Genomic DNA, 72,089 nt, shown 5'->3' with positions numbered 1-72,089 from the left:
CAATCCTGACATGTTTCAACAGGAGAAACTTCTTAGAACGGGAAGTTCTTCCTGTGAGGTGACTTGGGTGGTATGATGGTTAACTTTATGTGTCAACTTGACTGGGCTAAGGGATGTCCAGATAGCTGATAAACGTTATTTCTGGGTGTGTCTGTGAAGGGTGTCTCCCTAAGAGATTAGCATTTGAATCCGCTGACTGAATAAAGAAGAGGGGTCTCATCAACGCAGGTGGGCGTCACCCAATCTGTTGAGGGCATAAATAGAACAAGAAGGTGGAAGAAGGAAGAATGTGTTCTCTCTGCTTGTGTGAGACATCTGTCCTCTCCTGTCCTTGGACATCAGAGCTCCTGGTTCTTAGGTCTTCAGACTTGGCCTGGAACTACACCAGCAGCTTTCACGGGCCTCCAGCTTGCAAGTGGCAGATCGTGGGACTTTTTGACTTCCATAGTCAAGAGAGCCAATCCCTCATAATAAATCTCTTTCTGTTGTTAAAAAGTCATTAAAGAAGGCAATTCGGGTGATACAAACAAACTATTTAAAACTTCATGAAGTGGACAGTCTTTATTTGGAGAGCTGCAAAACAGGGCAAAAGGTAAGAAGATTTTATAGGATAAAGAATAAAGAACAAGGAAGAGAGAAATAGAAAATACCTGATTGGCAGGGGCCACACAGTCACCTTGTTTGGAGCGAGGAACCCCAGAGCTGGCTTGGCATTTGGGGATTGGCTGACTGGACATCCCGCATTTCTGGTCAAGGGGAGCATTTACAGGGACACAAAAATTATCTAAGTTTCAGTTTGCTGATGCAGCACCCGGGGCAGGAGTGGCTCCATCTTGGGTCTAGAAAGTTATTTCGACACTATCTATCTCTATATCTCCTATTGGTTCTGTTTCTCTGGAGAACGGTAATATGCAGGTGAGGTCTCAATAAAATGCCAGGACTTGAATCCAAGCTGCAGTCAACGTGTTAAAGAGAGAAGAGGCAGTAAGGAAGACTCCTTCCCAGGCCTCTTCTCTGGAGCCTCAGAGTGGGCCGCCCCATCCCGTGGGCGGCTCAGCTGGACGAGCGGCTGGGGAAGCTGTGGGACCTTTTCTTCCACCTCCCTCCCGCCTGGCCCTCCCCAGACCCTCCTTCTGGAGAAGCAGTTTCCCAAGACGTCCTGACCCACTTTCTTCCCACTTTCGTTTGGGCCTCGAGCTATTCTGGGACAGCAAGTTTTGTGTGTGTGTTTTTTAGGGGGGAGGATGGGCTGGTATTGTGATAAACTTTGCTACTTTAAAATACCGAAGCATTGTTATTTTTTGGTGTAAAAATAACTTTTCAATATTTACTCCGAAACGTTGTCTTGTGGAGAGTTATAAACTTCATTGCAATTTGACATCTAACACAGGTCCACCCATTTAGAAGTCGTACTGCCCACACCCTTCTCTGTTTAAACCACTGCCAAGTTCTCTTGCTGTGGTTTTAACTCCTAGTTCTCAGCTGACAGCTGACAAGGGATGTCAGCAGCTTTCTCTTTTTCATTTTCCAGGGAGCCCGAGGGGACTGCGGTCTCCTGGGAGAGAGTCCCGAGGGCCGCCTCTGCTGGCTGGGTTGGAGTGAGGGCGGGCGGGGAACGGAGCAGAGCAGAAGGAGCCACAGTGTGTGAGAGCCAGGCCAGCTCCCTGCGTCTCTGGAGCCCGGCTCCTGCCTCCCCGGGGCCTGATACCTGCCCCCCTCCTCCAGTCCTCTGCCTGAGGTTGACTCTTCTTCCCCAAGGTGAGTTATTCTCAGCAGTCACCTCTTCCCCAGTTACCCCCTTGGAAACTGCCTCACCCTGACTCCTGTGCTCTCTCAGCGTCTTAGGACAAAGGGGAGAAAATACGAACTACCCATCTCCCTTTCTAAAACAAGGGACCTTGAGGGTATTATGTTTAGCGAAATAAGCCAGACAGAGAAAGTCAAACACCGTATGATTTCACTCATATGTGGAAGATAAACACATGGATAAGGAGAACAGATTAGTGGTTACCAGAGGAGAAGGGGGTGAGGGAAAGGAGTAAAGGGGTACGTATGCATGGTGACGGATGGAAACTAGACTTTTAGGAGTGGGCATGATGCAGTCTATACAGAAACTGATATATAATAATGTTCACCTGATATTACACAGTGTTATAAACCAATATGAACTCAATAAAATAATTAAAAGAAAAAGAACAGCAGCAAAGTAACACCATTAACAGGGCAAACATACTGCATGGCTGGTATTTTCATTTTTCTCTGGTGTTGCATTCACGGGGAGGAGAGGGTTAGAGGCAGGAGAACAGAGGAAAACGATTGCATCTAAAAGCTGTCTGAGTGGAGTACAGCCGGGTGTTTCACAAAATGGCTTGGGCTGGGAGACCCCCCAACCTGGAATAAGCTCTCTAGAGAGGCAGTGGACAGACACCTCCACCAGCCCCACCGCATCAGACTGGCAGCCTTCTGGAAAGGGAGTTAGGAAATTGTGCTCAAGTGTCTGAAAAACAAGCTCTCCTTTATGCAACCGAGGTTTCGTGTGTGTTTGGGGGAGCATGTAGGGCGCTCCTTGGGTGAAGATTTAGGGGCTCTGCCCCTGGCCTCAGGCCAGCTCTGTTGCACACCTGGTGAAAAGGAGAAACATTCTTGGGGAGAGAAGAGAGGTCTTCTGGGTGGTTTCTTGATTCTAGGCCCTATACAGATTCTAAGGGAGAGCTCTCTGAATAATTCTTTTTTGAAAAAATTATTTTTTAAAAATTGTGGTAAAATATCCATAACACAAAATTCACCATTTTTACGTGTGCAGTTTAGTGGCATTAAGTGCATTTACATTTTTGTGCAACTTTCACCAACATCCATCCACAGAACTCTTCTCATCTTATAGAACTGAACTCTGTACCCATTAAACACTAACTCCCCATTGTCCCCTACCCCCAGCCCTGGTAACCACCATTCTACTCTCTGTCTCTATGAATTTGACTGCTCTATCTCATATAAGTGGAATCATACAGCATTTATCTTTTTGTGACTGGCTTATTTCACTTAGCATAATGTCCTCAAGGTTCATCCATATTGTAGCATGTATCAAAATTTCCCTTTTTTAAGGCTAAATAATATTCCACTGTATGAATAGACCACGTTTTGTGCATCCATTCTTCTGTTGATGGACATTTGTTTCCATCCTTTGCCTTTTGTGAATAATGCTACTGTGACCATGGGTATGCAAATATCTCATGTCCCTCCTTTCAATTCTTTTGGGTCTGTACCCAGAAGTGGAATTACTAGGTCACATGGTAATTCTATTTTTAATTTTTTGAAAGACTGCCATCCCTGAATATTTCTGCTTTCAAATTGACTTGGTGGATGGATATGCTTCCATGCTTCACCATTACCCATGCTTTCAGTGGGACTCATGGGGCATGTTCTACCCATGACAAGGGAACAGGCTTTGGAAAGCTAGTTAACTAGAGGTAGAGAGCTGGGTTTGCTGCATCAACCATCAACATCCATCCTTTTCAGTAAGCCCTTTTGTTAAGGGCACTACGTTGAAAGTACTTAATTACTCGGTTAAAGTAAAGATTGCCAATTAAACAGCACAGAGATTTGACTGTGATTTTTAGATTTATTTCAAGCTTCTTCCTAATTTGGGAAAAAGATTATTTTTGGCCAACATCAAGTTGACAGAGCCAAGAGCAGGCCAGCTCGTGTGCCATGCAGTTCCTGTGCCGCCCACATGGTGGTTTGTCAGTGAGCCCTTTACGTTATTGAGGAGAAACCAGAAACCATAGTTTCGCCCAAAGATGATTTGAAACACTTTGCAAAGCCCTTTACAGCATAAAGCACTCTTAGGTGATTTTCACAAATCTCCCGTGGAGTGGGGGCAAGATATTTCTCCCCAAATTTTAAAAGCTTTTTTAAATGAAAGAGCATTTCTAACATTAAAAGAAGTAGAGAGAATAGTACCAACCATCTCCATCACCACATTGGCAACTTTGCCAGTCCTGCTTCGTCCATCTCTCCCTCTGCTTTTCTGGGGGGACCACATAAAAAAATCCCAGACATCATGTTATTTCACCAATAAGTATTGCAATGTGTGTCTCTAATAGAAAAGAACATGTTTTCTTGTCTGTTTTTTCCCACATACCCTCCCTGACATACCCTCCCTGCTCACTGAAATTAACAACAGTTCCTTAGTATTTCCGTATGTGCAGTCTATAACGATGTCCAGTGTGCCTCAGAAATGTCTTTTACCGCCGGATGTTCAAATTTGAATCTAAACAAAGTCCAGAGGTGGCATTTGGTTGTTATGTCTCTGAAGTCATTCTCTCCTTTTTTTTTTTTTAGCACAATTTATTTTTTAGAACAGTTTTAGATTTACAGAAAAACAGGGAAGATAATACAGAGAGTTCCTCTATACCCCTATACACCGTTGCCTCCCGTTGTTAACATCTTACATTAGTATGGTACAGTTGTAAAAATTAATGAACCAATATTGTTTTATGTGTTAGTCAGGGCTCTTCAGAGAAAACAGAATCAATAGGATATCTGCAGATATATATAAGAGGAAATTTATTGGAGAAATTGGCTCACATGGTTTTGGAGGCTGAGAAGTTCTATAATCTGTCTGCAAGCTGGAGAACCAAGAAAGCCGGTGGGATACTTCAGTCTAAGTCCAAAGGCCACTAAACTAGGAGGCCACCGGTGTAACTTCCAGTCTGAGGCCAAGGGCCTGAGAACCAGGGGGCTGCTGGTGTAACTCCTGGAGTCCGAAGGCTGGAAAACCAGGAGATCTGATGTCTAAGGGCAGGAGAAGATGCACATCCTAGCTCAAGAAGAGAATTTGCCCTTCCTCTACCTTTTTGTTCTATTCAGGTCCTCAATAGATCAGCTGATGCCTGCCCACATTGATGAGGACTATCTTCTTTATTCAGTCTGCTGAATCAAATCCTGATCTCTTCCCAAAAGCCCTCACAGACATACCCAGAAATAATGTTTTACCAGCTATCTGGGTATCTTTCAGCCCAGTCAAGTGGACACATAAAATTAACCATCACAAAATATTGTTATTAACTAAAGTCCATACTTTATTCAGATTTCCTTAGATTTTTGCCTAATGTCTTTTTCTGTTTCACGATCCCATCTGGAATCATATGACATTTAGTCGTCATGTGTCCTTAGGCTCCTCTGGGCTATGACAGTTTCTCAGAATTTCCTTGTTTTTCATGATCTTGACAGGTATTTTGGAGAATGTCTCTATACTGTATTGAGATGTCTGATGTTTTCCTCATGATTAGATGGGGTTATGGGTTTTAGGAGGAAGACCACAGAGGTGAAGTGCCGTTTCCGTCACTTCGTGTCACGGGCACGTACTATCCACACAACTAATCGCTGTTGTGTTGACCTTGATAGTCTGGTTGATGTAGTGTTTGTCAGGCCTCTCCTCTGTAAATTTACTCTTTTTCCCTTTTCGGTACTGTGCTCCTTGGAGGGAAGTCACTGTGCGCAGCTGTAGGGGAGCAGAATTTGCTGCCCCAAAATGTGTCTCTTTACCTTGATTATTTTTAAGAATGAAAGACTCAGGAAGAAACTTTGACCTTCTCCTTAACTGCCTAAAAGAATTTAAGATAGAAAGTCTGTTTCAGGAAGGAGCTGTCACCATAGATAACCCTAGTATGATATCAACCAGGTGTGGTAGACAGGAAGGGACCTAGCAAGGCGTATTTGATAAAAGTCCTTCACACATCCCATTGTCTCTGCATGGCATGGCGAACTTGTCTACCAAACATTTGCTTTTCCATCTCCATGTGAATTGCCTTCCTCTCCTTTGAAGTCCCAAACCACTACCCCCAACATCCTCTTTTGTCTTTGACTGAAGATGGTATTTAAGGTGGTGGCTTCAGCCATTTTGGAGAGTTACTCAGTTTTCCTGGGTTTCTCCTGTGTATACATGTTATTAAATTTGTTTGATTTTCCCTTTTTATTCTGTCTTGTGTCAGTTTAATTCCTAGACCATCCAGAAGAACCTAGAAGGGTAGAGGAAAATTTCTTCCTCTCCTACACAGCCCACACTTGAGACGTGGGGAGTTACACTCCCTCTGCCCTCTCCTATCTTTATGTCACTAATTTATTGGAGAAGCTGTGTCATTTGTCTTGAGTGTCCAACCTCTGGAATTTGGCATTGTTTCTTCATGATGGTATTTAACTTGTTGCTCTCCTTGTACCTCCAGGAAACGAGCCGTTCTATCCTGAGGATCTTTAATTCAATTTCAGCTTTTGGCTATGACTCTGTCTCAGGTCCCCTTAGTTAGGGTTTGCAGGGAGAGTCTTGGTTTACATGTGGTGTCTTGCTGTAATTATGACTATGTCCCTGTTTGGACAAGAAGTCACAGGGCGACCAGATTCATATTGCATCACATCGCAGGGCATGACTGTCTAGCCAACCCACTTTTAGTCATGGGAAGGCCTGATCGGTGAGTTCAGATGAGCAAGAATTGTTATTCTGGTCAAATTAGAGATAAGGAAACTGAGAGGAGCAGTGAGTTGTCTAAAGCCGTATGATGTGTGTTAAGAGGACAAAAACCCATGTCTTCTTTTGATGTCCCTTTTTGCCTTCCAGAGCAAGAGCATCAGTGGTGTGACGTGGGAAAATGGTGCAACTTGAACTTTGGAGAGTTTTGTGCTCCCTGAAGCATGACCTCCAAGCTCTGGGGTGGAGTATGGTCAACAATGAAGCTGGGGAGGAAAATATTTTGGTTAGTGAGGATGACAGAACTGGGGGTGGCTATTTGTGAAGCTGTCTGAAATCTCAGTTGCTGTTTGGAAAAGATGTAGGCAGAGGGTCCAGGCGCAGGAGCTGTTGGACATCCCAGGCAGGGCCCACCAGGCTCCTAGTGCAAGGCCTCCCTTTCTCCAGCCCCTCCCCCACCCGGTTTTTGACATGTCAGATTAACTCAGTGGAGTGAATAGAAACCATTTAAGTAACTTTCACAGAATCGCTAAGCTTCACCAGCTGGGCAGAAGCTGCGATGGGCCACTGTGTGGTCTGGCAGGCCTTGGTGTTTCTAGATTTGGCGATTCCCCTTAATTACAGGTTGGGTAGCTACATTAAACCCCAGATGCTTCATGTTGCATCTGTTCAAGCTGCCTGCCCACGGAGTATGCTCTGGTCCTTGATTTGTACTTCCTGTTACTGACTGTGGTATCCTGGCATGAGGTTTGGTTTTTTTTTAAATATATATACAGATATTTAAAAATGGTTAATCGTATCAAACCTCTTCTTGTCTCTGATAAGCTACTTCTTTCACATGTTCTAGATTCTTGCTACACAAAATGGGGCTTGCAGCCAGAACCATCAGCCTTACCTAGGAGCTTGTGAAAAAGTGGAATTTCAAGCCTCACCCCGGGCCCTGAGTCAGAACTACATTTTCACAAACCCTCACTGTTTTGTGTTCAAATAATAAGGACCAACAGCGCTGGAGCAGGGACAGTGCAATGGCACTATTCAAAGTGTTTTATGGGATTAATGTGCCTAGCCCTCATCGTAGCCACGTGAGGAACACATGTAGTCCCGAGAAGCAGGGACCCATGGGGTGTGCCATGTGGCCCTGCCCCCCACTCCCATCTGGCTCAAGAGCAGGAGACCTTCACCCCACACACTCCAGGCCTGGCCCCTTTGTGTGTCAACAACTGATTCATGAAACATCCAATAGGCCTTGAAATGCTATTTGTAGGAAGTGTTTAGTTTAGTAAGCTGTGAAATTACTTATACATATTCTCCTTACTGTTATAATTCCTACCAGTATATGATGATGATGATGATAATGACGATGATGATGGTGACGATGAAGATGGTGATAATGATGATGAAGATGATGGTGATGGTGATGGTGGTGATAATGATGATGATAGTGATGATGATGATGGCGATGACGGTGATAATGATGATGATAATATTTACTCCAAACTTTTAGTTTCCCAGCTCTCTTTGAAGAAGCAGGACTTTGTGATTTTGGTAGTGTCCTACTCTGAGAAATGCTATAAGTTCTGACTTGGTTTTGGTATCATTTCTTGTCTGTTTGGTAAAGAAGTGATTTCTCTAAGCCCTAGGTGTACTACTCTTTCCCAAAGTTTCCAGGCTAGATAGCATCAAAACAAGGCCCACTTTTTGCTTTCCTTTTTGTTTTATTACATGGAAATAACTTAACCAAGACTCATTCTGAGAGTGGAATCTAGCTTCAGAAAGAGCTAAAAAAATTGCTTTCTTCTCCTTAAACTCAAATTCATGTACTCCTCCTTCTTCAACGAGCAGCAGGAGATATCATTATGTTTCTGTCAGGGATGATTAGAGAAGTTCATTTCCCCCATTAAAGACATTAGATTTAGATTCTATCACTCAAGGCAATACTCTGTATTCGATATATAGAATTTTTCATTTCTAAGGCTATTGGTAACACCTGTCTTATTACTGGTGTAGAAATGGAATGATCTTACAATTCTCTTAGTTCTTCAAGCTCTGTGTGTGGTCCATTTGTCACTGTAAAATAAATTTTGTCCCAAGAAGCATTAAAAAAGAAAGAAAGAAATGGAACAGACTAGAAAATATCGGAGTATATCATGTATTAATCTTCTTGAGTTGTGATAACAAAATACCACAGAGTGGGTGGCTTAACAGAAATTTATGATCTCGTAGTTCTGGAGGCTGGAAGTCCAAGTTGTCAGGGTTAATTTCTTCTGAAGCCCCTTTCCTTGGCTGGATGGTCATCCTCTCCCTGTGTCTTCACATGGTCATCCCTCTTTGGGTGTCTATGTCCTGACATCTTTCTCTAAATAAGGACATTAGTCATATTGAATTAGGGCCCATGCTAATGACTTCATTTTAAGTTAGCCAGCTCTTTAAGGACCCTATCTCCAAATATAGTCACATTTCGAGGTACTGGGGGTTAGGATTTCAACATACAAATTTTGGGAGATCACAATTCAGCCCATAACATTTCTTGTCATGTATTTTTCATGAATCTTTGCTGTCAAATATGTGTATGTGTACTGGGTTGCATTGTAAAGTATGCTTCCTATTGCGTAGGTCTAGGTCAGAAATGTTTGAAAAACACAGGCTTGATGATTCACTGTTAGGATGCCCTGCCTTATCCTCTTTCTCCCTGGGATGGGATGACGATTGTAGGATCTGGAAGCCAGCAAGGAAGGGTATGAATGGATCATGAGATGGACGTCTCTTGTTCTCCTTCACATGACCGTTGTTTGTTCGTCTTTGGTTATCATAACATCCAGATTGTTGGCAGCTCCCTGAGGATGAAGGACAAAGGTCCCATTTCCTTTCTGGTCACTGGCCTAGGACACTCTTAACTCTTATGGGCTGCTCTTGGGTCCTTGCCCCATGGCCCCCTGTATCTCAGCAACCCAGAACCTCTTCTCATAAATTCCCCTCTCTGACTTTCCCTTCTGTTTTTAAGGGCATGTGTGATTAGACAAGGCCCAGCTGGGCAGTCTCCCTTTTAATGAACTCTGAGTTAACTAATTAGTACCTTAATTGCATCTGCACAATCCTTTTTGCCATGTAAGCTAACATAACCATGTGCTATTTCATCACATTCACCTTCCTGAGGATTAGGGTGGGAAGTCCTGGGGCCATTTTAAATTCCACCCATTACAGGCTCAGACCCAGCAAGGTGACCAGTGAACTTGCATGTGGTCAGAGGAGGTGCAAACTATTGTGTCCAGTGGAGGAGACCATACCAAAGGCTTTAGTGTTTTGGTTTTTTAACTTTTGCCCCATTGGGATGTTAGCTGGATTCGTCTCTAACTTGGAAAATTTATTTTAGTGCCGCCTTTCCTCCTTTCTTCCTGAGTGATGCTCTAGACCTCATTCCATGAACTCTCTTTGAACCAGCTCTGCTGTCCTGCTGGACCCTTCAGTGTTGGGTGATAAAGCTTCGACACATGTCTGTTCTATATTTGGGTGGAGTCATGGGGTTAGCTTTTTGACAAGGATGATTCAGTTTTCTGGGAGGCCTGGCCTTGCAGATTCTGAGACTTTCTATTCCCTCTTTTTCTTGCCATAAACCCCCTACTGACCGAACTCACCTGTAGCTCTGCCTTTTGAACAAAAAGGTGTAAAAATTCACCTCGTGCGTGAGTTTTTGTCGTTAAAAGTTTGTACTGTGACAAATGGCACCGTTTGCAAGTGACATCTTAAGAAGGAACCTAGTGGAAAGCATTCTACCACATGTGGGATTTTTTGGAGCAGTGATGGAAAAGTTGAGCAAAGGGGAAAAAAATGACACATATCGCACTGCTGTGACTTTAGCATCCTTCCCTCTGCGCTAGGCTGGTGGGCAGAGAGGGCAGGGCTGGGCCGAGGCCTGGACTGCCCAATTATGGAAGTGTCTGACCACGGACAATCACCAGACCTCTCTGAGATGGAGCTTTCCTTACCTGCAAAGCTGGGAATACCACCTGCTGCCCCACCTTTGCACACAGCCCCATCTCAAGTTCAAAGCAGATTCTGTGAGGTAGCAGGTAAATCAGGTCTCTGATCCCGCCATGAGGGTCCACCCTGGAGTGTTCCAGCTCTGCCTGAAATGCAGGCAGAATCTACAATTCTGTTCACCAATTCTGATGTGGAGGGGAGTTTCCCCACACCGCTAAGCAATTCTCCAACACCAGCTGGGTGTCCTACAGTTCAACTCAATTCTGACATTATCTACCTGGTGAAAGTGTTGACACAAATTACCAATAACCATTCTGTAGATGGGAGAGATCAGGTGAGTTTTACTTGAGCCAGGCTGAGGATTATAACCCAGGAAGGCAGTCTCAACAAAAGAAGAAAGCATTCCGGAGAAGCATGGTTTTTAGAACGTGCTTTATATACCTCTTTAGAGCAAAGAATACACATTAAACACATATTTACTTGTGCCTAGGACACATATTCATCAAAGTTTCTAAGAGGTGTTCAGTTGCAAACTAGCAGGTCAACATGACCCTGATGTCTGTGAAAGGGAACTTATCTTCAGAAGTACTAATATGGGCATTACCAATACTGATGGGTGTAGGAGGGAAAGTACACATTCTTATCTTAAAAAGTGCATTCCTTTAGTTTGAGATAATGTTTAATGCATTCTTTACTTTAATAGTTAAAGCAGATGTACAATGTATGTTTGATAGGCCATAAGTCAGGCTTCTTTAGTTCAAGCCGAATCAATTTTGAACCAGAATAGATACCCCATATACCTCAATATGTGAAAATCTCTTGTCAAGAGCATCAGCATCAGCATCAGATCCCACAGGTTAAAGTCTTGGTCCTACAAGACTGCCTCCACCTCAGATGCCAATTGCAAGTCCAAGTTGTCACTCTGCTTCTGACTGGCTGGCTATAAATCAGAGATTCCCACAGTCCCCTCCTTGGATGTGATTAAGTTGCTGGAGTGGCTCACAGAACTTAGAAAAACATTTTACTTACTAGAATACCAGTTTATTATGAAAGGATATAACTCGGGAACAGCCGGGTGGAAGACATGCATAGAGCAAGGTATGGGGAAAGGGCATGGAACTTCCATGCTCTCTCCAGACACCACTCTCCCAGCACCTCCCTGTGTTCACCAACCTGGAAGCTCTCTGAACCCCATCCTTTTGGTTTTTATGGAGGCTTCATTGCATAAGAATGATTGATTAAATCATTGGCCATCAGCGATTAATTTAACCTCCAGCCCTTTTCCCCTCCCTGGAGGTCAGGAGGGTGGGACTGAACGTTTCAACTCTTTAATCACGTGGTTGGGTCTCCTGGTGACCAGCCCCATCCCTGGGTGACCTAAGGGCTTTCCAAAAGTCACTTATTAACATGATAAAATGCACCCTTATGGTGATCATCACTTAGGAAATTTCAAGGGTTTAGGAGCTCTGTGCCAGAAATGAGGATGAAGGCCAAATATATATTGCTTATTATAAATCACAATATCACACTATTGGGGAGGAAAAATTTTCTCCTACCCTTCTAAGTTCTTCTGGCTGGCCTAAGAATTAAATTGATGTGAGACAGATTAACAGGATAAAAACAAATAAAAGTTCAATAACATGTATATCTCCTGTATACATGAGAGAGACTCAGGAAAACTGAGTAACTCACCAAAATGGCTGAGACCATCACCTTAAATACTATCTTCAGCTAGAGACAAATAAAAGATTTGGGGGTAGGGAATCAGTTATGGGAGGTTTACCAGGAAAAGCACAGTAAACATAGGTGTGGTTGTTGTGCACATTTAAGTCCCTGCCTTCTCCATTGATAACAGTTTCTAGAGCTTTAGATATCCTCCTCTTTCTGCTACAGCCAGGGAGACACCCCTACAAATGGAGATTTCCCTTATACATGTAAATTTCTCTTACAAAAAGGTAACTTCTACTTGGTTTTCAGAGCTCCTCTCATGTCTGCTCCTGCTTATTCCAAAATAAACAGCATATAGGCCAGCCCGGTGGTGTAGTGGTTGGGTTTGAATGCTCAGATTTGGCAGCCTGGGGTTCACACGTTTGAATCCCGGGCAAGGACCTACACGCTGCTGGTCAAGCCATGCTGTGGCAGCCTCCCACATACAAAATAGTGGAAGATTGGCACAGATATTAGCTCAGGGACAATGTTCTTCAAGCAAAAAGAGGAAGATTGGCAACATATGTTAGCTCGGGTCCAATCTTCCTCTCTTTCACACACACACACACACACACACACACACACACACAAATAAATAAATAGCCTAAAATAACCCTTATGCCAAAGAGACATATTTTAAGGTGGCAAATTCTGTTCCCCTACAACACCTACCTTGTGGGAGCTTCCCCAAGCCACCTGAGACTCTATGAGGTGTGGACCATATACAGAGCAAAAAAAAAAATGCACTCACTTCCCATTTGATAGTACCTACCTTCTGAGTTCTAGTCCTGAGGTTATTTCTTTCCCTGGACCACAAAGCCCATGAACACAGGCTAGGTGTAGGAATCGGTGGGGACCAGGGCTTGTGGAGGTCACATGGAGGAGGGTCTTGGATGCTGAGTTAAGGTGGTTACATTTTGTCCTGTGCCCACAGAGGCCCCACAGGTGGCTTTTGGGACCAGGAGTGAAGCGATTGGACCTGGGTTTTAGGAAGACAGAGCAAGACTTGGGGAGAGGCTATGAGGGCCTGGCTAGAGGTAGTGACCTTGGCAGAGCACAGGAAGGAGCAGATGTGAGAGACTCTAGGGAAAAGTCTCTACTAGACTTTTGTCTTTCCCTTTGTCAAGGGAAAGAGAGAGATTGAAAGGGATGTCGGGGCTTAGTGCTTAAGAGCAGAAGAATGGTGATAGAATTATTATGAATAGGAAAGTTGATGGAAAGAACAGATTTGAATAGCAGGTAATAAGGCAAGTAAAAACAACAGTACTGATAATACTAGCTAACAGAGCTAAGCATTTGGACTCTAGAAATCCTGGGAGGTTAAATGTCTTGGCTCTGGCTGTCCTCCTGGGTTGTGTGGAGCTGGGAGGAGAAGCCATGCTCATTGTGTGTCTCCCATGGTCGTTCTAATCAACTGTCTTCTGAACGACCTACTGCCCTTCCTGGATCGCAGGCCAAGGTTCTTCCCAGATGCGGCCATGCCCATGACCTCCAGGACAGCAGGCTTTCCTGGCTTTCCCTGGCTGTCTCTGACTGTGTCCTCTCTGGGTCCCTTGCCTTTGTTCTTGCTCTCTTCAAATGTAGACTCTCCCCACCCTGCTGCTTATCCTAAACCCTTTCCCAGGAAGTTCTAGTCACTTGCGGGGTTTCAGAAACTGCCTACATGGCAGTGGTGCCCAACTAGGAACCTTCAGCTTACATTCTTCCCACAGTCAGCTAAACCCCACACCCTTATGCCAGACACAGAGTGGGCATTCAAAATGTAGATTAGATTAATTGATTTCAGTTAAATGATGAATGGGTCAATAAATAAATGAATGGATGGAGTAAACGAAACCCTATATTTCAGTATTTAAGTCCAGAACATTTTCTACTTTACAGTACTGGTGCCCACACAGTGGACAACATACATTAAATAAGTAAACAACAGCAACTTAAATTGGAAACTAGTACTTTATTTATGATGAAAATGTATGATGCTTGTCAAGCTATAGGACATTTAGTTGAATGTTATCATGCTTTATTAAATTGCCAAGCACAGGAAACTGTTGGGAGGGAGAAAGTACAAATGAAATGAAATGTGACCAACTTGGAAATGTCAAATGATCATTACATATTGTTACGAATTGTTATAGCTCTTTCAGCTCCTAGGACAAGTAAAGATACTTGGGTTCCAGGGAGCAGGCCCAGTTCTGCCAACAATCAGCTCTGTGGTCTTGCACAAAGCCCTCCATCCTTCTACTCTTCAGGGTCCTCATCTGCAAAATGAGTCTTCATAGTATCTAGGGCTCTGACTGTGTTTTATTGTATCAAGTCCAGTGATTCTTATTAAGGACATTGCTTCTTACACATAAGTCTATTTATGAAAGGGGCTTTTGTGTATTTACCAATTTTTATTAGATATAGATAGAGATAGCAAAGTTGTTCAATTTAATCAAGCAACACAGGCATAACTAAGTGGGCGTGTCATACCATAGACAGAGAAAATTACTTTGGGTTATTGTGTTGGAGTCACTGAGGAGGGAATGCATAGTCCAAGCAACCAGAGACAAAATCCATCCAACTCCCAAATGGAGAAAACAGCGGTGTCCATAAAAATGACTGGCTGGATTAGACACACAATCAAGAAAGGCAGGCAAACTTCTCATCATATTCGGGGGACCTCAGTGATTGAGGCTTGTTTCTGTTTTATCCCCTGGAATAGTCAAAGTTGTCTTGCCTGGACAAGCAGAAGCGAGCACCGAGATCTGAGGGCCTTGGACCCTGGTCTGTGTTGAATATGGCTACGTTTTATCTCCTGATGTCTGTTATATAGAAAACTAGTAGTGTGAGATATTCAGCGGAAAATGAAATTCTGGGTTTGAATAAATGTGGGGATGTTGCATGCTTGATTTTCTTCTTGCGAATTCTCAATAGCTTGTTAGTATGTTAAAGACCCTGAGAATTCCTGTGGCAAAGGTACCTGCTGAGTATTTACAAAGTAGTTTATTTAAATCACAGTGTCAACAACCCATTCATCATGTTCTACTCGAAGTCTGTCAACTCTTCATTGCCTCTATGTGATGGTATAAGTGTAGAAATGGAGGGCAAATATTTAGAAATTTTTATAGAAAATTGATACTGCCCCAACATCCCTATGCATAATGAGCAGGTATAGACCAGTTCAGGTCTTGTTGGACTCAGGGGTGAATTGCTTGAGGTGTGAGCTGCAGACTACTCACATACAGAGGGACCGTGTTACAATGTGAGACCTTTAAAGCTGATTTTTTAGCTATAACACACGCGTATACATCTGAGAATATGGGAGACTTTAGTTCATAACATCTTATGTTTACAATCATCATAATTTTAAATGAAGCCAGTGTTAATGTTACTAGGTAAAGCAACTAAGTCAAATATGTCTTATTTATTTTTAATCTTAATTTGCTGATAGTGAAACAAGTTTTAGTGGATTTTTGTTTTTAACCAAGAAAAGACACACTTCATCAACCCCGTGGTGATGGTGGAAGTGATTCTGAGGAAATGAAAACCAAATGAGTTTGTCCACGTTTTACTCAGTACTATTTCTCATGTACTGAATTTTTGGGTTTTTTTTTTCACTTTTAAAAAAATTGAGGTGAAATCCACATGACGTAAAGTAACCATTCAAAGAGCGTAATCCAATAGCATTTAGTGCCTTCATAGTGTTGTGCAACCTGCATTTGGTTTTAAGGCCGTGATTGAAGATGAGAGGGCAAAACCATGGTGTGTTGTGTGCAGAGATGCACTGGCTAGTGAAGCCAGGGGGCAATCAAAATTTAAGTGGCATTCATGTAGAAATAAAGAACTTAATTAAAGCAACAAAAATTAGGGAAAAGTATGGAATTCAAAGACAATAGAACCAGATGTTTAAATTATACAAATACTAGTGCTTTGCTGGCTTCTAACAAAGCTGAACTTCAGGAGGCTAGCACTAAAAGGTGACACTAGTGAAAAATAGCATCCATACGGTTCCTTGGAAATGCTGGGTGAATATGAGGCAAAGAATGCACTGAAGTACCACTTTCCATTGACATGCAAGTTCAAAATATTCAAGAACTGGCAAATAGCACAGGCAATCCACCTACATGGCAAATATAGCCAGTGACATGCTTTGCATTGCTTCTTGATGAAGGCTCAAATAATGCAAACACAGCAGTGTTTTGGTAAATGTCCAGTTGAACATGGTGGTGGTGTGAAGGAAGAATTTTGTTTTTTGGCTTCATTATTGATAAACCCAACAAGCTCCGAACTGTACGAAACCGTGAAGGATTACCTAGTCAACAAAAGTGGTTTGGAGTTTTTCAGTTTTGCAGGAGGATGTTCTGATGGTGAGCCTGCAATGACAGGAAACCATTTGAGCAGATAGTTACCCAGATGAAGGAGCTTGTGTCACGGCTTTTTTCACTGAAAAAATTTTGCTTTCCTCCCCTCAAAATGACAGCAGACTTAAGTAATGTATTTAAAGACAAGGAGATTGATTAGAAAAATGGACCTAATTCTCTACCCCTTCTAGTATCCATGCTCTTTGCAGGTCCTACCGGCAAGAAATAGAATCCATTTCCCCTCTCCATGAATCTGGTTTGGCCTTTCAACATGTATTGTCTGATAGAATGCAGGGGAAGTGAAGGCGTGACAGTTTTGACTCTCGGCCTCAAAGAGCTTTGCACGCTTCTCTCTTGGACCCCTGCCAAGCCTGGGCTAGTCTGATCAGTGATGGGACACACAGATCTCCATCATCTTCACTGTGCCAACAGCCCACCCACTCCCAGACAAGTGACACCTCCTAGCACAGCTGGTTCTCACTGAACAACCAGCCAAGCTGGACCGAGTCTGGCCTCAATGTCAGAACTGACCAGGCGACCAGAAGTCTCGAGAGCAATCATCACAGTTGTTATAAGCCCTTATGTTTGGGGCTAATGTAGTAAAAATTGTGAATTATGTAAAGGTTGAGGGGTTACATCTGAGAGGATCTTTTTATGATGTGATAATATGAAAGCTGATCACAAAAAAACTGGTATTGCATGTGGATGTGTGATGGTTATTGAGGAGGAAAGTTCTGCCAAGAATGTTTAAACTTCAGAACAAATTCTGAGTGTTTCTTAAGGTGAAAAGCCAGTTCAGTTCCAACTTTTCCATGGTGTGACTTGGAGAGCCAGATCTGCTCACTCGTCTTTTACCTTCAGTATTTTCTATAATCCTAATGTTTCTCTGCAAGGAAAGAAGGCAATGTGGATTTCTGTAGTAGATAAGATTGCAGGGCAAAAATAAGTGAGAATAATGGAAGAACAGAGTTTCTACTGATTGTATACAGGAGGGCTGCCAGAGTGAGCAAATTAAAATACAGGATGCCGAGTAAATTTGAATTTATATTGATGAAAAACATATAATTTTTAGTATAAGTATGTTGCAAACATTACCTAGGGCGTTCTTAACTAAAATATGTATACATGTTTTTTTTTAAATCTGAAATTCACATTCACCTGCGCCTCCTGTGCTCTATGTAGTAATCCTATTACACAGTCTAAATCACACTTGTAATTCATCATCTACGATCTCCAGTTTTTCTTGCATTATTGTCATAACTCCCATGGATAACACTGGCATAACACCACCTACCCCAGAACAAGTGCTGTGTGCTGAGTGATCCATTGTGCACATGCCCATTGGCGTAAATTCACTCAAAAAGAAATTGAGGTCTAGAATGATGATGAAGGAGAAGAGATGAGTGAGAAGGAAATGAAGCTGTGTCATGTAATAAACAGGCTAGAATTGAACAGAGGTTCTGGAAAGGAAGACTCTTTTTTTCCTCATCAGGGCAAAATTGACACATCTACCCATATGCATGCATGTGCACGCACGTGCGTGCTCCTCCCATGTTGTTTCATGCCTCTTTCAAGCTCTACTTGAAATTTCTACTCCCCCCCACCCCAAATGTCTGCATCCTTGTAGATTCAATATTCGGGAGCATACTCCTCTTTCATCATGTGTGATATGTGGGAGGAAGGGAAGAGAAGGAGATGTCATTGAACTTGAAATGGGCCCCTTTCCAAAGGAAAATGTTTCAACAGCTCTGCTATGCACTCGTGGGCTGAGGTGGTATCCTTGATTCAGGTCCTGTACTTTTCAGATTTGCAGTTGAGCAATAAGAACTCTTTCTTGGGGGCAGGTATATTTTCCACACATGGAGCAGATTCTTCAGAGGAGATATATATATATCTCAATCTATATCTATATATACTTTGGAGGGCATGTGCATGTAATACACAGACTTCTTGGCTGAGAATGTATAAAAAGAGTTCTTGTACTGAACACAAGATCATCGCTTTTCATTCTCTATGTTGAGAGTGCTCTGAAAAAAATTGTAAAGTCTTTAAAAATAGTATATCCAATTTCTGGGGCACAATATACAGTAAAAAACTTAACTTCAGCTATATATTTCAGCTGGTGATTCTAGAATCATAAATCTTGACTCTGTTGACTGGAAGAAAGGCTGGGTCCCTGTGAGGAAGGGGACCTCATGAGGAAAAACTCTATGACACTATGGCAAGGGTGTGTGTTATTGATACACCCAGTCCTTCCCCAAAGGGACCTATGGCCATTTACTCAGCCATCCACTGGGGAATTGACATGTCCAGATTGTACCTGCTCCCTGGGGCCACCTGCACCCAGTGACTGGTCCATAGAAGGCTAAAGTCCCAGCCCTCTTGCCTCAAAGGTGACCACCGTGAAGGGGTAGCCCAGCTTCAGAGTTCCCTGCAGGCTCAACTGAGGCATCGCAGTGCAGTCGCTCCCTCTGCCCCATCCTGCTCTCCTCCCTCTGCTGGTGTGATTCCTGAAAGCACTCCCAGTAAACCTACAGCACACAGTCCCGCAGAGCCTGTTTCCCAGGGAATCTGACCCTTAGGAGCATTTCACTATGTCGCTATATATGCACTGAGTGACTCTCACTTGGATCAATTAAAATTGCGAGTGTAGTTAATTTTGTCAGTAACTGGTAATTGTGAATGGAACTGCTTGAGGATATTTGTTTATCACACTGTTGATTCAGAGGAGTCCCTGTAGGGCTAGAACGCTGTGATGAGCTAAAAATCATCAAATATCCTGCCCTGCCCACTGATTTCCTCATGGTCAGTGTCTAACCATCCTCGAGAGAGAACCTGGCTAACAGCAGCTGCAAACAAGTTTTTGCTTTGTGAAATATATTTACTACTGTTTTGCTCCATCTATAAAGGGAAATCTGGAGCAGGAATAGAGGGAGGAGTAGTGAAAATTTCTCCCTTCTCCTTCCCAGATGATGGCAGACAGGTCTCTGCCACTTGAATGAAACATCTTTATCCACTGGATAAAGACATACTGTGTCCCCCTCTGTGGGCAGGAAGAATGGAGTGGAGCTGAGCTCTTGGTAGTGGGGTATGTTGCCTTTCCCAAAGTGAGTGGTGGGGCGGTGGTGCTAAATATTTTCTTTAGATATCTAAGAAATATGCAAGAGTTAGCATCTGCCTAGAGTTCCTAACTTCTCTCTTGTGTGTTAAATTTCTTCTGGACACTTAAAACTGGCTATCACACAAATATTTCAAACTCAACATGTTCCCAGATAAACTCAATCCCTTTGCTCCTGACTGCCATCTTGCTTGTCTTGTATTCCTTGCCTTGGTTGTTAATACCTGTGCTCATCTGTTCCCCAAGTCAGAAATCTGGAGATTATTCTTGACCCCATCCTCTCCCTATCCTTCCATCAACCTTCACTAATCAGGTGTCCAGTCCTACTGACTCTCTCTCTCAAACATCTCTAAAATCCATCCCCTCCGTGCTATCTTCAGAGCCATTGTAGATTTCAGGGCCTCATTCTCTCATACTTTGACTATTGAAAGAGTCTCTTATTCAGTCAATTTATCTGTAGTACCTCCCTTCCAATCCATTTGTCACTCCTCTGCTAGAATAATCTTTCTAGAAAACAGATCTGATTATGTTTTCCCCTGGTTTGGCATTGAGTGGTGTCATGGCCCCTCGTCACTGGCTACTCACTCAGCTGATTTTCAACATCTGGTCTCCAGAGCCCAGAGCAAGTCTTCTTTCATCTGTTTTAGATTCTGAGCATGAAGAAAGCTATCCTTGAGAGAGTTTGGAAACTATTGTGATGCAGTACCGACTGCTTATATTTCCCCAAAGCACCCCAAGTTGCTTCACAAATATTTTCTCTTATACATGGATCCTTTCTGTCTGGAATGATCTCCACCGTTTTTACAACTTGGTCAATCACTGATTACATTTCAAAATGGAGCTTAGAAGTCACCTCATCTTTGAAGCCTTCCTGAACTTGAGGCAGAACCCATCACTCAGAGGCCACCTCAGTTTTATCTTTTACCACTTGGGATTGAGAAGAAGTCGCCTCTTCCAACTCTGCAAATCCATGACTTTTTAGATTTTATTTTCTTTTATTCCTGCTTGCAAACCAGCCAATTCCTTTCTGAGCTCATATTTTTTCTCGTAAAAACATACTAAATGTAACACAAACAACTAGCGTAGACTACTGATGTTCTTTTTTCCAACCTCTTTCCCTTGAGTTATAAATTCATTATGCTTATGATCTGACTTCTAAGTTATTGCAGGCAACGGTTTTACCAAATATTTTGCCACTACATTTTGTAGATTGTGATCTTTTTGGCCTCCAGTAACTATTTCCTCACAAGCGTGATGCCTGGCATCTAAGTCAATGTCACATATTGTAAATTCTTTGTGATACCCCAATCCTGGTACTAATTTTTTGTAGGGCATGATAGGTTAGGTTTTGCTGTGGTAATAACTCCAAAATGTCATGGCTTAAACAAGCAGAGATTGGTTTCTTCCTCCCTCCACATGTCTATTGTCGGTTGGGCCTCTGCTTCATGTTGTTGTCACTTTAATCCCCAGGCTAACAGGGATATGCCATCTGGAGTGTGGATGGTTTCTGTGGTGGAGGCAAAAGCCCATTGTAAATCCCACCTTGGTCCTTAAAGGTTCTGCCCAGCAATGAAACACATCACTTTTGCTGACACTTTGGTGGTCAGAGCATGCCGTATGGCCACGCCTCACCACAGGGAGGTGGGACTATGGTCCTATCTCTGACCTGGGGAATATTTGATGCACTGACTCATGGCCTCCATGGCACAGTTCAGTGATCCTTGGGGATATGCAAGAATTTGCTTCTGAACTGTCTGGGCCTAGTGATTTTTTGTGAGGCATCTCTTTGGCTCCCTTTCCGGTAGTTTCTATGGTTATGAGTTTATTCAAGTGTTTAACTTATTCTGAGTCAATTCAGTAATTTACATATTTTCCTTTTAAAAGATCTTTGAATTATTAGATATTATTCTTTGCTCACTTTAAATTATGATTGGGGACTCATTTATCCTATTTCTAGTTTGTCTAGCTTTGCCATTGACCTTTCAGCAAACATATTTAAATATATTTTTCTATGAATATTAAGTAACAAGAGCTCTCATACATTGCTGGAGAGAATGTTTAGCTGTGTTAGAAAACATTTTGGCAGTTTCTCAAAATGATAAACATGGAGTTAACACATGAACCAGCAATTCCACTCCTAGGTATTTAGCTGAGAGATTTGAATACATATATCCACACAAAAACTTGTATACGAGTGTTCAGGGCAGCATTATTCATAATAGCCAAAAAGTGAAAATAACCTAAATGTTCATCAAATGATGGAAGAATAAACAATTGTGGTCTATCCATGCAATGGAATACTATTCAGCCTTAAAAAGGAATGAAATACTGATACATGCTACAATATGCTGAACTCCAAAACATTAACCAGGAATAATGAACATTAACTGAAATAACAAGACATAATGGACCACATATTGTATGATTCCATTTATATTAAATGTTCAGAATATGCAAATCCATGGAGACAGAAAGTAGATTAGTGGTTTTGAGGGGCTGGGGGAGAAGTGGGTATAGAGAGGGATTGTAAATGTATATGGGGTTCCTTTATGTGGTGATGAAAATGTTCTGGAATTAGATAGTGGTGATGGTTACATAACTCTGTAAATATAATAAACACCACTGGATTGCATACATTAAAAGGATGAACTTTATGCTATATGAATTGCATCTCAATAAAGTCATTATTTAAAGAAAAGAAATAATCAGAATCTGTAATCTTCATATCCTGAACAAGAGCAGACCTTTTATGTATTTCCAGGTCCCTCTTTGTCCCTCTCCTGCAGGGACTTTTCACCTACACTGGCCCTGACCTGGATCATCCTTCCCACCAAATTCACAGCTCTGCAAAGTGAAGAATGGGGCATCTAACTTAGGGCTATAGGATTTCAAGTTCATGCCAATGTATCTGATCATACCTACAAGTTTCAAGATATTATTTGTGAGAACATATTGAGAAATGAAAGCAAGGATGACAATTTTAGGATTATTGCTGTTACGTGTTCCTTAAAGCCAGGATTCACCAGGAAAATCCAAATGCCAACTCTGTAGTTGTGTACACATGTTGCAAAAGAGGAAAAACATTGTCTTCTGTGATTCTCACCAGAGTAGAGGGGAGATATGGAGAGGAGAATATGTTGTTAGAAAAATCAAATTTCAGCTTACCATTGCTTTCATTCGTTTTAAGTCATGGTATTTATTTAGCTGTCCCAAATAAATCAAAGGAAGGCATGGGCCATTTCTGTTTACCAAAAGGGCTCCTTGGTCAAACTACATTATACAATTGCCTTTGGTCTATTGTGTGTGTGTACCTACGTGCATATCATGTATAAATGTCTTGCTCTCCTATTAGATATCACATGTCCAGTGGACAGGGGTCATGCCTTCTTTGTCTTCTGCTTGGACTCCTAGAAAGCATGGAATATATTTATGACACAGCCTTGGTTTCTTCATTGTAAATTCTGGGTGATGGCTATCTCCCTTACAACAACCAAAGTGGGTGAATTTAAATAAGAATACCCAAGAGGATGTATACAAAGCCCCTGGGTTTGGCCCCAGGGTTTTCAGTGATGAATCTTCATTGAGAAGAAAACAAGTAAGGAAAAGAGGTTGAGGGCTTGGATGTGGGGCTTCCTTCTGGGAGAAACTGAGGGCACAGAGAGCTCCAGCAGACAGGGTGAGGCCCTCAGTCTGTGGAGCAGCAGAGGGCACCGAGCAAGTGAGTGCCAGGCCCATGAGGAGTGATGGCAGCTCCAGATCTCCCAAGGGTTAGCTTGCTGAGTGACATGAACTCAGCCCTCAGCTGTTGTGACAGCCACCGCCACTGTGGCCATGTGTCCCTGAGCCATGGGGTCCTCGCTCGCTGTCCTGCGATTCTCTCCATTGCTCCATCTTGGGGAAAGCTGTGGCTCAGCCCACTACAGCCAATTCAGGTAAAGATTCGGGATGATGAGGATCAAGGCTAACGTGGATGAACTTGGACTCATGTTAGGAGCTTTCTTGCTGTTCAGTACATTGATTATAGGGCTGTCTGCCAGATTTAGCAATAAAAATATAGGGCACCCTGTCACAATTGAATTTCAAATAAATGACAAATAATGTTTTAGTATAATTATGTGTGTGCGTGCACGCGTATCCATGGCTGGTAGGAAGAAGGACACAAAGAAGCATAAGCTTGCAGACCTGCATTAGGCTGGGTCAGACTTGTCTTCTGTCAGTTGTGAGCACTGGAATTACTGGTGAGTCATAGGGCTTGGCAGAATAGGACACTTGGTAACAGTCTCAGAGAATAGAAGATGATCTTAATAAAGACCTATTTATTCCAAACTCTCAAGCAAGATCTCTTCAAAAAAATGAAAGGTAGGATGACAAAAATATGCCAAATGATACTTTTAAAGACAGGAGTATCATATTTCTTGTACCTTAGCGTACAATTTACTGAACTGAAATGTCAGTCATTGTAAGCACATGGGATCACTTTTTTTTTTGAGGTGCATAAACCTTCTAAGATGAGAAATGGAGGAAGCACTCTTGAACAACTAATGTCAGGAGTCTGTTTATAAAGAAGATTTTTTATATGTTGAGGTGTGGCTACTAGCAAATTTGATAGAAAGGTATTGCAATACATAGACAAAGAAATGTATATTTTGACCTTCGAAGAAGAAAAAGGCACTTTGTGGTCTTAGCTAATTTCATGGCAGACGTCTATGTAAATTATGCAGCTTACTCTGGAGAACAGCAAAGTGGCCTCTCAATATTTTCTTTTCTTTGGTTTGGTTCCAAGATTAAGAAATTGGTGCAGTTGAATGGAAATAACTTTTTCATTATTACCTTCAAATTTTTATCCATGTAAATTGTTTTCCCCAAAGAATAGAAAAGAGCCATATAAGTCATTGGCTGGTCGCCATCGCCTCTCTGGTTATTTCTATATCTTTCAGAGCAATAAGAGGGATGTATGCCCTCAGGGTCTCCTTTTTTTCCCCACTCTTGGTTAAACTGGATTCAGAATAAGTGAGGACCTTTCTTCTAATTCATATATAATGTTTCTGCTTTGGATTTCTCCAAAGGCCAATCCTCATTCCCCCAGCACAGACTCTGGCCTCAATGACTGATCTCCCCTGAAATTGTCAGTTGGACCTTCATGGGTGCAACCCTCTCTGGCATTCTGGAGCCCCTTTACTGAGCTGGACATCATGCCTCAAAATGCCAGCACCATCACAAGGAAGAGAGTACTTGGTTGTCCCACAACCCTCTTTTTTTCAGTATTCAATAATCCTTCACTCTACAAATATTCATTCAAGACCATACACTCTACTAAGTTCTGGGTTATAATAGTGAGAGGATAAAACAAAGACTTGGCCCTGCCTTCATAGAACTTATAGTCATGCAGAGATAGACATGAATCCAATAATCATACAAACATATTTTTCTGCTCTGTGGGAGGTGAACTTCTCTCAGAGATGCATCAGAGCCTTATTAGAGAGCTCAGAGACAGCTTCCCTGAGAAACGCATAATTAGCTGGGAGGTGAAGGAAAGTGATTTAGCTTGGCAGAAGCAGGAGGTGGGTGTGGGAGAAATTACAGGCTGTTTCACAGTGTATGCAAAGACTGTATAGTAGGAGATAACAATGCCTTGTTCAAGGAATTGGAAGAAGGCCAGCATAGCCAGAGCAAAGAATTAGGGGAGCATGGGGCAATGAGCCTGGGACATTGGCTGGGGCCGAGTCATGCAGGCTTCAGGGGCATGTGAAGGATTTTGACTAGGGCTAAGGATTGGTTTAAGTGGTCAGCTTGTTTTTGAGAAGACAACATTAGGTAGATCACTCTATCTTCCTGGTTGTTTGCTCATCTTGGCCATGTACAATCAGAGCAGATAGCCTGGCTGGTATGGTTTCTCGTTTGTCTGTGGTGCTGGTCCAACCTTCAAATCTGCCATCATGGAGTCAAGAGTAGGCACAAGGAAACCAGTTAGAAAGTTGTTTTCAGGTCAGAAGTGACAATGGTTTCGCCTTTCCAGCACTCTTCCTTTTTTTCTGGTAGAATTAATTTTCTGTCTGGTATCATTTCCCTTCAGCTCACATAACTCCCTTTAACAATTCTTGAAGTAGAAATTGGTTAGTGACAACGTTGCTTGACTATTATATGTTTAAAAATGCCCCACTTTTTTTTTTAATTCATTTTTGAAGAATATTTTCTCTAAATATGAATCCTGGATTGATAATTTTTTCTTTCAATGCTTTAAAGACATCATTGCATTGTCTTCTAAGTTGCTTTGTTTCTGATGACATGTCAGTAGTAATTCTCATAGTTTTTCCTCTGTAGGTGGTATGTCTTTAACATCTAATGATTTTTAAGATTTTTTTTTCTTTAGCCTTGATTCTCAGAAATTTGGTTTTGATGTAGTTTTCTTTGCGTTTATTCTGCTTAGAGTTTTTTGAGCTTTTTAGATCTGGTAATCGGCAATTTTTATCAAGTTGGAGAAAATTTGAGTATGATTTCTTCAAATATTTTTCATGTCATAGTCCCTCTGTCCTATTGGGACTCCAATTATGCGTATGTTAGACTCGGATGTTGTCCTACTGCTCAGTGAGGCTGTGCTTATTTTTTCCAGTATTTTGCGTGTGTGTGCGCTTTTGTATGTCTAGTAATTTTTATTGTATGGTGGATATTGTGTATACTCTTTTGTGAGTCTGAATTATTCTGGTTTTCTTTAAAAAGTGTTGAGTTTTGTTCTGATAGGCAGTTAATACAGTAGCAGCTAAGCATCATCCATTGAGTCTTGGTTTTGATCTTTATTAGGATGAGTCAAGAGCATTATTGACCAGCAGGTCTAGAGGAGCAGAGCTAGAGCAGGGTTTCTCAACAGTGGCACCACTGGATTTTGGCTGGATGACTCTTTGCTGAGGGGCTATCCTGTGTTTTGTTGGGTGTTCAGTAGCATCCTTAACCTCTGCTCACCAGGTACAAGTAGCACTCTCACTGTTGTAACAGTCAAAAATAACTCTAAATACTGCTAAATGTCCCATGGGGGATAAAAGTGCCCCCCAGTTGAGAACCACTAGGCTAGAATACACTACCTTGCATTAGCTACTACACCTTAGTAACCTTTTTGGAATCTCAATGGAGTGTTTGGGGCATGTAGCAGGTTGCTCTGATTGTTTGGAACTTTGAAATCTCCATTCGGCTCACAACCCTCCAGCACTTGTTCCTTGAGAGGCCTCCTGGAGTCTCATTCTATGCCAGAGTAGCTTAATATTTAGCCAAAATTCAAGGGGCTCCTCATGTAGACATATAGAACTTTCTCTCTGTGAAGCTCCTCTTCCCTCTATGACCTGCTCTGCACATTCCATCCTCCTTAGCAGCTTAGAACTCGACTTTCTCTTTGGGCTCTCTCCCTGTTTCTGAAGCTGGGAAAGTGCCCCCAGGCAGAAAGCTGGGATAAATGAAGAGCCCACCTGTGTATTTTCCTTCTCTTAAGGATCACAGCCCTGTGCTGTCTGCTTTTCAGTGCCTGAAAACAGTTTCTTCATATATTTTGTCCATTTTTATAATTGTTTACAGTGGGAGTTAAGTCTGGTAATCATTACTCTGCCAATGGAAGTTACCTGGCTGTCTCTTTACTCTAATGCGATATTTTTCAATTGATTATTAATTAGTTAAATGGACACAGTTACTATCACGCATGAGGAGACAAAGACGCCCGTAGGACAAAATAAAAACAACACATAACTGATAAAAAAATCCAATATTTTGTATGCTTGAAGTACTTTCAATTCACAACTCTGACATTTAAATCTCTTTATTTTAGATTTCATTTGAGAAACTCAGGAACTGAAATGCATGTCATTATGTTATAATAATATAATTGTTATTTGTATGTCATGGAATTAAGAGTTTTATTCAATTACTTATCAAATTCTTATCACTGCAAGATAACATAGATCATCTGATCGTCCAAACTTCTTTAAATGAAGAAATTGAGACCCAGTGAGGGCAAATGACTTGTCCAGGTCCACAGTTGAGTCTTGAAGTCGGGTTTCTTTCTCATCTGTCCCCCTTCTCAGTTTACCATACTCAAACCCTGGACCTCTGAAGCTCTTCCTCTCCCTACTCACAACTGCACTCTACATATAAAAAGTTAGGGAAAAACCTAGTGTCTCCTTTATGTTCATTTTTAGGTTGGTTCAATAAACTTCCTATAACAAGGTGATAATTTGCGGTAATGGGAAAAATTTTGGCTGGGAAGTAAGTGATACAGATTCTACTCTAACACAATTGCTGATGATTCCAAGATCTGACAAGTGATTGGTTTACTGCTCTGAATCTCAGTTTCCTCACCTCTAAAGTAAGGAATTGGTTATATCATTTTTAATGTTCTTACCAGTTCTAACATCCAGTAGACTATTGGAACACGGCATATCTTTACCTCTCTGAGGAAGGTAATAAAAGTTGAAGAAAATCAGTGTTGTATTTTATCCCTGTGATTGAAAATGTAAGCATCTGTCATTATGGGAGAACTGTTCCTCTCCGATGTGTGTGTTTGTGTGTGTGTGTGTGTGTGTGTGTGTGTGTGTGTGTGTGTGTGTTTTGGGGAGAATAAGGATAGAATGTAAGCAGCATTATGGAATTTTTAAGGGTAGTTTGGGTTGTGTGTAAGAAAGCTGACAAGGTGTAATGTTGAAAGAAACTATTATGACAGTAAATCATCATGACCAAGAAAGACTGTGTTATTTTCCCATTTAAAACCCACACAATTTTCTAAGTGTCTACTTATTAAAACTATGGCTTGCTGTATTTTCCCTTTCTGTTGTCAGGAAAAAAACACATTTTTAAAGCTTTAAATTACCATGGAAATATACTGTGTAGTAGTGTATCGGGTTTAAAAACACACTTAAAACCCTTGCAGTCATCTTACTTCTTTTTGTCTTTTTTTGCCATATACTGGGTTACCTTTGCCACATGAGTGGTAGATCACGTGAATTTAGAAGTGCTATAAGTGAGGTCAGAGCCAGAAGCAGAAGTGGTGCAATTGGAATAGAACCCTTGAAGATAAGGTACAAAAGAAATGTTCCCTCTGTATCTGGTGTTTCAGTTTTAACTTATTTCCCCCCATCCTTCCAGTAGATATAACTCTGTAACTCTCATATGCAGCCTAGCAGTTGATAGAAGCTTGTCTTCTTCAGTGTACAGGGATAGATTTATTGAGCAGATAATATTTGCTCACTCTTCTTTTCATGATGATTTATTTAAACTCTATTTAATAAAAAAGGAAATTTGCATGTTGCTTTATTGAAGCTAGAGTCATCATCTCCAAAAACACAGCAGTATTCAAGATTAGGCAAGAGGGGCAATAACTGTTAGTGGATTTAATTAAAAACAATAAATTATTTGGCCAGAGGTAATGGGTGCTCCACACAACCCATTGGATACATGGCTATTTAAGGAGTCAATATTTTAATCTCAAAACATCTGATTAGACAAGATCATTGAGCTGATGGCTATTCGATAAAGCGATGGCTTTCCTTTGATGTGGGGACCATGAGGTCTGCCTGGCCGGGAGCAGATGGAGTTGGCTTGCTCTTCCCTTCAGTTTGCAGCGTTAGGAGAAAAAAAACAACCCACGATGCATTTTATGGATGAAAGTCAATAACGTAGAGGGGAATTTCTGGGGAAGCCATTTACTGCTAATTATAGTATGTGCATAAAGCTCTCTGTGGTGCTATGAGGTTTTTACTCAGCTCTTTCACGCAGGGCAAGAAATGAACTAAAAAGCATGAGATTTATGTATAGCTATTCATAGAACGACCATCACTCACCTCTCACTTGGAATTTTCAGAAGGCATAGGCTCTCTGGCATTCTTCTCTCCCTTTTTTTTCCTCCTTCCAGTTGGCTTTGGGAACAGCTTATAACCTGCTTATTTCAAGAATTAGCAGGGAAAAGGGCATGGTGAGTGAGGGTGCCTGCTCATCCACACAAAATGGCCATAAAAGGGACATTTTCTTTTGGAATAAGTGAGATCTTTAGACTATTTGAACTATTAGGTATTTCTACAAATCCTCAAGAGAAAATTATATAATGTCCACTGAAGTGTCTTAGAAACCACATAAGCATTATACATGTGCATATACATTTTATATAATATATAAATAATATACATACAATATACACATATTTGCATTTTATATAATATATAAATACAATTTATATATACAAAATATATATACACTATATATATATGCACTATACCGGAGGTAGACTGATCATTTTACTTAAACCAGATCTTACAGAAAACTTTTGCTCATGAAGCTCAGGCAGACTGGCCGATGCACACACATCATTCCTTGCACCAGCCTTGCGATAAGCTCCATCTAGAATACGGCCTTCTGACGAGACGTCTTAGAAGAGCCAGTTTAGAGGCACATATGTGAGGTTGCCTCTGGTATCCCAGGCACCCGTCCTCATCCTTCACTTCACCTCCCTACCTTGAGGTGTCCTGTGATGCTCTGCTTTTCCTCTGTTTCCTCCTTTTTGACAAAGCTTAATTATGAATGTTTTAGTATCAGTTAATTTGTAGCCTCTCCTGGGAATATTCATTTTTAGACTAATATATAATTGCAGAATAAATGATGCATATCTTTTAAGATATTTCAGGCATTTTCCTTCAACTAGAGGTATGGTGGGAGGAAAGGAGGACTAGGAAGCAATTTCTCATGACTCTGAGAGTACCTTTCTCCTTTGCAAGTCAGAGTTGATTTCAAAGGTCAGAATTCCTTTCTAAGACAGAAACTGAAGTGGTTTGTACTCCAAGCTTTGCTTTCTTCTTTTCCTACAAAGATACATATTCTGAGTGGACTTCGCTTACTTGTAAAGGCCAGCAGCTGAAATGTAAAGAACTTGTGAATTTTGCCACCCCCACTATTTACTCTATGAAAGTGGAAATAAACTAATACAAGGACGCAACTATCGATGTAAATCTGAAAGAAAAATAGGAGCTTAGCTTTTGCAGGAAGCCTTTTGTTAATGCTGAGAGGTTATAACAAAGGCCCAGTTCCCTTTTCGTTTGGGCTGTATAATTATAGGAAGTGAATTACAGCAGATTCCCTGAGCAGGACTGAAATTTATGGTGTGGATTCAGAGGACAGCATTTGAAATTCATGAGTTTCTAAATGTACAGACCACATTCAGCATCTGATACTGCTCAGTGTTTTTTGTTTTTCTTTTGTAGCTTATGGTCTGTAATTGTCTATACCTGTTGCCAAATGTCATATTACAAGAGTAGACCATTACATGCTCAATGATTGGAAAGGCCAAGGAGCTTGGAACATGAACATGAACTCTCCATAGCACTAGAATGGAAGAAACACAGGGCATCGAACCAAGCGCCTTCCTAGGAGAGGACAGATGTTCACAGGGAGGCGAGCTTTGCTGTTCTCCACTGGCTGCAGGCGGAGGAATCGCTTCTTTATAACCCGTGAAGGCAGGCGATCAGGAGAGCTGCAAGTTAGGTGGCTGTGAGTGGGCTCCCAGAGAGGAGGGCAGCTCTGGGGGCAGGGGCCTGGGCAGGGCCGCGCCTCTGGGCTGCAGGAGCCCCTCTTGTTTTCACAGAGGGTCTTTCAGGCTCTGAGAGGTTGTTAGGCTTTGACTCCCTCAGGATCCTATATGCGTAAAAGCTGAGGTCCTTAGAAAATAGGCTCCCCTACCGGCTCCCTGCTTTTTCCTCCTGTCCGCAATGGGAGCGGGGGATATGACCACCTTGGAGAGAAGGCATTTCTTGCGTGAGGGACACACGCAAATGGTGAGACATGCAGCCAACATGTGGAAGAGTCCTTGGAGGTCAAAAAGGTCACTTCAAAATATCAAAGGTAGTCAAAATTCAGTGTGTTTGTGGGAGGCAGTGAGGGGCCTCAGCCTTCCTCCAACACACCCCTCCTCAGGGCCAGGCCAGATAGTGCTCTTGGACTCAGCTGCAACTCCACCAGGCCCACAGTGGAGCTCCAGAACATTCTACAGGGACTGGAGCAGGACGTAGAGACAGATGCCACAGAGCGCCTTAAGAACAAATAGATTAGAATATGTGTGAAAACAGTGAAAAGACAGAAAATCTATCAAGGACCAGGATTCTACGGATGTTATTTAAAAAACATTTTTAGGTTTCTTTTTGAAAATTTTTATTAAAATTTTTTTTTTTTTTTTATTCTCTCATCTCCTCCTCCACCTCTTCCCCCTCCTATCCCTCCTCTCTCCTTTCCCCCATCTCCTTTAGATTAGTCACAGGTAACTATTAGGAAACATTTGAGAGAGCAACTGAACACAGGATCGTGATGGCAGGATTGTAAGCGTCCAAACACTGGACTGAACTGTCATCTGCCTGGAGGGGTGGTGAGTTTGAGGACTCCTCCTGTTTGATGATGAACAGTCTTCTCTTACTCCCTTCCTCCCCCCTTCTGTTTACTCAACCAACAATTACTTCTTGAGCATCCGTTATCTATCATAGGTAGAAACATTTTGCTTGAACATGTGAAAGGGCTACACACACAATTTCAGCACAATCCAAGGCATCCATGAGTTCAGTCAGACAGTATTTTCTGAGTGTTTTCTATGCTAAAATGCCATGTGGAGATTAAAAAATAATAATAATAAAATAGAAAACACAGGTAGTACCCTAAAGGAACTTTTGGTTTGGAGGGAGAACTTTCTTCCTGCTTGCCTTCCACACCTGTTGTATTATTATTTTATTGTGTTTTTCTTTTGCCCCTGATTAATGTACCAGCTGCCATGCTAAGCTCACGGGTAATGAAGATTCCTCCAGTGACACCAAGCTCTCACATCCACTTTTAGCTCTAGGGGAAGATGCACACGGACGCCAAAACCTCATGGCAAGGGCTGTGAATGAAGCCAGCACAGGGTAGGGTGATTTCACAGGAAAACTACAAGAGGAAGTAGAATAGGAATTAAGTTTGTCTAAAACACATCTTTCCCAGGGATTTGCAAATACCTTGAGCAACGTATTTACTTTGAATCGCTTTTCACTGCCCTGCATCCCTGAATTTCTGTTGGACTAAAATAGAAGCACTGAAATCCAAACAAGACCTACCCCCTTCAACAATCCATTTGAAACCATATAAAATATTTTATTAGGACATGTCTAGGCTACTTTCTTTTCAGGAGTGACAGGATGAGTTCAAAGTCATATCTGTTGAAACAACCTTCTTCGGACGCCCAATACCAGCGCAAAAAATCCCAGGGTAGTGTTGGCTGTCTGCGCTCAGCAGACGTAATCTACTTGGGAAGGGGACAGCCTTGAAGGTAAAGATTGGATAAGTCTGCCCCAATTAGTGACTGAATGTTTGGTAGTATTTACTTAGATTTTTCTGCTTTCAGTGCACACAAATAAGTCAGTTCATTCATTTCTCTGTGCAAGGGTATCCTGCAGGGAGTCTCAGTCCTGTTTTTGTTTTTTAAATAGTTTTCACAGAGAGGTTCAAAGTAATTAAGCTTATCACTGAAAGCGTTGATTTATGACTTTCAAAACTATGAATCCCTGTTTCAAACAAAGAAACAGGAGGTACTTGTTAAGGATGTCAAGGAAAATAGAAATCTGTCATTTCTCGACCTCTAAAGCAATATCTGATGGAACAAGTTATTCAAACTCAAAGAAAGAGAAAGAAGAGACACGCGTTGTGAGAAAAAAACAGAAATTACTTAGTTTCAGGTTTTTATTACAATTTAGATAAATTAGCTTTTTCAAGCTTTGAGAATCTTTTGGGAAATTAGATGCCAGTTCTTCCACATAATTTAATCTATTTAAGTTTCCAAACTTAATTTCAGTTTATATTGGGTAGTTCTCTTAGATCTTTAATACAAGGTTAGCCTTGTCTGTGATTTCATCTATGATTTGAGAGTTGTTATTTTTTTTTAACTCAAAATTAAAATAAAATCCAAAGATAGGAATGGGGTTAAGAGGAAGAATGGTTCTTTAGTTAGAGTTGACCGAGTTTAAATTTATGTAATTTCAAATGGCCTGTGTCTCTTATGAAAGGCATATGATATCTAAGATTCTGTTTCTTTGTACCAAAATCAGGGACTCTGCATCAAAGTGTATGGCCACAATAATGCTGTATAACAAATAACAACAAAAATCTCAGTAGTATGTAACAGTGTGTGTCTGCACCTCCTATGTCTAGGATTAGCTTTGTGTGTTGGCTAGGGAACTTTGTTGTCTTGGCTGAGCTTACTAACCATCCAGGACTTGGCTGGCAATTGGTAGATCTATACTGGCCTTGGCTGGTCAACTGAGGTGACTGGCCTCATTCCACATGACTCTCATCCTCCATCAGGCTGGGCTGGGCGTGTTTTCACGGTAGTGCAATTGGCAAGAGAGAGGAAGTGGAGACATGCCAGGATTCTTAAGGCCTAGGATCAAAACTGGCACTGCTTCCACTCTTGACTAAACACTTCTTGAGCCCAGTGCAGATTCAAGGGATGGGGAATAGACTTTGCTTCTTTATCGAGAGGAGCTATGAAGTCACATGACAGAGTGTGAATAAAAAGGGGAGTGAAGAATGGAGTCATTAATGCAATGAATTTACACAACCTATATTAAGGAGTTAGGGTCAGGCTGTGATCTGAGGGTGGGCCAGTGCAAGGTACTGGAAGGGGCAAGATGGCAGTGGAGGAAGGGAGGGCCATTTTCCAGGGCTTCAAGCTCAAAGTGGGCTTCGAAAATGACCCATGTTAATTATTTGGTGTTAGAATCGTCTCCTCATTGATTCATATCAATTGTGATATAGGATGAAGTATAAACTATTGAAGGATAGATTTTTCCTCAATAATTTTTGCATTGTAGAGGAAAAAAATCCACAGTGGCAGTTGTTGTTTGCTGCTTTTGTTTGTTTGTTTTCGCATATTTTCATTTTTGCATCATGGTTAGCAGTCTCAATACCTGAAAGTGGTCTGGGCCACTCAGCCCGTCTGAATGAACCTGATTAAGGCAGACCTGTAGAAAACCAATGGATTCCCCTGAAACAGCCTGTGTTTGAGGGGAAACATGTGCACTGAGAAGCATGACCGTTGCTTGGCGCAGATGAGTGCTTGGCTGGGCGAGTATAAAACATGGGACAGGCACATTGGGAGCCAGGATAATGGGCCATTAAATGCTCTTCTGAAGTCTGAATTCTGGCTCTAGTATTTACCACCTGGAGGGACCTTGGCCAAGTTACCTAATCTCTTTGTGCCTTGGTTTCCCCATCTTTTGTATAAAAATAGTTTCTGCCTTATAATATTATAATAATAAATTAGTGCAACAATAATAATAGAGCATTTAACATAGGCTAGGTGCATAATAAGCGAGACTCACATTACTTCGTTGTCTGTGTTGTTTTTTTTTTTTTTTGTGAGGAAGATCAGCTCTGAGCTAACATCCATGCTAATCCTCCTCTTTTTGCTGAGGAAGACCGGCTCTGAGCTAACATCTATTGCCAATCCTCCTCCTCTTTTTTTTCCCCAAAGCCCCAGGAGATAGTTGTATGTCATAGTTGCACATCCTTCTAATTGCTGTATGTGGGACGCTGCCTTAGCATGGCCGGAGAAGTGATGCGTCGGTGCACGCCCGGGATCCGAACCCGGGCCGCCAGCAGTGGAGTGTGCACACTTAACCGCTAAGCCACGGGGCTGGCCCCATGTGTTGTTGTTTTGTTGGTTTGAGTTGGATGTGGGGAGGAGGGAAGTCTGTGGGCTCTCTGAGCAGGGGGTGTTACTGACAGAAGCACTGCATACAGTGTACATGGGTGGAAAGCATGTTCTGATGAGAGGGGTAGGGAAGGCAGGGGGCAGCAAAGGTAAACAGTGCTACCCAAGGTTGCTCTGTTTGTATGTGCCACTGCTTCATGGTAAAACTGTGTCATTCTCTTCTTTTTCTAGTAATTATTTTAGATTGAAAACTAGACCTTCCCATAAATAAGAGTTCAAGCAATCACAGGAACTACATTAAATAAAGAACAAATAACCAATTTAAAAGTATTCCTCAGAGAATAAATAGTTGCAACCATTAACCATAATGTAAAATACATTACTTTTCAAGAGCACCAAAATTAATTGTATCCAAATTAGTTTCTATCTTAGGTTGTCAATTCACTTTCCTTCCTACAAATCTTTCATGGTTAAAGACATTTTAATGCTGTTAGGAAATAGCAGGATTACCATTCCATTATTCTTACATTAATAATCATATTTTTTAATTACTTAGATTGTCTCTCTGAGGAGAAAACTGATTGCTCTCAAATTATAAATGTCTGCAATAGTCATGTCCCCCATGCACAAGTCAGTTAGAAGCGTTTTCCACTAAATTCTATAATACAAATTCGTCCCAAGAACAGTAGCAGAGATGAACTGTGATGAGAGCCAAAGAAGTTTTAGATAAGTAGGTTCAGAGGTTAAACAAGCTAGGATGGATTTTTGTTTTCAAAATTTGGTAATGCTGAGTAAGACAAAAGGAAAATGACTCTTCTGCCTCCATCAGGCATATTTGGGTGTGTGGAGAAATGTATTAAGTGTATTAACCATGTTTCTAGCTTCTGTAAACTTGGTGCTTTAACATCTGCCCTATATGCGTATGTCAGACACTCCTTGTTCTGGACAATCTCACGACATGCCTGAGTCCCCTTGTTTTGGCCTCCTGCCACCCTCATCATTCATCACCCCTCCTTGTGGGGAATCTTCCTCCTAGGGGTTCGCTTTTCAAATGCAAACCAACCAATCCAGAGTCCACACCTCAACCACCTCCTCTGTGGGGCTTTCACACTCCTGGCCACTATTCTCTTGCCTAATCACCCCAGATCACGTACCAGACAACTAGGGACAGTTCCTATGCCCCAGAGCTCACTGAAATTATTCAAACTAGCCCATTCTAACCCTGCTTACCTTGCCTCACCCATTTCTTCCCATGGAAACCACAGTAAAGGCTCTTGTCCATGTTTCTCCCTCCCTCCCTCTACCTTGTGACCCATGCTGGTGCTTCTCTGTGTGGCCCCCCAGGGCCTGGTGTGTCTCGTGGGAACTTGAGTATGAAAACTATCTTTTCAATGGCAGTTGTCTCCTGATATGTTGTCCTTACCAGACCTAAATAATCTAAGTTAAAATAAAAACCTGAGTCTGGCAGGGTCTGCTCATGAGGGTGTCTGCTATGTGCCCTGGAGTCTCCCGGGAGATGGACTAGCAAAATTTACCTACTTTGAGGATTATCCACAGGCCACATTGTAAATTCTGGAAATTGTCGTAAAACATCAGAAAATAGAGCAAGTGGCAAAATCTCCCTCTGCCTTAGGAAGGTGGTGGCAGGGACCTAAGACTCCACATCTACTAAGATACTTATTTTATTATGTGTTTTCCTGCCATCCAGGTTTATATTTTATAGATTGTTTGTGTTTAAAATTATTGTTGGAGAACATGTAAAGAGCCTACAAGTCATCACTCCCATGCACACAAAAAGAAAAAAGGTGAACAAACTGAAACCAATGACTCTTCTTAGACCCATCAGCGAATTGAGGTCACAGGGCAAACTGCTACCTCCAAAACTAGAAAGACAAGTAGAGACAGAGTATTCCAGCTGAGCTCAACTAACCTAGAGCAGAAGCCACTGGAGCCAATAACTGGCAGAAATTGACAAATCATTGGAGGGTGAGTATAGACCAGCTTGAGAGTTAAAAACTCTTGGGGGAAGTTGTCCTTGGGGCCCCCACAGTTTTACCTACACGAGCCTCACCATGTTCTTATAGTGAAAATGAGAGAAAAGTCTCCTCATGCTTCAGGCAAGGGAAGGTGAAAAGTAGTTATTTGAAATAAGCCCAGAGCATTCTCCATAGAAAAGGACTACTTTCAAGGGAAACTAATTAATCTGACCTAAGGTAAGAGGAATTAGATAATTCCAGAAGCATATAGCCTTCCTGTTTCACCTAAGGGAAGAAAAGAAAAGGCTAAGAAATGTTTCTGAAGGTCAGAGCCCAGGGACTCGGGGCCACTAAAACATGAAATTTAATCACAACATTGCAAGATGCTTCCCCTCACCAATGCCTTACCACCACATCAGCGGAGCTCCAGCATAGTAACGGTGGATTACAATTGAGAGGTGAAAGATAAAACTATTTAAGAAAGAGTTCTTAGGGAAACCAAAGATAAGATGGGAAGAACAAAAAGCACACCAAGAAAACTAGAGGAAACTGAAATCTTGGGCACCTACAGCTACAGCAAACATTAAACAGCCCAGTTCCTAATCAGATTAACATAAAACTTCACAATGAAAGCCTGATTACCTCAGATCCTATTACCAGATACAGATTACATCATGTCCAGCTTTCAACAAAAAAATTACAAGCTATGCTAAAAGGCGAGAGAAAACACAGTCTCATGATGTAAAGAATGCATTAGAACCAGAACATATATGACAGCAATTTTGGGATTATCAAACAGGGAATTTAAAATAAATATGATTAATATATTAAGGGCATTAATGGCAAAAGTAGACAAGTAGGAACAGATGGGTAATATAAGCAGAGAGATGGAAACTCTAAGAAAGGTTTATAAAGGGAATATTTGAAATAAAAAATACTGTGAAGAAATGAATAATGCCTTTGATGTGCTCATGAGTAGACTGGACACAGCTGAGGAAAAAATCAGTGATCTTGAAGATGTGTTGAGAGAAACTTCCCAAACTGAAATGAAAAGGATACAAAAATAAAAAGTACGACACAAAATATTCAAGAACTGTGAGACAATTGTAAAAGATATAACATACGTGTATTGGGAATACCAGAAGGAGAAGAAAGAAAGAAAGGAGCAGAAGAAACATTTGAAGTAATAAACTCTGAGAATTTTCTGAAATTAATGACAGACACCAGACCAGAGATCCAGGGAGCTCAGAAAACACCAAGCAAGATGAATATCAAAAAAAATCTACAGCTAGTTATATCATACTCAAACTGCAGAAAACCAAAGGCAAAGAGAAAATTTTGAAAGAAAGCAGAGGGAAAAAAAGCCCTTACCTGTAGCCCTACCTCACCTGTAGGTGAACAAGGATAAGAATTACATCAAAATTCTCATCAGAAACCATGCAAGCAAGAAAAGAGTGGAGTGAAATATTTAGTGTTGAAAGAAAAACTCCACCAACCTAGAATTCTATATACAGCAAAATTATCCTTCTAAAGTAAAAGAGAAAAAAAAAACTTTTCCAGACAAAGAAAAACTGAGGGAATTTGTTTCCAGTAGACCTGCCTTTCGAGAAATATAAAAGAAGCCCTTCAGAGAGAAGAAAAATGATATAGGTAAGAAACTTGGATCTACACAAAGAAAGAAAGAGCATCAAAGATGGGATAAATGGAGGTAAAATAGAATATCTTATTTTATTACTCAATTGACCTAATAGATAACTGTTCAAAGTAATAATAACAACAATATATTGAGTGGTTATAACTTGTGGATAAATGAAATGAATGACAGCAATGTTATAAGGATGGGAGAAAAGAATCAGAAACACTCTATTATTAGGTATCTACCTGGGAAAGAGTATAGTGTTATTTGAAAGTGAATTTAGATAAGTTGTAAATATGCATTGCAAATTCAAAGGCACCCACTAAACAATTTTTAAAAGATGTATAATTGATATTTTAAGAGAAGAGATAAAATGGAGTCATATAAAATGCTCAGTTAAACCTAGAGAAGTCAGAAAAAGAGGAGACAGTTTAAAAACAGAAAAAGTGCAATGAATAGAAGACAGTTATAAACAGGATAGATATTAATCCAAATATATAAATAATCATTTTAAATGTGAGTGGGCTAAATATACCAATTAACACACAGAAATTGTTAGAGTGGATAAAAAAAAAAAAAAGACCAAATCCAACTTGCCTATAAGAAACCAACTTTAAACATAAAAATACAGATAGTTTAAAAGCAAAGGGGTGGAGAAAAACATATGACGGCAACATCAATCAAAAGAAGGCTGAATAGCTATATTAAGTTCAGACAAAGCAGACTTTAGAACAAGGCAAAATGTCGAAGATAGAGAGGGACATTACGTAATGGAAAAGGGACCAATTCTCCAAGAAGACATGACAATCTTTAACACATATCCACATAAAAACAGCATCAAAACACTTGAAACAAAAACTGATAGAACTGCAAGGAGAAATAGACAAATTCATTGTTATAGTTGGAGCCATCAACACCCCTCTATTAGTGATTGACAGAACCAGTAGTCAGAAAATCAGCAAGCATATAGTTGAAATGAACAGCACCATCATGCAACTGGATTTAATTGATATTTATATAATATTTTATCAACAACAGAAGAATACACATTGTCTTCAAATTCACATGGAATATTAACCAAGATAGACCACATTCTGTGTCATAAAACACACCTTACAACTTTCAAAGAATAGAGATCATACAAAGTATGATCTCAGACCACAATGGAATTAAACTAGAAATCAATAACAAAAGGATAGCCGGAAAATTCCAAAACATTTGGAGATTAAACAACACATACCTAAATAACACATGGGTCAAAGAAGAAGTCTGAAGAGAAATTTTTTAAATATTTTGAACTAAATGAAAATGAAAATAAAACATAAAAATTTGTGGGTGCAGCCAAAGCAGTGTAGAGGGAAATTTATAGCATTGATTGTATATATTATAAAAGAAGAAAAATCTAAAATCAATAATCTAAGATATCACCTTAGGAAACTAGAAGAATAAGAGCAATATAGCCCTAAATCAAGTAGAAGAATAGAAATCATAAAAATTAGAGCAGAAATCAATGAAATTGAAAATAGAAAAAGTCAACAAAAGTAAAAACTGGTTCTTTAAAAAGATCAATAACAGTGATAAACCTCTAACCATGGTAACAAGAAAAAATAGAAAAGAAACAAATTACTCATATCATAAATAAAGGAGAGATTATTAATACTGATCCCCTGGACATAGACCCAAATGAATCTAGTCAACTAATCTTTGACAAAGGAGCAGAGGTAATTCGATGTAGAATGGATAGTCTTTTTAACAAATGATGCTGGAACAACTGGACATCCATAAGCAAAAAGAAATTAATTTAGACGAAGATCTTATATCTTTCACAAAATTAACTTAAATGGATCATAGATCTAACTATAAAAATGCAAAATTATAAAAGTTCTAGAAGTTAACTTAGAAAATGTAGATGATCTTGGGTTTAGTGATGGGTTTTCAGATATAACACCAAAAACACAATCTACGAAAAAAAAATAGAGAACTTAAACTGTATTAAAATTAAAATTTTCTGCTCTGTGAAAGGCTGTGTTAAGAGAATAACAAGATAAGCCACAGACTTGGGGAAAATATTTACAAAATATATATCTGGTAAAGGAGTTGTATCCAAAATATACAAGAACGCTTAAAACTCAACAACAAAAAACAAGCATATTAAAAATGGACAAAAGATCTGAACAGATACCTCACCAAAGAAGATATATGTTATGAGCTGAATTATGTTCCCCAAAATTCGTGTGTTGAAGCCCTAACCTCTAGTACCTCAGAATGTAACCTGATTTGGAGATAAGGTCTTTAAAAAGGTAATTAAGTTAAAATAAAGTCTTTAGGGTGGGCCCTAGTCCAAGCTGACTGGTGTCCGTATAAGAAGAGGAGATCTGGACATAACATGCACGCACAGAGAAAAGACCATGGGAGGCACAGAGAGAAGGTGGCCATCTGCAAGGCAAGGAGAGCAGCCTCTGAAGAAACCAAATTGCCAACACCTTGATCTTGGACTTGTAGCCTCCGGAACTGTGAGAAAATAAATGTCTGTTGTTTAAGCCACCCAGTCTGTGGTATTTTGTTATGGCAGCCCTAGCAAAAGAATGCAATACACAGATGGCAAATAACCATATGAAAAAATGCTCAACATTATACATCATTAGGGAATTGCCAATTAAAACATTAACAGATAAAATTACACATTAAAAGTTAAAATTAAAAGATACCACTACACATGGATTAGAATGGTAAACTCCAAAACACTGATAATACCTAATGTTGGTGAGGATGCAGAGAAACAGGAAATCTCACTGCTAGTGAGAATGGAAAGAGGTTCAACCGCTTAGGAAGACAGTTTGGCAGTTTCTCACAAATCTGAACAATCTTATCATATGATTCAGTAATCATGCTCCTAAGTATCTACTCAATTGAGTTGAAAACTTATGTCCACATAAAAACCTGCACATGAATGTTTACAGCAGCTTTATTCATAATTGCCCCAAACTGGAAGCAACCAAAGTATCTTTCTTTTTTAAATTTATTTTTACTTTATTTTGTAATTTTCTTATTGAGATATAATTGACTTATAACACTGTGTAAGTTTAAGGTGTACAATGTGTTGATTTGATACACATATATATTACAAATGGTTACCACCATAGAGTTAGCTAACACCTCCATCACATCACATAATTCCCATTTCATTCTGTGGTGAGAACATTTAAGATCTATTCTCTTAGAAACTTGCAAGTACAAAATACAGTGTTGTTAACTATAGACACCATACTGTATATTAGGTCCTCAGAACTTATTCATCTTATAACTGAAAGTTTGTACCCTTTGACCAACATGTCCCCATTTTCCCCACCTCCCCAGTTCCTGGTAACCACCACTTTACTCTCTGTTTCTGTGAATTTGGTTTTTAAGTTTCCACATATAAGTGAAATCATATAGTATTTGTCTCTCTCTCTGACTTATTTCACTTAGCATAATGCCCTCAAACTTTATCCATGTTGTCAAAAATGGCAGAATTTCCTTATTGCTCATGGCTGAATAATATTCCATTGCATGTAAATGTCTTTTGATAGAGGAATGGATAAACAAACTGTGTTACATCCATACAATGGAATATTATTCAATGCTAAGAAGAAATGAGCTATCAAGCCAGAAAAATACATGAAGAAAACTTAAATACATATTGCTAAATGAAAGAAGCCAATCTAGGTAGAAGCCAACTAGATGATTCCAACTATATGACTTTCAAGACAAGGTAAAACTAAAGATGAGTGATTGCAGGGGAGTTGGAGAAGTGGGGATGAAGAGGTGAATTACAGAGGATTTTTGGTGTGGTGAAACTATTCTGCACGACATTGTAATGGTGGACACATGACATTATGCATTTGTCAAAGCTCATAAAACTTTACAGCACAAAGAGTGAATCTTAATGTAAACTATGGACGTTAGTTAATAATAATGCATGAATATTGGTTCATTAATTGTATCAAATGTACCACACTAATGCAAGATGTTAAGAATAGGAGAAACTGTGTATCCATGTGATACACAGCATGTGAGAGCTCTCTGTATGACCTGTTTAACTTCTCTGTATATCTAAAACTGCTCTAAAAAATAAAGTCTATTAATTTTAAAATATTTATATTGGCACATTTCAGGGCCAAATGTAACACCAATTTACTTTCTCTAGTAAGCTTAGGAAACCACAAAATTTGTCACACAAATTATTATATTGTGACTATATAGTATGAATATTATATATTTTTTTTACCATTCAGTGTGTTTTGAGGCTTGCTTCTTTCAGAGGGGAGGCTGTGGTTGACCAGTTTTTCTGAAGTATGTGGAGGAAGCAAACATTCTCGATGACCAAGAATGCTTTTTTGCATATTAAATATTTCCCCCACCACATCTAGTCTGTTAGCTTTTCTTTTATATACATAGAATTTATTGTTTAGAATGTTTATATGTTCCCAGAAAAATTGAGTGGAAAGTAAAATGAGTTCCCATATATCTCTTCCTTCTGCATAGGGACAGCCTCCCTCACCATCAACATCCGCCACCAAAGTGGTACATTTGTTACAATCAATGAATCTATATTGACACATCGTTATCACCCTAAGCCCATAGTTTGCGTTAGGGTTGGTGGTGTACATTCTGTGGGTTTTTACAAATGTATAATGACATATATCCACCATTATAGTATATAGAATAATTTCACTGCCCTAAAAATCCCTTGTGCTCTGCCTATTCATCTTTCCCTTCCCGCAAGGCCCTGGTAACCACTAGTCTTTTTACTATCTCCATACATGTCTTTTTTTTCAGAAGTTCATATAGATGAAACCATATACTGTGTAGATTTTTCAGATTGGCTTATTTCACTTAGTAATACGCATTTAAGCTTCCTCCATGTCTTTTTGTGGCTTTATAGCTAATTTCTTTTTAGCATTGAATAATATTCCACTGTTTGGATGTACCAAAGTTTATTTATCTCTTCACCTACTAAAGGACATGTTGCTTTCAAGTTTTGGCAATTATAAACTTAGTTGTTATAAACACTCATGTGCAGGTTTTTGTGTGAACATAAGTTTTCAACTCATTTGGGTAAGTACCAAGGAGTATGATTGCTGGATCATATGGGAAGAATATGTTTCGTTTTGTGAGAAACTGCCAAACTGTCTTCCAAAGTGGTTATACCACTCTGCATTCCCACCACCAATGAATGAATTCCTCTGCTCTACATCTTTGCTAGCATTTGGTGTTGTCAGTGTTTTGGATTTTATCCATTTTAATGAGTGGGTAATAGTATCTTGTTTTAATTTGCAATTCCCTAATGACATATGATGTTGAGTATCTTCTTATATGCTTATTTGCCACTTGTGTATCTTCTTTGGTGAGGTGTCTGTTCAGATATTTTGCCCAGTTTTAAATCAGGTTGTTCCTTTTCTTACTGCTGAGTTTTAAGTTTTCTTAGTACATTTTGTATAACAGTCTTTTATCAGATATGTCTTTTGGAAATATTTTATCCCAGTATGTGGCTTGTCTTCTCATTCTCTTGGCAGTGTCTTTCATAGAGCAGAAGTTTTCAATTTTGATGAAGTCCAACTTATGAATTTTTTTTTCATGGATCATACGTTTGGTGTTGTAGCTAAAAAGTCATCACCAAACCCAAAGTCCTCTAGGTTTTCTCTTATATTATCTTCTAGGAATTTTATGGTTTTGCATTTAACATTTAGGTATATAATCCATTTTGAGATGATTTTTGTGAAGGGTATGTTATCAGTGCCCCAGCAAGGACAGATGTAAGCAAGTCATTCATGTGCCTGAGATTCTAGGAGGACATATTTCAAGAGTTTCAGAGAAAAGAGGGACAAAATTCCCCGGCGAGAAGCTGCCCAAAGAAAGGGAAGAAACCCAGGCTTTAATTCTGATTCAACGGCGAGGAGAAAAATAGAGGCCCCTAAAGAAATTGGAGTATCAAGTACTGAGCTCCACAAGGGAACTGAGCTCTTTTATTTAACAAAAAATTGTCCTGGGCTAGTGATTCCAGGAGTGTATGGACTCACAAGTAAGCCTTTTCTAAATTATTTCCAGGTATCCTATAGATGAGATAGAGATCACGGGCAGTTAGAAGCGTGGCTAAAGGACATGTGTTGACCACTGGTAAGATGATGGTCCCCAGGGTCCTGGTCACTGCATGGGGATCTGCTTTGGGGGATCCCATTGGAGGGCTTGGGAGTCCTTGGTCCTGTCCTGCTAAACATTTTTATGAATGATTTAGAGACACCTACATTAAGTGTCTCAAATTTGTGGACGATATGACAGAATTGGGGGAAAAAAAAGATTCTGCTTTCTGCTTCAGCAGATCAGATTGTGGGCTAACCAGGATGGGACAGGGATGACTATAAGTGAAACAAAGGCACTGATGGAGGGAGAAATGAATTTAAAAAAGCATTAGCATGGATTAAAAAAATAAATGACAGTAGAATTAAACAAAAAAGTTGGCTGTTTAAGGACAGGGTATTTAAGAACAATTCAGCTTCTGGCTGACAAAAGACCCCCAAAGCTGGTTCTTCGGTGAATCTCCCACACTGAGGCCCAACCTCAGCCTCCTCAGAGGCAACCCTCTAGAGAAAGTCTGTGCTGTAAGGGTCCAGAGTTATCTAATCACACCCATAAAGCTCTCCAGAAATGGATGCAAAATGTTCAAAATCAATTTCCTTATTTTAGAGGAGAAATTTAATTGCAAGAGGAGTGGATGCTTTGTCTCCTCTTGTCAGTGCTTCCAAACTGCCTCAGTATCTCAATGGGCAAACTAGAAAAGCTACTGATGGTCCCACCTAAACCCTTGAGGGGCTCTGTCCAGGTTCACAAAATGTTTTCATTTCAAACAAACTTCATCTGTCTGAAACCCAATTTTCAATCCCTGGTTCTACCTCCTGGCTGAGACTCTTCTAGGTGATGTTTTAGGAGTTGAGTTGTATTGCTTCTGGGTTTTGGACAGCATCCTTTTAAGTCTTTCTTTCTTTCCCAATCCTGTTTCTTAGCTATGTTTCAGGGCACTAAGTCTCTCCACCCATGTAAGGGGTGATTTAGACAATCTCTCCTTCTGGGCAAGCACCTGGGAAGCCATATTGTAGAAAGGACTCAAGTATCAGATGGCAGATAAAGTGGTGGTCTTTAAGCCTTGAGGTTCAATGAGTCTATATATCTATTTATATTAACAATTGTAGGGACAGAGAAAATTTCTCTCCTTCCCTTCTAGGTTCTTTGGCTGGCCTAATAATTAAATTGACATAAGACAGATTAACATGAGAAAAACCAATTTAATTTTGCATGTGTGGGAGCCCCATGAAAATATGAGACTCAAAGAAGTGACCAAAGCAGAAAGTTTTATACCTTTTAGAGAAAGAATCAATAAATTTGTGAAGAATTGACAAGACAAAGGGGTTTGGGCTTGGAGTAGTAAATTAGTGAAGAAATGACAAGGTTTATTTATACAGACTTCTTGGCCCTAAATTCTCTTTTTCTGTTGATAAGGATGCCTTCTACCTTCCTGGTACAGGGAGGGTAACTTTCACATGGAAGATTTATTTCCCTCTGTTCCTTGGGGGCAAAGGAGAATCAGAGTGTCTTTGTACCAGCTGTTTCTCAAAACTTTGATTCAAAATAATCAATATGCCAAAGCGGCATATTTTGGGTGGTATATTCCACTTCACATTCTACCTGCAAGGAGAAAGTCTTCAGACGTACCAGCAATTTGCAGGGAATACAGGGGATAGACATAGATGGAATAATTAAATGATCCTACCAGGAAGCCATCTCCCCAGTCCAGAACGAGGTAGGGGAGGGGGAATCCAGAGACCAGATTCACCCGCAGATCCAAGGCTGGAGGAAAAGGGATGGAGGACTCACAGGATAAAAAAAATTTAAGTTATAAAAATCAAAAGCAATATGTGGACCTATTTAGGTCCTGATTCAAAATAAACCAACTGTGAAACGACATCTTTGAGATAACAGGGAAAATTTAAATATGGACTAGGTATTAGTTGAAGTTTAAGGATCTACTGTTAATTCTGTTAGGTGTAATTATGTCTTGGTGATAATAGTAAAAAAAATGTCATTATCAGTTAAAGACATATATTGAGTGATTTATGGTCTGATATGATATATCTTTAAAAGTCTCTAGAAAGCAATTTAGCACAAAATGAAACAAATAAAAATGGGAGTAAGTGTGGTAGATGGAATAAGATTAGCAAAATATTGATAATTATTGAAGCTGAAACATGGGTACATGGTAGATTTATTATACTATTCTATCCTTTTACTTATTTGAAATGTCTGTAATAAATTTTTAAAAATTGATCTAGAAGGAGAAATAAAAGGATTGTTACTGTGATCTGTCCTAGTAACAGACTTTAATGTTTTCAAATGAATTATTATTTAAATGTGGTTTGTAATTGTTTCTTATCTGTGGAATTGAGTTCCTACACAATTTCATGCTAGGATCAGGCCCGAGAGAGCAAGGAAACCAAAATGGACGGACAGTTTGGAAAAGGCTGGGACTGGGAGAGCCAGAAAATAGTAACTCCTCTGAGATTGGAAACGTTCTCATTCCTTCCAAACGCACACAATACGGTGAGACTATTAACTACACTACTGGGTTAAGTTCAATTCACAGAGAAATAGGACATTCTAGAGTATCTTCAAATAAATACTGAAGGACTTAATTGCAACGGCAACCAACAGCAAATCATAAGAAGCACATAGCCGAGAGGAAACTACATACAGTTAAATGGCTAAGAAAACACATTTGCTTAAATGGCGAAGCAATTTGGAGTTGTGTTTTAAGTATTGTACTGTGAAATTTCAATTAGGAGCTAAGTGCTGTGAAATGGGCTGTGCTCAAGGACTTTGGCCAGCCATTAGACGAGCACTACGATTTTCCAAGTATGATACAGACAGAGATCAGGGTGAAAATTGGTGGTTTGTTTAGATTAGAATCTAAACGTTTTGATGCATTTCAGAGGTTTGTGTTTTCTATCCGGGGCCAAGACTGGTACCCCTGTTTATAAAGGTGATGTACAAAATATACTAGATGTTGTGTAAAGTGTCAGAGTAAAGTGGGAATAAAACAAAAAGTGGGGAGGTTCCCAGTGACTGAGTTCCCTCAAGGGAAAGAAAAGAAGACTTCATTATGGTCCCTTCAGGCAGGTTTATCATTTGAAACGCAATCGCTGGAAGTGCAAAGTGAAGGCATGTTCGTACAGCACTTTGTTTTACTGTAGACAGCAGCACTCCTAAAAGCAGCCGCTCCAGAACTGATTGTGGTAAGATGTAGCACCATTAAATGTTTCTTTGGGTCTATCACCTGGAGTGCCAGAGGGGAGAGAGTGGTTTTGTTTCAAGAGTATTCTTAGAGTTGGTGAATTTAGTCAAGGTTATGGATCTGTCTCTACTTCAGGATCCCAAAATGGGATTGCCAGAAAGAACTTAACTCTGCCAGCTAATGTTGAGATGATCACAGTCATCTTGCTGGGGAAATCATGGAAGGTTGTCACATACTGCCAAGACAGTCTTCCATGGGTAGGCTGGAGCCCAGCTTACATCTGGCCTCAGGGTCCATGCAGACAACACACGCAGTACAGTATCTTCTGCCATGGAATTAGAGGGTGTTCGTGAAACAAAGATGATTAACATGTTCCAGTCTCATAAGAAAAGAGCACGGTGTAGAGCAAAATGAGGGATTTAGAATCTGAGTTATCCAAGTTCAAATCCAATTCTGTGGCTCAAGAGCTGTGATCTTGTGCTGGTTAATTATGTCTTAGTTGGCTTGGGCTGCTATAACAGAATGCCATAGACTGAGTGGATTAAACAACATTTACTTGTCAGTTCTGGAGGCCGGGAGATCCAAGATCAAGGTGCTGCCCGATTCAGTACCTGGTGAAGGCTCTCTTGAAGACAGTGTATCCTTCTCTCTGTATCTTTACATGGTTCAGAGGTAAAGAACCCTGGTCTCTTCCTCTTCTTATATGTGCGCTAATCCCATCATGGGGGCTCCACCCTCAAGACCTAATTACCTCCCAAAGGCCTCACCTCCAAATATCATCATATTGGGGAGTAGGGTTTCAACGTATGAATTTTGGAGAGACACATTCTTCATGTCAAGTTTGTAATGGGAAAAATAAGAACTACTTCATTATATTTGATGGAAATTAAATTCAATAATAAATACTAGGTCCTTTCTAAGAGAATACTTAATAAGAAGATGGGTATTATATAATCAGGAAACCACAATGCCATGTACTGAATGATAATGACGTAGGTGCAATGGGAGTGAGAGTAGCAATGATTTTCCAGGCAATGACCTCTGAGCATTTGCTTCACAGGACAGAGGAGGCATGGAAGGAGTGAGGCAGTATGCAGTGTCTGTAGGGTCTGCAGGCCTTCGTGGGGTAGGCTGGCTGAGGTGGAATAGACTGTCGATGAGCTGTGTGGCCTCAGAGAGTGACTTAACTTCCTGGATCTTTAGCTTCATCATCTGTAAATCATCACACAATGTCAATTAAGAGTTTTGAAATTCTTTACTTAATTTTTAATAGTAGTACATGAACATGGTTCATGTATCAAAAATATGAAAATGTGGTCCTGGACGTCTCCCCTTGACTGCCCCCATCTGCCCTGTTTCCCCACTCCACTAATTGTTCCAGAGCCTTCCAGAGGCGCTTATTTTGTTTTTTGTGTTTGTGTTTGTTTTTGCATTTACAAGTCACATATTCTTTTTTCTCTCTCTGTCTTATTTAAACAAAATGGCTGCATTGAGCATACATTGTTCTACAACTTGCTTTCTTCACTTGAGAGATTTTGTGAGACTATTTTAGAATAAATTGTGGAAAGCTGGTCTCAGAACTCCCTCTCTAGAGATTGAATTATGAAGTTATCTAAAAATCTTCGTCATCAGCTGGTTTCCTGTCACAGAGCCCCAGGATGGACCTCATTGTGACTCTTCAACTTGGACTCCTCCAGTCACCCAATTTTTGCGGTGGGACATTGCCCACATACCATGGATGGCTCTCCAGATGCCCACCATCTGTCCCTCACCCCTCCCCAGTGCTGCAGCCCAGGACACCATCACTGCTCCACAGTACAGCATGTCTGTGGTTATTTGTCATGCCAGCCCCACTCTTTAAAGAACACAGCCACATGTGCCTTTCATGCACCATGCTGGGGGCTTCTACCCGGACTGTTAGGAACAACTGCCTTCCAGAGTGATCTAAAACAGATCTCTCAAACAGTATGCTGAGGTTTTCTCAGGTCTTCCCAAATGGAATCACTCAACCCTAGTGCTCTGTGTTAACCTTTAAGACAGCATTGTTAGTGGTGGTTACCGTGATTTGCCATGAATGCACCTGTAAGGTTCATAAAGGCGAGTCTTACCTGTCTTGGCTCTGGGAAGGTGATGATGGTGGGAATCAAACGCATCTTCTAAAGGTCCCTGTGGGATCGCCGTCACATTCTCACAAAACCAGCCTTAGACTCCTCTGGAGAGATGCTCTGCAGAGACAGACCTCAAATCCTTTTGGCTACTTGCAGGCCTCATTCATTACTATTGAATGGATGAATGGATGGCAAGGTCTTTGAATCCCACCCCTTTTTGAACTCCTGCAGAGCCTAACACAATGTAAGGTGTGTGATGATGGCAAAACAACAAAAAATTCAGTCCAAAAAATCCCACAGCAAATGCAACATCTTAGTGAAATGTGACTGAAGGGACGTGGTAATGTTTAGGCAGCTCTGAATGTTGAATGGCCATGTAAAAGGATTCTTAGTAGCCACTAAGTTAGGGAGATGTTCAGTATGGCCAGAGAGGGACTTTTTCTTTCATTCTTCCTGAGTTAATGCATTTACTTCTTTGCTATCTGTAGGAAAAGCTTCTGCAGTGTAAATCATTTCAAAATACCTCATTTACCCAAACCTCTGTCCCCGGGTTTGGACCACTCTTTCCGCAGGAGCATCGTGACAAATTACACAATGTTGAGTTAATCCTTGTGTCCGTTTCAGGGTCTATCCAGGCTTCACACATCTAGGATGCTAAATAAATGCTTTTATTGAGTGAATTTTTAATGGATTAACAAATTTTTAATTAATTAATGAGTGAATGAATGAATGAATGAATAAATAAGTGCCTGTGCTGTGCCAGTCACCATGGAGACATAGGTTTAGAGAGAAGGTGAGTGCTGTCCTTGTCTGCCCCGAACCTGTAATTCAGATTCAGGAGGCACATAAGACCCCAGGATCCTCGCATCCACGGCCTCAGTGACTCTAGCTCTCAAGGGCCCAGCTGAGATTTAAATATCCTGGGCTGAGAGACACAGGCTAAAAGGAGGTTCTTCCTATACCTATGGAACATGAAGAAGCAATACTCTACTTTTCTACTATTTGTTTTATTTATTTATTTTTTATTTATTTATTTATTTTTGTGGGGAAGATCAGCCCTGAGCTAACATCTGCCAATCCCCCTCTTTTTGCTGAGGAAGACTGGCCCTGGGCTAACATCCATGCCCACCTTCCTCCACTTTATATGGGACGCCGCCACAGCATGGCTCAACAAGCCGTGCGTCAGTGCGCACCCAGGATCCGAACCGGCAAACCCCAGGCCACCACAGCCGAGCACATGCACTTAACCTCTTGCGCCACCAGGCTGGCCCCTACTATTTGTTTTATTAAACAAACAACATTCCTTATTGAAGATGATGTGTGGTGTGTATCATGTTCTAGGAGATTAATTTGTTTTCACAAAGTGGAAGTCAGACAAAAGGAAGGAAAATCTAACTGAAGGCAACTGTTCAAGATCACACAAGACACACTTTAATCTTTGATACAAATAAATAGTCACACAGACGTAAACACATCCCTATCCTTGAAACACCATTAGGGAAACATTGCACGTGGCAACCAGAAGACCCTTCTCTTTCATATCTGGACCTTTTATGACACGTTTCCATGGTGACTGAGCTCTGCCATCTAAACACACCGTCCTTCCCAGGAGGAGCTGATGAACAAAAGCTGCAGGTGGATTATTGGAGGAAATCAAAAGTTCCTTCCTTCTCTTTCCTTCTTTTTCCTCAAACCTTGATTTACTCTGAGGAAATGGGAATAAGCTGAAGTGGAAACATCTCTTGAACTTCAAATTATATTCTACTCTGATTTTTATGCATTTTTTAAAATTTGAGCTTCTGTCTCTATATTATAATTCCAGTCATTACAATCTCATGATGTATTTCTAAGAGAAATAATGGCCGCTTAGGAAGACAAATTCGGGTCTGACTGGTAGCTGAGGAGGGGGTTCTGTGGAAGGGTGATGGTGCTGGTTCATTCAGTGTTTGTTCAACCTGAGGGATGTGCCACATCGGTGCTGAAATATGTCATTCAGGAGCCTGCATTCTCCTTTTGCATCCTGAGGGAAGGATGAACTTGTTTTAATATCACATGGATGTGCTTAAATTGGAATTGAATTTTTAAGTCATATACTTGTGTGATCAACAATAAATGTTTTCTGCTTAAGTTATGATGACCATCAGGGACATTGGGGGCCAGGCAGTGTCCTAAGTGCTTCACCCATGTTGTGCCTCACTTATCCTTACAAAACCCCTGAGACAGCCCTCAGATAAATGTACAATTATCCCTGATGAATAGACGTGGCAATGAAGGTTAGGGAACCTACTCGAGGTGATTCAGAAAGTGACCACTCAGAAAGACTCTGATCCCTTTTGCTAAATTGATGCTCTCTCCTGAGATATACCACCTCCCCCATCATTACTACACTTTGAAACACCATTTTGCAGATGTCAGGAGAGAATGCATAGCACGAAAAATGTCTTCAAGAGTCCCGCATCCCAAAGGGCCCTATTCCACCAACCACAAAGTAGCTTCTGTAATTTCCAGGTAGGATGGATGCTTTTTTGTTAGCGTGCCACATAAGGCAATGATGTAATCAAAGTCTGTGTTGAACTTTGACACCTAGGTTATCAGAAGGACTTGAAGGATCACCTTGTAGTATTAAAATACAGTCACGCATTCACAAAGCACGGCTGCCAAAGGACATATTGTTGGCCCCAAGGTCTAAGTGTCTTCTTCCGGCTCCTAGGACTCTTGGAGATTGATGGAAAATCAGAGATGCAAGGTCAGCTTGGAAGCATGGACTTAAGAATCTATCAATCATTTCAGCTCTCTCTTTCCACTGGACCTTAGAATCCCATGGCCTGGGAACTTCTGGGTCACTGGGCAGGTGTACAAGGACTGTGGAGCCACTTAATGCAAAAGGAAGCCAATGGTGGGCGGCCCCTGGGGAAATTCTACTTCCAGAATCTCTATCTCTGAAGCGCAGGATCACCCACGTAGCCACTGAACTCCTACCATTTGTTTCATTTGCATTTATTTTGTCTTCCCAACCAGACTGAAAGGTCAGCCACACAGATACCCCTCCTCCCACCCACTCCTGCCAGGACCTCGCCAGAGGCTGAGCGTGTCTCAGCTCTCTGCCTATGTTTTGGTTGCCCGAGAGTGGAAATTTGCACAATTTCAAATGTTCAGATGTCCTTAAAACATCCCAGTGAGAAATGTGTTCCTTCCACTCAGTGAAGTGCAATGCTTGAGGACCTGGCTTAGACAAGGCCCCAATTGTGCAAAGAGACACTTTGTGTTATAATCAAAGAAAGATAACATTTGGAAGCTAGAAGTGGCTTTCAAAATCATTTAGACAAACTTTGTAATTTTGCGGTTAAGTTCACAGAATGAGAAAGTTAAACTACAAGACTGTAGTTTCACAGCTAGCTTGTGGTATATGGGTGCATAATAAACAGACTGTTGTTGCTAACACTGTGTGATTGTGACAGCTGGGCTAGGTGGCAGCCTCTACAGTGGCCACCTGAACTAGTCCATTGGCCCACCTTGCACACATGTCCAAGGAGCCCAGTGCAGCGTAAAGTGCCTTGAGTTTTCAAGCATGTTTCAGTTCTGTCCTTTATAAAGTCTATAAGTGTGAACAGTATAAAGGATGTACAGTTAATTCTCATTATTCACAGTAGTTACGTTCTATAAAGTCACCATGAACAATGAACATCATTGCTCCTGGAGGATATACAGAGTTATTAGATTCCTGTGAATCTCTGGCCACAATATTTTCATCAAGTTATCATTACATAATCTTGTTTTATGTGTGTTTCTGTTTAAAGACACCTTATTTAATATTGTGATATTGTGACATAATAAGAAATATATATTTGGTCTTTATCTCCATTTCTGGCACAGAGCTCCTAAAACCCTTGGAATTTCCTAAGTGATGAGAGTGATAAAAATGTCTTCTGCTATGTTAATGAGTGACTTTTGGAAATCACCCAAGGATGGGGGCAGGTTGCCAGGAGGACCAATTACATGATTAGAGGGTTGGAAATTTCATTCTCACTTTCGTTATCCCCTGGGAGGGGAGAGAGGCTGGAGGTTAATAAATGATCAATGGCCAATGATTTAATCCATCATGCCTATGTAATGAAGCCTCCATAAAAACCCAAAAGGATGGGGTTCAGAAAACTTCCAGGTTGGGGAACCAGAACACTTCCACATGCCATCGTGCAGGGCCTTAAACTCCATGGGGACAGAAGCTCTTTTGTCTGGGACCCTGCCCTATGTATCTCTTCATCTGGCTGTTGATTCATAAAAGGTTATTAAACAGGTAATCTAGTGAGTAAACTGTTTTCCTGAGACCTGTGAGCTGCTCTGGCAAATTAATCGAACCTAAGGAGGGGGTCATGGGAACCCCTGTTTTATAGCGTTGAACAGAAGCACAGACAACCTGGACTTGCGATTGGCATCTGAAGTGGAGGCAGTCTTATAGGACTAAGCACTTAATCTGTGGGATCTGATGCCATCCCCAGGTAGACAGTGTCAGAGTTGAGTTGAATTGTAGGACACACAGCTGGTGTCCAAGAATTGCCTGGTGGCATGGGGAAAACTCTCCACCTGTTGGAATTGGGTGCAGGACAGTAAATATATATTGTTGATTCATTAACTTTGAACTCACGGCCAACAGCACTGTAACTCATGCCTGAATGAAGCTCATTTTAACACATAGATTTTCTCCATAAGACACCTTGCAGCTTCCTGTGCTTAGGAGCACTAGACAGCACTTCAGCTCTATGCCTGGTGGGCATTTTTAACAGCGAAATTACCAACAAAAAAGTGAAAAACATGGCACTAAGAGTGAAGAAAGGACACCTGTTCAGTGTGAGAGCTGAAATGAGAAAGACAGTGTCTCCTTGTTCAGCCTTAGCTGGGACAATGTGCGTCAGGCAACTCTTATTTTTCACTGCTCTGCACATGTCCGCAAGTGATCCCAAAAGTGTGTCAAGTATTGATTTGGGATGACAAATAAATTTTAGTGAGTAGATGAATTTATAAATATGGAATCTGTGAATATTGAGGATCGACTGTATATGCATAATGTTTATTGGTACAGTGGGATTTTAAAAAAACTTTTTTTGAATAATAAAAGGACCCTTTTGATCCAGTCTTTTGATAATTAATGACGTAGAACTGGCATATGATTAATTTAAAATTAATTAATGATAGATTCCAAAATAAATTGAGTGTTTATTTTGTGACTGGTATTGTGCTTGGTGCAGGGGGAATAAAGATCCAGTCTGTGATGTCTATTTCCAGGGAGTTTACACTCTCTCTGGGGATACGCGTGCTGGGCAGTGTGACATATGCTGGGATAGGACAAAGCTGATTGTGTCGTTAGGGCAGAGAAAGGTGTCCAAATCTGGAGAAAATCACTCCTGAGCTGAGTCTCGGAAGAGTAGGCACGCTGGGAGTGGAAGAGCCTGAAACACCTGTGACCGTTCTGGCCAGAAGAACCATGAGAAAGAGGCCGGCATGGAAGGCGGGAGTAGGTCAGACAAGCCCTCCGAGGAATTCTGAATTTGGACTGTTACACAGGAAACATGGGGAGTTATTATTTAAGCAATTTCGTCTGGTAGGTGACACAATCCATTTTGAATTCCAAACGGGTCCTTCTGATTGCTGGTTAGAAACAAGATTGTAAAGGAAGGCAGCCTAACTCAGATGCCGTTCATTCATTAGTTTGTTTGTAGTTCATTCATTCCTTTGCTCCTCATTCATTTGGTCACTCAACTAACACGCTTTTTTAGGGTGTTAGTAAAGTTTCAGGCTCTGAGTATTCAGCAATAAAACAGCCAGAATACACTGTCTTTGAGGAGTTTATGCTTTAGATAGGGAGATGGTAAAACAAAGAGGTGCTGACATGGTGTGGGAAGGTGGTCCTAACATCTATGAAGGATAGAGGAGGCAATGGCAGGGGTGGGGAGGTGTGGGTAGGAATGGTTGCCTCAATAGCCATTGGGCTCTGTGGAGGTGACCTGGGAATTCTGGCCTCTGGGAACAGATGTGCACAAATGAAGAGATGGGTCCTGATGATCACAAAGTCATCATGGGGAGGGAGAGAGCAGCTCCTGCAAATGGTGACTGTGTCAGGAAGGTGCACTCTCATCAGGAGCCCACAGGCCGGGTCTCCTGGGAATGACCTTGATTCAGCAGGAGGGAGTTCCGGAACCAGGGCTGGGTCAGTGGAGTGGGAGGGGGCTGGATTTGAGAGGTATTAGGGCATTAGGAGGGACAGGGCTGGGGTCAGTGGAATGTGGGGTGATGGAGGAGAGCAGAGCAGTCTCCTGTTTACAGAGGTAGACCGTTGACTACCATAGGGAACCCAGGAGGAGAGGCGAGTGGTGGTGGGGGGCAGGATTATTAGGACTGCTGCTTGTATGCTGAACGAGGACTCCTGTGAGTCATCTGATCGATTAGAGCAGTTTAATGCGAATCCATGTGCGTCATTCTAAGCCCTTCACGTGGCACCTTGGCATCCTTGAAAGAATCCTTCAGTAAGGGATATAAGGATTCTCACCTCATTGGTGGGAGAGCCACAGCACAGGGAGGCCCAGGTGGTAAAGCTGGACTTGGAACCTGTGACTTCACCCCAAAGCCTACGCTTAGCCCTCTTGGGTGGAGGTGAGGTAGAGTGGAGGGCTGCTGGGGCAAGAGCACCGGAAAAGACCCCAAAGGAGGAGCGGAGCCTGACAGGCAGCGAGGCCAGCTGGTGGAATTGCCAAATGAGGAGGGGAGGGGGACAGCAGGCATCAGTATTAACGATGCCTCAGCCCTGCCCGCTCTCCCATCAGCCCCACTGTGGCCCCAGAGCACACCCAGCCTGGGAGCCAGCTCCTCCGGAGATTCTAGGTCCTGCGGTCCCGCTGTGCCTGTCCCCAGGCAAGCTGATGTTTTGGGTCTGGAGGGAGGGGGCGAGGCCTGGGAGTTTTAAAAGCTCCTGGGTCGTTTTCATGCGAAGTTAGGGTTGATCCAGCAAGCAAGAGTATCTGGACCCCAAGGCCTGGAGCCAGTTCAGAGGCAGAGGCCTGGATCAGGCAGGGAGATGACCTGCGAGCTTCCAGAGCTGTGCCGGTCGGTGTGCACCGTTACAAAGAGAAACGTGATCGCTGGGTGCTGGATACCATTCTCTAGATTCCATGGTGCCCTGGATTTTGCAAATATAATTTCCGTGAGAATAGAAGAGTTAGGTCTTTTTACTCCACAAAGACTTCACTGGTTCATGACTTAAGGCCTACGCAGCGGCTCTTCTGAAGCTTTGAGCACTCTTGGACTCAGGAGGCAACAGGTCAGCCAGCCCACCACACCCAATCATCTCTCCACTGGCTTCCCTCTACCCTTCTTGCCAGCTTCCTGTCTGCTCCGTAAATCACTGCGTTATGCAAATTGAAAAATCAGCCTGTAGCTCCTGTGAGGAGAAATCACCCACAAATGTGGATTTCCATGGAAACCGAGTGCAAAATGCAACAGGAAGGAAAGGAAGGAGAAATTAGACCTGCTGCCTAGTTTTCGTGAGCGTCATGTTTCTCATTATCATCTCTCTTCCATTTCTTTTAGTGTGTGCACTTTGAGACCAGAGTGGCTTTTTTGTTTTTTTCCTGGTGGTGTTCTAGGAGTTTGATTTATTCAGTCTGGAAAAGGATGATTTATTTAGAGTGCTTATCTTTGTGAAAAGCTTTTATATGGAGAATGGTGATCACTTTCGTATTATTACTTAAGAAAGACAAGACAAGGAACCTTCATTCTAGTAAGAGACATGTAGATCAGCTTTAAGGAAGAACTTCCCAATTGATATGGTTGTAAAATACTATATCGGGATTGTAGAGATGACTGAGAATGTTGCTTCTGGGAATTCCTTTAATTGTAGAATAGTATATTAGTTTGCCACGGCTGCCATAACAAAATTACCACAGACTGGGTGGCTTAAACAACAAAAATTTATTTATTCCCAGTTCTGGAGGCTGGAATTCAGAGATCAGGGTGGTGGCATGTTTAGTTTCTTCTCTCTCCTCGGCTCTCCTTCTCAGGGTGTCCTCACATGGTCTTATCTCTGTGCGTGCTCATGTTATGTACAAATCTGACACCATTAGGGCCACTCTAGCAGCTCATTAGTTTAATTACCCCTTTAAAGTTCCAATCTCCAAACACAGTCACATTCTAAGGTACTGAAGGCTAGAGCTTCTGTCTATGAATTTTGGGGGTACACAATTCAGCCCACAACAGATAGATTCCATTTGGAGAACAAGATTTAGAAGCTAGCACTTGAGAGCTTGAGGAAATTTTCCTTAGAAGTCTGGCCTCCAAGCTCGATTTCACAGACAAGACACTGGGGCCCAGGGCAGTGACTCTGAAGCCTAGCTGATGGGGTGGGGTGAGCAGGAGCTCTGTAGGCCTCCTCTCCCAGGTCTGCTAGTCCTTGCTTTAGACTGTGTGGAACTCCCAAGAAGGATGTGCTACATCAATGCAAGATAATGTTGCTCTGCCTTCTGATGCAGGCTCGGTGTGACAGGGGCCTTTGTGAGTGAGTGATCCTGTAGTCCCCTCAGAACAATGACGGGAGGCATGATCCCATAATCAATGGTCCTACACAGCACGTGCTTCTTCAAACCCACTTTGGAACATCATCCCCCAAATCCTGCTGTGATCTGGTGAAGGTGATCCTTGGGGCCTCCGTGCCTCACCCCACCCTCCAAGGGCTTTGAAGTGATAAAGGAGAGGACCTGGGCTTCTTCCAGTTTGGCACCAGCTACAGAAGCCTGCACTCCCTGAGTCACTGGAAGTTGGAATGGTGACCCTCAAACACTAGTGTGCAAAAGAATCACTGTAAGCCTTGTTGAGAATGCAGTCCTGTTCTAGAGCTTTCGATGCACTCAGGGTGGTGGTGCGGGACTGTCTCTTTCTACAAGCGCTTGGGGTTGAATCTGAATCAGATTATCCTGTGACCACACCTGCAAGAACAATGATTTAGTCTCACCACTCAGAGAGTGGTCCATGGACAAGCATGTGCAGCATCACCTGGAAGCTGTGAGAAATTCAGAATCTTAGCCCCACCCCAGATTGCCTGAATGAGAATCTGAATTCTCAGTCAAGTTTGAGAAGCTCTGCTTTAGCAGGATTGTGTCCGTGTGGCCATATGGGCTCCCTGCATTGGTGCTGATGATGAGATTGTTGAAATCATTACTTAACAGGATGTTTCAAAAATGCCCACGTGCTTCAGAAATCACCATTACCCACCCTGAGGAAGTTACTATCAAGAACTCTGAAGGGTCAGAGATTTTACAATATTTTCAAGCTAAGTTAACCTGCTACCATTTCCTAGATGCTGGCAGAAGACGTGAGACTCCTGGGTCAGAGACAAAGGATTGTGATAGCATGGTAGGCAGCCTGAGCTTTGGGTGCATGTTGGTCTCCCTTGCCCTGCACAATCCCTGGGAGTGACGTGTAGGAAGGGCTCATGTGGACAGTGTGGACGGTGAGTTTGTATCGTAGCTGAGGAATTCTGAGCTTAGGAAACCCAATCGATGCCACAGAAGGAGACATTATTTTCATTATCCTGGTCAGGAAATAACCCTACCCTCTGCCTCAGAGGGAGACACTGTCTCTATCTTCCAAAGCCATTTGCTATACAAATATCCTTCAAATGATAGTCTGCAACAAACGCTGATTTAAGAGGTACAGAAAAACCATGGAGAATTGTCTCCCAGTCATTACTCTCTTGAAAGTCCCCTGGTTCATCTACAGTCTCTCTCTCAATATTCTTGCTTGCAGAGAAATCCAGATACGCCAAGGTTTATACTCCACACATACAGAGTTAATGAATAGTACAAGTCAGGCCTATTTGGAACTTTAAGGAACCTTTGCATGTAGACATTGCATATATCTGAAGATTGTAATTTCCATCTTGCACATTCTACAACAGAGACCTGTTGGGATCTCTTTTTACAGAGATGTGGTGGGTTGGTTAGAAAAGCTGTTCAAGTTCCTTCTGTCAGCTTAATCACATGAATTAGTTAAAAGAATACAAATTAAATTGTAATTAATAGTTTCTCTTCTTTAATGCTTTACATTTACTAGTGCACTTTCACATTCATTATCTAACAATTCTCAAAACATGATTGCTTTTCTTTTCCATTTGAAGACACTCAGAGAGATTAAGTAACTTGTTCAAAGTTACAGCTAATTCAGTAGAGCCAGATCTCATATCTAGAGGCTGTGACTTTCTAGTAGAAAAATTTTAGCTGACACATTTATTCAGTCAAGGGAAAAAAAATGGTACTAGCTTTATGTTTACAAATAAAAATCAATAACACTAATTCTACCAGGAAAGAAAAAAACCAAAAGGAACAGATGAATTAACTTTTTCCCTTCTGCAGCCATTTTTGTGGCAACTTAGCACTTTCCAGGGAACATTTTTTTTGTTTTGCACATGTGGGATCATTAACAAGATTTAGCTTCTTCTCATGACATCTGCTCCCCTGGAATATGGAATCTTGACGGAAATGGAATCTAGGAGCACAGTGTTGTCTGACTCTGAATTCATTCAAAGAATACTTTTAAAATATTATAAAAGAGCCTTTTGTGGTATCACATTAACTACCATAAAGCTTATGTATGGGAGGCCTTTATCTAATCAACCACACTGCATAATCACAGGCTTATTAAATCATATTTAGGAGCAGACTTAAAAGGATTTTTTAATATCCCATTTAGTATATTTAGGAGAGTTTTAACACCAACTTTCTTTTTATTTTTTTCTATCTTCTCTATTTTTAGTCTACATGTTATTCTTTCAACATTAACGCTGCCTCACTCCCATCCTCTTTTGTCATAGCACTGGGACAGGCTTGTCCTATGGTTTTCTACCTATTTGGACATTTTCTTATTTCTTTCTTCCTTCCTTCTCTCTCTCTTTCTCCCTTCCCTCCCACCCTTACTGTTCTTCTTTCCTTCCTTTCTTCCTTCCTTCTTTCTTTCCTTTCTTTCCTTCTTCTTTCCCATCCCTTGACAGTAGGTACTAGCAGAGCACTGCCTACTCTCCAGGTTCTTCAAGTCAGTGGAATGCACGCAGAGCCTGTAAGTCTATTGAGTTATAATAGACGTACAATAAACTGCACATGTTCGAACAATACAGTTTGATAAGTTTCAACATATGTATACACCTGTGAAACCATCCCCACAATCAAGATAGTCAACACATCTGTAAGTTTCCTCATATCCTCTTGTAATCTTTCCCATTTGCCTTCAACCTGTCCAGGCAACCATCACTGGCTCTGTGACTGTAGACTTCTTTGCATTTTCTAGAGTTTTATATAAATGGAATCATAGAATATGTCCTCTACTTTTCTTAGTTTGGTTTTCTTTCATTAAGTGTAATTATTTTGAGATTCATGTATGTTGTAGCACGAATCAATAGTTCATTCCTTTTTTTGGGGGGGTGGACATTTGGATTGTGGTGTTCGGTTATTACAAACAAAGGCGCTATGAACATTCATCTGCACCTGTTTGTGTGGACATATGCTTTCAATCCCCTGAGGTAAATATCTAGCAGTGAAAAGGCTGGATCATATGGTACGTGGATTTTTAACTTTTTAAGAAACTGCCAAACTGTTTTCCAAAATGATTGTACCGTTTTTCATATCTTTCAGTGGCCTATGAGAGTTCTAGTTCCTCCTAATCCTTGCTAACCCTTGTGATGATCAGTCTTTTTAAGTTTTCTCATTCTCATAAGTGTGAAGTGGTATTTCATTGTGGTTTTAATTTGCATTTCTGCAATCACTAATGATGTTGAATATCTTTTTGTGTGCTTCTTTGCCGTCCATATATGTTCCTTAGTGAAATGCCTGTTCAAATCTTTGGCCCATTTAAAAAAATTGGGTTGTTTGTCTTCTTATGGTTTAGTTTTGAGAATTTTTATATATTCCAGATACAAGTCCTTTGTCAGATAAATGATCTGCAGATATTTTCCTTCAGTCTGTGACATGTCTTTTGATGAGCAGAATTGTTAATTTTGATGAAGCACAATTTATCTATTTTTTTAAATAGATTGTCCTCTTGGTATCATCAATATGAAATCTTTGCCTAACCTAAGATCACAAAGATTTTCTTGTATGTATACTTCCAGAAATTTATAATTTTAGGTTTTACATTTAAGTGTATGATCCATTTTGAGTTATTTTTTGTATAGGGGAGATATATATAAATATATGATTTATATATATCAATGTTTTCCTGGAGGCTTTTCGGCCTAATGGGAAATTGGCACCACTGACCACAATCAGAAACAAAGAACAAAATCAGGAAACAAAACAGAGAGTCCGGCAAAAGTTACTTCAAAACATACCAGATATCCTTCAGAGCCTTGTTGGACAGCAAAATGCTCGTCATACTATAACAAAAATATTAAATGCACTGCAAGAAACAAGCGCGAATAAGCATATGTTATATGTGCTAATGGAACTGCTGCTAATTCAACTGTCCTGAGCTGAGAACATTTAGGCCGACTTAAAGCTGGTAAAGTCTGAGGCTGCACAGATACACCGCTGGAGAAATGTCTGTGTAATAACAGAAATGAAACAGTTTCCTCTTTTCCATAGAGGGCTTGACTGAGAACCACACTGATTTTTATTGTAGTTCCCTCCGTCTAGTTGTATATGAAGCCAGTAGAATTGGGGGGAAACTTGTTGGTGTAGGAGGCAACAGAAAAAAGCACTTCTGTTAATTATTGGTTTTTATTTAAATAATAGTATAAATACTTTACAGGTCAACATACTGACTGAAATACAAATGTTCGTGTGTGATAATTACCTAGGAAATATTTATGAAAACATTTTTGCTTTAAAATGAAGAACTGTGGGGGCCGGCCCCGTGGCTTAGCGGTTAAGTGCACACGCTCCGCTACTGGCGGCCCAGGTTCGGATCCCGGGCGCGCACCGATGCACCGCTTGTCAGGCCATGCTGAAGCGGCGTCCCACATACAGCAACTAGAAGGATGTGCAACTATGACATACAGCTATCTACTGGGGCTTTGGGGAGAAAAGGGGAAAAAAAGGAGGAGGATTGGCAATAGATGTTAGCTCAGGGCCAGTCTTCCTCAGCAAAAAGAGAAGGATTGGCATGGATGTTAGCTCAGGGCTAATCTTCCTCACAAAAAAAAAAAAAAAAAGGAAGAACTATGACTATTGTACAGCTAATTTCCTCACTGCAGATTCTGAACATTCATATAATATGTCTATTGAAGAACACTGTTGTGTAATGCTTAGTGTAAAGTTATTGTGAAAATTTTATTGTCTTTATTTTTCCCAAAGGTTTCCTGTAGTGTGAAGCATTTGAAGCAATAAGTGCTTCATATGTGTACATGTATCTGCAATTGTTCTCGTGTCACTTGTAAAAAGACTGTCCTTATTCCACTGATTTGCTTTGCAACTCTGTCAAAAATCAGTTGTTTGTATATGTGTGGGTCTATATCTGGACTCTTTATGCTACTCCCTTGATTTAATTGTCTCTCTTTATGTTAGTATTACACTATCTTGAGGAATGTAGGTTTATAAAAAATCTTGAAATCAGGTCTTCTTAGTCCCCCAACTGGGCTCTCTTTCAAAGTATATTTGGCAGTTTCAGGTCTTCTGCATTTCCATGTGTATTTTAGCATCAGCTTGTCACTTTCTATGAAAAAACCTGTGGGGATTCTGGTTGGAAGTGCATTGAATCTAGAGCTCAATTTTGGCAGAATAGGCGTCTTAACAATATTGAATAGTCTAACCCATAAATAAGACACATCTCTCCATTTATTTAGGTCTCTCATTTCCCTCAGAAAAGATTCAGAGAAACTTGAATCTCTTTAAATTCATAATTTTTTATTTTAATTGTTGTTACTATTGCATAAGAAAGAAAAAAAAAAAAAAAGAAACAAATTCACATGCCATTATCCCTGGAGCAAAAAAACCTTGACTCTGCTTCTTCAAAGTCATCCATCACCTTGGCTTCCTCAGGAAGAATAATTCCAATCTCCCTTTCAGTTACAATTTACCCATCAGTGAAGTGGGGTTTTTCTTCACTCCACAGAGATGTCATAGGTTCAATTATTTATCATAATTATTTTAAAACTCCGAGATGTCATTGGCTTATTCTTGCTTTTATCTGTGAATTGTAATTTTATTATTTGCAATATTACTCTCTTTATTTCCTTTTGCCATTAAGTTGGCAATAATCGTAGTTGATGTACAAATTCTTTACCATTAAATAACAAAGCAAAGACGTTGTTATAAAGAAATACGTTCTCTGTGACCAGCAACCCATTAAAATCTGCTGAAATCTGCTGACTATTTTAAGACATAATAACACTTTTAATTAACTTACAATAGACTTTTCTATTGTAAAGATTAAACTCACAGATATACATTAAAGTCCTAGCTAAGCAAATCAATGAAAACTACGGAAGTCAGGAAACGACATCCTGGTGTTAATAACACCTTATATCATGAAGTGGCTACGTTGGGGAGAAGCAGAATTCTTAGTGCTATTTCACAGTTCAGGGAACTGCATCTTGTAGAAGAAGAATTAGATTAGGCACCAAGAGACCTGGGCTTGGAACTCAACTCTCTTCTTGAAAGCTGTTTATGGGGCCAAGACTGACTTCTAACGGATGCGGAGCTGCCTGGCCCTTTTCCTAGATAGCATGAGGTCAAGAGCACAGGCTCTGAGTCAACCCCTGCCTCAAGTATCTGTTTCCTGTGTGGCCGTGGGTAAGCTACATACATCTATAAAACCTCAGTTTGTTCCTCTCTAAAATATAGATAAAAATACCATCTGTTGTACAGGGTTGTTGTAAAGATTCAAGATACAGAATGCAATTAACATGCTTACTATAATACGTGGACAAAAAATAATAATTATTATTATCACGGCACATTTTTTCCTCTTAGAGTATTGTTGTGGAGAACACTGACTCCTGTTTTTTTTGCATAAATTATTACATTTCTGGGAAAATGCGTAGGAAATTCTCCATAAGAGTGTAAAATTTGACTTTCTGCTATAACTCTGATTTTTTTTTTTTTTTTGCTAGCATCTCTTAAACTTCTGGACTAATTTACATAAGCTTTCAGATTTTATTCAGCTTTCCAGGGGATGAGCAAGCGGACCAAACTCAGAGATAGTTTATTCAGCTGCAGATAATTCTCTTCTATAATTTTATTTAAAAAGATAGTGGATAAGATAATATTTTCAAAATACCTATGATTTTACTTTTCAGGGCTAAGCTGTGCTACTATAGGCAAAGCAGATTTGTCTCTGCTCAGCATTATGACTCTTAGTTGAACTAAAAGACAATTCAAGTATAATTGTTGATGCCATTGTGTGTGGGTGAGAAAAGGTACCCTAGTGTTTTTTCACGCATTTAGGTAGCATAGTAAACCAAGGAAATATGGCAAGGGGCAGAAAGATATTGTTTTATTAATAAGATAATTACTAATGACTACAATAGCAGACATTAGGCTTAATTTATTTCCAAAAATGTGTCAAAACATGGTTTTAATTCTTCATCATTTAGTATATGCAAGGCAAGTGTTTATCCATCTTATGCAAAGAACTGCTGACGTTGAACAAATAAACAGCCAGTTATTTCTTCAGCAAAAATGGGTTTATTCAGGATCAGCAAAGAATTGCAATTCAGGGTCTGCAACCATGGTGAGCCACGTAGAAGTCCCCCAGCAACATGGAAGGAGAAACTCTTTTATAGAGGGAAAGAGGAAGTTGGGAGGGCTATCGTAAACAAAGAGTTCCAAGTGTAGTGGCTTTTCACTGGCTGAGTTGTGACAGTCTCTCATTGGTTGAGCTTCTTGCTGGTCAAGAAAAGGAAGTCTTTCTTCTTCCTGTTGGGCTCTGCTATCAACATAGGGCATGAGAGCGCCCCCTTTTGGCCTCATGACTCCAATTTAATGAGGTTTCTGTTTATTAATTTGACATTTTCCCCTTTTGATCAAGATCTTTCTCTGAAAGCATTGTTGATCAAGAGTCAGGTCTTTCTGGTTTCATTTTCTGTCCCTACATGCCAGGAAGAACTTTTCCTTGGTGTCTTGTACCACACTGGAGAGAAAGTGCACAGATTGGAAAACTATTGAGGCCACACTTGAGTAACAAAGAGGGGTAGAAGGGAGAACACTCAGCCGTTTCTTCTTTTCTAAAGTCCCTATGTTTTCAAGATTATAGACATTGGAAATCATATGAAGCATTATGCCATCATCAAAGGTTTGGCAGACAAACTTCCAACAGGCCTGGTCTAGACATCTTGGGAAAGCTGTCTCATCAGATGTTATCTGCTTCAATTTTGGGAAATCTTTACTTTTAAGTCACCAGATGATGTGCAGGTCCAGTCAAGGTTTGATGTTTTCTTAAGGTATGTCACGTGAATCCAAGAGTCTATTCTCTGGAGTTTTGTGGCACAAGGGTTAGTTAACAGTACCTGATAGGGGCTTTCCAGTGAGGCAGAAAAGAGTCCTTCTAGAGGTATTTTTTCCAATAGACAAAATCTCCAGGTTGCAAGACGTGATGCTTAAGATCTTTGTCTCCCTGGAGCACACTGTGAAAAGATTGCTGTGCCAAATATGGTTATTTTTAATAGAAGCAATTAGGCCTTTGTAATATTGGAGTAGATCTCCTTTTGTTAGCTGTGGGTCAAAAAAGGCAGGAGCCAAGCACATTGGGCATCCTGTGACTGTCTCAAAGGGTGAGAGTTTATGAGTTCCAAAGGGGGTAAATCTGAGATTTAGAAGGGCCAAAGGCAATGCTTTTGGCCAAGGTATTTGGAGGATCTCCACAAATTTTACCAACTGAGTCTTAATAATGCCGTTAGTGGATTTGACTAATCCAGGGGATCGATGGTGGTAAGCGCAGTGAAAGTGTTGTAAAACCGGCCAAATAGTGCAGACATGTTGAAGTGCCTGACCAGTAAAATGAGTTCCTCTCCGGTGAAGCTCAAGTGGAGCTTCTCAGGTAGGGATAATCTTTTCCAAAAGGACTTTAGCCAGAGAAAAGGCAGGAGCCTGTCTGCAAGGGAAGGCTTCAGTTCAGTGAGAAACGTAAACCATGACTAAAACATACTTATAGCCCTGAGATGGGGGAAGTTGTAAGAAATCCATTTGCCAAACCTCAAATTGTCCATTAAGCAGTTTAAAATGTTTGGGAGCAGTATAAACAGACTTCCCTGGATTATAGTCTGACAAGTGGGACAAGCGAGGTAGGCACTTTTTGCAGCCCTCTTAATATTTCCCCACCAATATTGATTCATGAGTGCTATCATTTTGTCAGTAGACCAATGGTTTAATGCATGGACAGTGGTTAGGAGTGGGAATTTATAGTCTTCAGTAGCACTGGGCTGTTATTTGGTCTGAACCAGAACTTTCTCTTTTTATCAGATTAACAATTGTTGAATTTCAAATCTTGTTTTTCTTTTTACAAGGCCATTGTTGGGCTTCTCTAGCCAGTTTTTTTAAGTTACTTGGGGAAATATTCCTTTGGACCATGAGAGAAATTTGGCTGTTGTCAGTTCCTTTAAGGGTTGCTTTCCTTACAGAAATAAAAGCAAGGGGATTTCCTTTAGCTTCCAGAGAGTCAAGTTTAGAATGCCCCAGGATCTTAATAGTAGCTAAAACAGCAGGTAAAAGTATAGCATCCACTAATTCCTGAACATAGGGGTCATTTATAATGTTATTTCCACTGGAAGTAAGAAAGCCATGTTGCTTCCACAACATTCCAAAATCATGAACTATTCTGAAAGCATATCTGCTATCAATATAAATATTGGCAGTTTTGCCCTTGGGTAAAGTTCAAGCCTATGTAATAGCACATAAATCAGTCTTTTGGGCCAAAGTAGCCATAGATAAAGATGCTGCCTCAATGATACCAAAAGGAGTTGCAATAGCATACCCAGTGGAATCCATGCCATTGTCACCTTTTAAATAAGAACCATCAGTAAGCCATGAGAAGTCAAGGTTACCCAAAGGAATTTCCTGCAGATAATCACTAGGAGTCAGGAGGTGATTTGTCAGCATCAAGCAGTCATGACAGACTTTGTCAGTAACAGAGGAGTGAAGAATAACAGGGTTGAGGTTATTACAATGTAAAAGAGTTATATAAGGAGCAGTTAACAAAAAGATTCCATAGGATGTGAGGCAGCTGGCTGAAATAGGTTGAGTGTGATGAGAATTCAGGAGGGTTTCTACTGCATGAGGTGAAAATGGTTAAAGAAAATCCCACAATGATTTGTTCAGTGGCCTTAACCAAAAGAGCAGTGGCAGCAATGGCTCTAAGGCAAGGGGGGTATCTCCCTGCTACAAGATCCAGTTGCTAGCTATAATACCTTGTGGGTTGATGGTAGTACCCACGTTTTTAGGTGATTACCCCGATGGCGTTCCCTTTTTTTCATATACAAAAAAGTAAAAAAGGAATTTAATGATTGAGTTGTCCAAGGGCAAGTGGGTTCATCAAACTCTCCTTTAAGGCCTTGAAGGCTCTGTCATCCAGTTCTTCCCATAAAATCGGGTCTGGGTTGTTGTTCTTTAATAAAACATACAAAAGTTTGGCCATAAGGGAGAAATTGAGAATCTAATTTTGCCAATAACCAACTAGCTCAAGAAAACTTTATGGTTGGCACTTAGTTTTGGGTTTTGGGAGACTCAGGACACTGTGAAGCTTATCTGGATTTGCGTGTAGCCCTTGTTCTGATATCAGATGCCCTAAATATCAAACATGGGTTTGGGCAAACTGCAATTTCTCCTTGGTGACCTAATGCGCCTTTAAGGCTAAAAGCTTTAGCAAGTGGATGCTGTCTTCCTGTGAGGAGACTTGAGAGGGAGAGCAAAGAAGCAAATCATCCACATATTGCTCCCCCTTTTGGCCTTATGACTCCAATTTAATGAGGTTTCTGTTCATTAATTTAACAGAACATCCTTTCTTTCTGGAGGATGTTTGAATCCCATTGATGTGCTGTGACCATCACACTCAGCACAACTGCACTGCACCTCCAAGGCATGGAGTCACCTGATCACTGGCCACAGCCTCTCCAAGGTCTCTGTCCACACACTCCTGGTCTATCCCAGATCCCGGCCTCTGTCCTTCCCTCACCAGTGTCCCTGTCACAGCTTGTCCAGGAGGGAAGGCTCTTTATAAACAGAAGAGGTGGAACCAGCAAGGCCAATCAGATTATTTTCCCTCTTTGAATCAGACAGAGAAATAAGGAGAGAGAGTCCAGTCAGTTTCAGAAGATGCTGAAATGAAGCAGTAGAAGTGGCCATGGGAGACCACGAGGGAGCTGGCATTTTGAGCCAGCAGAAAACACACAAAAAAGAAAAGCCACTTAGGGAATCAGGTGTTGAGGGAAATAGGAGTGTTATAAACAGAGATGGGGAAACTCAGTGATCACAGAGACCTGAGACAGCTGAGTCCTACTGCTGCCTTGGTCCCGGAGGCTTATGGCTGACGTTTCTGGCAAAATTACTATTCTTAATTTTTTTGTAAGGCCCATCTACACACTGTTCCTGAGTTCCTATGAGATTTTCACTTCCCTTATTTCCACATTTATCCTTACTTCTCGTCACTGGAAGCAGACTGAAAACACTTTTCTTTTCTATTGTCCTAAAGGCCTAAATAGCACAACAGCTGTATTTCCATATGAGAGTCAGCACTGTCAAAGGGAAATCCCCCCATCTTCCAGTGTGGCTCGAATGGCCTCATTGGATACTAGAACGTTCTTACATCTCCAGTTTTGGGTTGAGTTCAATCTGGTTCCATGGGGGCAACCTGCTTGTTGTGGCTCCTGAAGATTTTATGGGAAGAAATTGCACATGCGTGAAAGTCTGCGAGTTTTCACAGGACTCATCTTCACAACCCTCCTCTTGAGGACAGGAAGTAAGTGTAGATGTGAAAGCCGTTTTGCAGTGAACAAAATACAGGCAGTCTTCACTTTGCACGGTAGTGTAGGATCATCAAAATGACCATGCAAGCTGAAACTATGCAAAGTGGAACAATCAAATGGATTGCCCTGGGACCTTTAAAAAATTTTATTAAAACATTAAAATTTGTTGAAACATTAAACATTAATTAAATGTTAAAATGTTAAACATTAACATTAACATTTTTAATATAATTTGAATGTAATTAAAAGTTTTACTGTAAGTGAAATATTAACAATAAAATTTTAATTAAACATTAACATTTGTTGGAACATTCAATTTTGTTGAAACATTAAATGTATAGGGAAATTAAATAAATAAATAATAAACTAATATTTAGTACACTATAATATTATTTTATGTAACTTAATTTTGTTATAATTGCAAATTTACAGAAAAAAATGCAAGAGTGGTATAAAAAATTTTACACAGTTATTTCCACTTTGTCCCATTTGCTTTATTATTATTGCTTTCTCCCTTTGTCCTCCCCCCCCACCCCTCTTAAATCATTTCACTGGAGGTTGGGAGACACTGTGCTCCTTTACTTGGAAATATTCAGAGTGTGTTTCCTAAGAACAAGGAACAAAGAATTCTCTTACACTACCTCTGCGCAATGATCAAAACAAAAAATGTAACATTGAACTATTATCTAATCCACAGTCCTTATTCATTTAGTGTGTGTGTCTCTGAGCTGTAGTTTACCCAATTATGAAGCACCTTTCTCATAGGATGCTTTTGAAGATGAGACAGCCTGTGAAAAATCATTTTGTATTGTGCCTAGAAATACAGTAAGTGCTTAATAAATCATGCTTATTATTATATAACCAATAAGGATACAGGGCTAAGGTTGGCTATTTTCTTTTTTCTCTTTTCCACATACCATTCAAGCTATAGGTGAACTCTTTTGTAATCTTTTCTCCACTAAAACACGAGATCCAATGTTCATTTTGGTTATATTTCATCTGAATGAGACACATAAGACGTGATCTAAAGAATGATTTATTCCATAAATGAACTTGTAGAGAAAGACCTAGACATGCTTTCTAACTCCAGGACAAACAATTAACAGTGACACGGTCCCATATGCCCCGTGGGAGATGGATGGCAGCTCAACGATGTGACACCACTGCTGCCATGTTCTCTGGCATCCATACAGTTTGCCCTCATGTTGAGGACAACTGTCACCTTGCAGGTTCTTGGCATCACCCCAGGTTGTGTCTGTTGTAGTAGAGACAGTGAACCCAGAAATTGCTGCTCAGAAGGGGACATTACTACATGGAAGGCAAGCTACCATATGCTTAACCAAGCCAGTTCCTTAGCCATCTCTCAAAACAGTGATCAATTCACTGACCAGGAAAGTGATAAAACTGCCCAGTGATACAAAATTCTTACCAATTTCATTTTCAACTTCATTCTACAAACAAAGCCTCAGGAGTTCCTTCAGAAATGAATTAGAAGGGATGTGCTTCTTCACGCTGGGTTTGGAATTCCCTGTCTATGAAAGCTGCCTTTGCTCTCATCTAATGTTATCTGGAAATAGTCATAGGTGGAGTATTATTATTAGCTATACAATATTTTAAGTGAATGTTACTCAATCTGCAGCATCAGTAGCAAATTGCTTTCTTTCTGTTTCCCATTTAAAGACTAAAAATTTAAAACCAACATCCTCCAGTTCACTTTGTTCTCCATCTATTTGGTTTAATCAGGAGATATATTTGAGCCAGGATCATATATGTCTAGTTACTGAGAATTAGAGGTCTTAGAGTATATCTGGGCAAATATTAAC

Source organism: Diceros bicornis, chromosome 5 (genome assembly GCF_020826845.1).
Source record: "Diceros bicornis minor isolate mBicDic1 chromosome 5, mDicBic1.mat.cur, whole genome shotgun sequence".
In the NCBI taxonomy this organism is placed as follows: Eukaryota; Metazoa; Chordata; class Mammalia; order Perissodactyla; family Rhinocerotidae; genus Diceros; species Diceros bicornis.
This window is presented reverse-complemented; position numbering follows the sequence as displayed.